The sequence below is a fragment of the Trachypithecus francoisi genome, unplaced genomic scaffold (assembly GCF_009764315.1).
Source record: "Trachypithecus francoisi isolate TF-2019V2 unplaced genomic scaffold, Tfra_2.0 Lachesis_group2, whole genome shotgun sequence".
Classification (NCBI taxonomy): domain Eukaryota; kingdom Metazoa; phylum Chordata; class Mammalia; order Primates; family Cercopithecidae; genus Trachypithecus; species Trachypithecus francoisi.
The window spans coordinates 53,473,936-53,546,024 of record NW_022681465.1 but is presented as its reverse complement, the minus strand read 5'-3'; the positions used below and the strand labels follow the sequence as shown (position 1 = coordinate 53,546,024).

Sequence of the window (72,089 nt, the reverse complement as noted above, 5' to 3'; positions counted from 1 at the left end):
TCTCCGCCTACTCCATTCTAAAATCTGACACATGATATGGTGAATTCAAATGTTTTTTTGAACCAGGTGAGAATTGAACTTTGAGATTATTATTATTATTACTATTATTTTAATGGACAGGTGTTTCTAGTGAAGCATTTTCAAGCTGTTTTCTTTTGAATTTTACTCCTTTAAAATCCAGATGCTATTTAAAATTAGTAGAAGGCATTTGAACTATATGACTAAAAAAACATAAACTGTTAGTATTTATGAGTTATGTATTTCTTTCAGAGATGAAGGCTCCCTGTGTTGGTCAGGATGGTCTCGAACTCCTGACCTCAGGTCATCCACCTGCCTCAGCCTCCCAAAGTGCTGGGACTACAGGCATGAGCCACCATTCCTGGCCACTTGGTGACTTTTAAATGAAAAGTATTTGGACCACAATAAATTTATGCTATTGTAGAGCATGAATTGGTGAGGATATCTGAAATAAAGAAATATCCTTCCATTCAAATTGGCTTGAACATAAGAGAAGGACCATTACAGATATTTTAGGCCTGTTTCAGTAGTGGCTGCCAAAGTGGTCTAGAAGATCCTTGTATTAGTCCATTTTTATGCTACTGATAAAAACATGCTCGAGACTGGACAATTTACAAAAGAAAGAAGTTTAATGGACTTATAGTTCCACATGGCTGGGGAGGCCTCACACTCCTGGTGGAAGATGAAAGGCACATCTCACATGGCGGCAGACAAAAGAAGAGGGTTTGTACAGGGAAATTCCCATCTTTAAAACCATCAGATCTCATGAGACCTATTCACTATCATGAGAACAGCATGGGAAAGACCTGCCCCCATGATTCAGTTCCCTCCCACAAGGCCCCTCCCACAACACGTGGGAATTCAAGATGAGATTTATGTGGGGATACAACCAAACCATGTTAATCCTTAACTATATGGGACTAAGGTAGAGATAATTGCAGAAAATAGAGACTTCTTAGTTTCCTGAGTCTGAGAGAAACCAGGAGAAGAGGGTTTTGAAGGTCTTTCTTGCCCATCCTATAAGCCATCTTTTTTCCACCAGGGTAAGATTCTGGAATCAGATAAATTTAATTCCAACCCCACCACCTTCTAGCTGGTAGTCTTAGGGAAGTTACTTGAACTTTCTGTGCTTTAGTGTCCTCATCTTAAAAATGAAGATGATAGAACTTATTTTATAAGGTTGTTGTATTCGTTTATTTACCTTATGCACAATGCTTAAACAGAGCTCTCCCACATGGATGGCATTCAGTAAATATTAGCTTAATTATTCATAACACCATTTCTCCTTCCTTATTCTGATCATTGTCTCACTGGTACTAATTCCTCTGCTTAGCCTATAAAACCAGTGTCCTTGTCTCTTCTTGTTGTACATAATCACCTTAGATGATCTAATTTACCTTAAGCCTTCACACACGATCATTAGGTGAAAGCCTCTTAAATCTCAGTGTCCAACCAGACCTCTCTCTTGAGTGCTGAGCTCTCTCTCCAATTCTTTAATGCACAATTCACCCTTGGTTACACCAACAATACCTCATATTTAGTAAGTCCAAAGAGGAATGCATCAGCCCCTTTCCTGGAACTTCAGCCACCAGAAAGGACAGCATGCCCCTCAAAGCAATGTGGTAGGGAAATCAAGGTGTGGGTGTTTAGTGAATGGTGAGTGTTCTCCACCTCAGTTCCCGCAAGGGGTGGCTGTGGACAGGCAAAGAGGCTTCATTCTGAGTAGGTAGAATTAGCTTAGATTTTTACAAAACTTGCTTATAATTGGGAATTCCATTCTGTAGTAAATAGAGAATTATTGAAAACGTATGATAGAACAGTTCCTAAAAAATATTGTCATATGTTTCTAGCTCTCATGTCCATGAGCTATAGACTTTACTGACATCGGGGATAATCTCCAGTCTCTTCCTTTGTATTCTATGTATCTCTGTCAAGAACAAAAAGTCTGTTGCTCTCGGTTACTCTATGAGTGGCTGGACGAGGTCCAATATGTGGATATGAATCTTTTCCACAATAGAAACCCCAAAACCAGCTCACCTGACTTCATGCCTCTTTCTGAAATATTTGGTGCAATCAGATAATCCATTTCCAGTTACAGGACATCAGGCTAGTCTGATAGCTGTTGTTTCATGGCTAGTTATGCTGTGCCATTTTAACTTACACGTGGGAGGGTATTTTTCACAGATTTCCTGAGTTATGGTAGTGGTTTACTATTAGTCATCTCAATAGATAATAGGTTGCTATTTCTTCTATCAATATATTCATGTAGAAAAAGTCCTGAGGCCAGGATCCAAAATGTATGCTCACTGGTGATAATTTAAGTAATCCTGCAGAGTTGGCAGGGATGCCTGACAACTTATAGGAAATGGCCTCAAGGCATCTTTGCTTTGTCATCTAGTAAGAAAATGTAACACAAGTCATAGAAGGTGTCCTGCCCCAAACCATCACCCTAGGGCAGTGTGCATTAGCACCACGCAAAAGATGATAACCATGCCTGAGTGGGAGTAAAGACAGGCACATTCACAGTGAGGAAAAGTAATTTCTTACTGTTACATGCCTAACACACAGAATTTACTGAGGAGGAACACTGATATTCATACCACTTCATCCAACAACTATTATTTTAGCAACTACTATATACCAGACACTCTTCTATACACCAGGAATATACCAATGAACATACAGACCAAAGTCCCCATGCTTATGGAACTCATACCCTAATGAAACTGAGAAAGATTTGAGACATGGGAGGAAGTTGGGTTGGAGATTTTTGCTTAGCTGTTGTATTGAGACCAAGTTCCTTGATTGTGCATCTATGCTCTAGTATTTTTTTAAAAAGAGAAAAAAGTAAAGAAAGACACCACACACACACACATACACAAATACACATAAATATATACCTATCTATGTATATATCATGCATAATCATATATATAATTAACAACACCACTCCCCTCACCCCATATTTATTTCTATGAGGGAGAAGGTATTCGTTCTCTCAGACGGTTTCACAGTTGAAAAGCAAAGCAGATGGCTCTTCTAGGGGAGGCAGCTTGCTTGCTAAAATGTCATGGATATACAGAAATAAACCAAAAATGAAATGAAAGGCAAGAAAATATTCTCATTTGAATAATGAACTATCTGATGTTTCCTTAGAGCCACAAAGCTCAGATAACAAAAGGAAACACTGTCAGACCCTTTGTTCTGCATTTACAACAAAACTCAAACCACATGTCTGTCATGTAATAAGCCACTCTGGATAATTTTTTGAAGAATAATGATCATTGTTTGATGGAACCACTTGTAAAACCCAGAAGGCACCCCAGAGAAGCTGGCACTCATAGTAAACGATCCAAGGGATAATTTGTGGCAACAAATGATACACTGAATATTGCATTTAAACTTTAAAACAATTGTTCACACACAAAAGAAAACTAATGGCTGAACTCTCACTCCGCCCCAGCTTCCTGTCACTGTTCATTTTACAGTTTCCCCATGGTTGAAGGAAGCCCTTGGGACTCATGGCAGTAGATAGCTCAAAACGAGGCCTGTAGAGCTTTTGTAATTATTATTATGCTAAACACATAATTTGGTTGCTTTGTTCTGTGAGTATATGTGCTTATTTCAGCCTCCTAATAGTTGCCAGATTCGGCTGTGTGATTTGTATCCTGCAATAAAATGCACCGACCACAAGTTTGCCTTTCTGCACCCACGTTGCCATCAGCACTGTGCAAACCAACAATGCCTATTATTGTCTCCGGAGTTTTGTGTAGACCCGAAGTGACAAAGGGGGGTAACTTCAGACAAATCAACAGAATGTAATTACAGGTAAAGAGTTTGGGTTTACTCCCTCTAAAGGTCTTTGAGTCCTGGGATAAATTTTGACGCAACACCAATTGGACTGGTTTTAAGATCAGTTGTTTACTTAAATCTATTACATCCAGATTTCACATGAGCCAAGAGACCCACCTGCAAAGCCTGACCAAAGTTTGCTGTCTTTCCAACTACCTCCTGGGACAGGAAAAATCCCCAGAAAAAGATTAAGTGAAAGATATTAGAGATGTGACCTCCAGCGCTGTCAGTGTGGACTAGAACCAAGTTGTTAAGGCTCCTGGGATCTCCATGATATGAAAGAGGAGCCAACCATTGTGTAAATCCCTCTGGTTGTCGTCCCACCCTGGGATCCCTCCTCCTCCTCAAGCTTATTCTGAGAACAAAGCAATTTGCCTGCTGCTTAGAAACAAATCACCCAGGTCTGAACAAACAAAGCAGACACTTCTTTTACGGAGGAGAAGTTGAGAGACCCTAAAAGCACTGCGAGTTAGAAAGGGAAGAGGTTTAAAAAACTGATGAAATTGTTTTCCCTTAAGAGTAATTTAACTGAATACTGAGAGGCCAGTTGTTAGGATTTGAAAACAATTCAGAAGCTATAGAAATCCTTTTGACTGTAACCTCCCTTACCCAGACCTTGGTCTCATGAGAAAGAAAACTCTCTTTGCTTAGAGTCATAGCAGATAATGCCCCCACTAAAGTTCCCAGTAAGGGCAGATGAATGAGTCAACAGGAAGCAGCCAGTAGTGCTTTGTGCTTTGACAAATCCTGGCTTTCAAATTCAGGCCTCTCTCCTATATAGTGGAGAAATCAGATAATACATTGAAGAGGTTATCACCATTAAAATTATCAAGGAGGTGTAGACAGACATTGGGTGCCTCTGGTGCAATATCCTAAGAAGGACATGACCTCATCTAGGTAGTCTTCCAACAGAACACACATAAACTAAATCTAATCATGAGGAAACATCAGAAAAAAATCAGGAGCGTTTTATTTAAAAGGGGAGAGAGGCTGAAGGTTTCACAAATGGTGATGTGATAAAAGTCTTAGTCACTGAAAAGCTGAGGAACTCTTGCAGTTTAAAGAAAATTAAAGAGATATGAAAACTAAATATAATATGTGATCTTAGAGTGGATTCCACATAGAGGGGGAAATGCTACAAAGAGCATGATCAGATCACTGAAAAATTGAAATATTAATTATAGGGTAAAGTATTTAATGTTAAATTTCCTGAAGTAGATAACTGTACTGTGGTTATATAAGAGAACATTCCTGTTCTTAGGAGATACACACTGAAGTACAATTGTCCCTCCGTGTATGTGGGGGATTGGTTGCAGGACCGCTCATGTACACCAAAAGCAGAACATATGCACATCTCAAGTAAACCCCATGAAACTTGAGTGTACAAAACATCAGCCCTCTGTATACATGGGTTTCACACCCTACAAATACTGTATTTTCAAACTGAATTTAGTTGAAAAAAAGTCCATGTATAAAGAGACCTGTGTAGTTCAAACACATGTTGTTCAAGTGTCAGCTGTATTTAGAATGGGCATAATGTATGTAACATAGTCTCAAATGGGCCTGAATTATGTGAGAATATATGCATACACACAGACACACACACTGCTTTCTGAACTGTTTAAGAATATGTAAGTGTGTGTGCAGAGAGGCAGATGTGATGTGATGACAAAGTGGGCAAAATGTGAACAATAAGAGAGTCTGGGTAAAGCATATAGGCGTGTTCTTTATACCACTCATGCAAGTTTTGTTGTAAGTTTGAAATTACTTTTAAATAAAACAGTTTCCTTTAAATCTCTTAGAATGTATCCCAGAGGTGTCCTTTAACAGAAGGCAAATTGGTTCCTCCATTTATATGATCTAGTTTATGTCAGAATCTTCTCAGATCAAGAGTGATTAAATGATAGAGGGAAATGTGCCTTGCGTCCAGGTACTAACTAAAATCTGTGTGCAAGGTGAAATGAACCTATTTTCTGATTATAATCTTTGGTTAAGAAAGTATTTGAGGCTGGGTGCGGTGGCTCACGCCTGTAATCCCAGCACTTTGGGAGGCCAAGGTGGGCAGATCACAAGGTCATCTTGGCTAACACGGTGAAACCCCATCTCTACTAAAAATACAAAAAATTAACCGGGCATGGTGGTGGGTGCCTGTAGTCCCAGCTACTTGGGAGGCTGAGGCAGGAGAATGGTGTGAACCTGGCAGGCGGAGCTTGTAGTAAGCCAAGATCACACCATTGCACTACAGCCTGGGCAACAGAGCGAGACACCATCTCAGAAAAAAAGTATGTGAAAGATATTTGACAAATTTTATTTATTTATTTATTTATTATTTATTTATTTATTTATTTTTGAGACTTGAGTCTTGCTCTGTCACGCAGGCTGGAATGCAGCCGCACAATCTTGGCTCACTGCAACCTCCACCTCCTGGGTTCAAGCAATTTTCCTGCCTCAGCCTCCTGAGTAGCTGGGACTATAGGTGCATGACACCATGACCGGCTAATTGTTTTTTTTTTTTTTTGTATTTTTAGTAGAGATGAGATTTCACCACGTTGGCTAGGATGTTCTTGATCTCCTGACCTTGTGATCCACCTGCCTTGGCCTCCCAAAGTGCTGGGATTACAGGCATGAGTCACCATGCCTGGCCCTTTAAATTTTTTTTAAATGAACTCAGTAATACTATAATAGAGCATTTAGTAAACATAAATTAATTTCTAAACTTAATAATTAAGCTTCCTTCAAGCCTGTGTCCTTGTTCTGGACACCTCATTTCTCTGGGTCCTGGTTTCCTTACAGCAAAATGGAGATAATAAAGCTATCTTAACTTCTTCAGTGGTTTATATGAGATAATATATGCATCATCAGTACCTACAGAAGAATAGGGGAAATATATCTATATGGATGCATGTATATATCAATATAACTTTTTTACTGTAAGGGACTGAAAACAGAACTCAAAATAGTTTAAAGGGTAAACCATTCATATCTCATTCAACAGGGTGTTCCAAAACAGCACATACTAGGCCCATCACAGCCCTAGTACGGTCAGAGAGCGGGTGAGAAAAGTGAGTGATGGGTATGAGGACTAAAGAGAAGATATTTGCTGTAAAGTGGTTTTGGCTTGGTTGACTGATTAGGTGACTCAATGACATCAAGGTTCTAGATCCTTCCATCAATCAGCTGCCCACAGCTAAACCCTTCCCCAGAAATGGGGGAAAATATTTCCTCTCAATCTGAACGCCCAGTTTAGGTCTCATGCCCAGCCATAATCAAAGGAGTCCTTAGGTGAATGCAATGCTCTGATTGGCTTAAGCCTAGGTGCCAGAATCCATCATAGGCAAGGAAATGGGTGCATTACCATGATAGGATTAGACTGTAGATTCAACCTCAAAGCCCACAATAAACATAAAGCACCCATCACAATTCCTGGCACAAAACGGTTACTTAATAAATCTTTTTACCCCTCCTTATTTAACAAGGCTCTGCAAAGTACTGTTCTTCATTCTGTGGACATTAAAATGCAATACATGATCTCTCCTTTTAGAGAGTGTACAATCCAGATGAAGAAGAAGAGGAATGTTAACAGAAAATATAAAATATAACCTGAGAATACAAGATGGCATGTTAAGTGCCCAACTAGTTGTATAGATATGGGGCATTTAGGATGGTGGTTTCCCAGACATGATCTATTGTGGACTGGTGAACAGAGTTAAGTAATTCTACAGGTTTGGGAATTCAAATACTCACCCAGGATTGACCATGGGCTCTAAGCTGTAGAGGCAAAGAATAGCATATACTGTAGTAAAATAAATATGCATCCCAAGCACACACACATGTGCATCTTGGTCATGAAGTGGCCTCTGTGGTGTCTTCTGCAAACTCCATGGCCTATCATCTCTGTCCCTGCCACCCATGATGATGTGCCAGTGTTAACATCAGCCCACCAGCAGGAACATAGCAATCATCCCCTCCAGTGGCTCACTCCTGCTCATGCATGACTACTCCAAATGCTCCTGGGCTCCACTTCCACCAACAGCTTCTGTGGAAGTGCTGAGTGTTTGGGGATGTCATCCCCCTACCATCACCAGGGTCTCCCCAAGGCTGGTCCTAATCACTGGTGAGCAAGCTTCTTTTTGAGAAATTTACACTCCTATTCATGGCCACAGTATTGGAGTCCTCAGAGCACTCGGGATCTCCCCAGGTTTCCAGCAGAATGTCCACCCATGACCTGGCTAAGGAAGCCTTGAGAAAGAGGCCTGACCCACTTCTGGAGGTCCTAGGCCCATCACAGCCCTAGACTAGGCAGGCTGTAATGAACTGAAAGTAGTTGGGTTATTTTTATGTCAAAGAGCAAAATATCAAAAAGGAAGCTGAGAGCACTCCACTCTTCGCTATCCAAGTCACATCAAGCTTACCTGATATCCTGTAACAATTCGCCTTGCACCAGGAAGAAAACAAACTCCCAGCAGCTAGCAAAAAATAATAAAATGGAATAAAAGATTTAAAAAAATAAAACTATGCTAGTATTTGTAAGAATGTTTAGATACAAGCTAAAGTACTACTAAATTCATTGTAGCTTTTGGTATTATACATTTCACTCAAAACTGAAAAAACAACAGCCATTGTCATAACACAATATCAAAATGCTTTTGTCCTTATAAGATATCAAACTGGAAAAAGTTGAGCCCCACTGCTTTAAAAGTTCTTAAACTGGAAGCGGTCATTGTCCCTTTAACTCTCCCCTATGCCAGCATATGGTCATATGGGAATCATTTGGGCTGCTTTGTTCTCATGAGGCTGCTCTGTGGCCTGTCCACCTTATGCTGGAGCTTGTCTTAAATAAAATACTGAGAAAAGGAAGAGATGGTGGCTTGAAGGAGGTATTTTCCCTTAAAAGATTCTGCTGCCACATCCTTCCTGCTCAGCTTCCACCCAGACCACTGGTCTGGCTCACAGAGTATCCCATCTTCTCTTTAGAACACAAAAATACCCTGTCATATGTCTTGGGTTTGAGACTCACCTTGGCAAGGAACTATTTTCTGCCAACCAATCAAGAGCTATAAGTATAAAGTATCTGGGGGAAAATATTATTTTCCCTCGTTTCACATTCTCAGAAGAGCAAGGTAATGTTTTTCCTGTAGAGACAATATTCTCCCTATTTTATTCTTTCTAGAGGATTTGGAATTAGATAGATTTTTGTCTCAAATCTTGACTGTCACTTAACTAGTTGCGTGAGCTCAAGCCTTACTTTCCCAGTCTGTAAAAATGGGATACACACACACACACACACACACACACACACACACTTATGATGGATATGAATTATTTATTTTTATATCATCAAATATATAATAAATACTCAGTAAAGTGTTGAGCACATGAAAGTAGAATAAACACACATATTCCTGCATCCCAGCCAAGCTATACCATGCTCTTTTTAGATTTGTAAAAATGAGACTTTGGCAAATATGGCTGGAGTGGTTTTGAGTGATCCAGAGAAGATGTTCTTTTAGACCGAAAACCTCCAGCTATTCTGTTCTTGATATACATATCATAGAGGTTCATACACAGATCCAAGGGTACGTGTACAAGGATATGCGTTGCAGCATTATATGCGGTGGCAAAGAGATGAAACAGCCTGGTTGTCTATCAAGTAATAATGTGGTACATAAACACCAGGGCTGTAGCTGTTAGAAACGACAGATTCAATATATACATGGCAGCACATGAATGTATCCCACAACCATGGTGCTTAGGGACAATAAGTAAAACACAAACCCATTTACTTATAGTCATGCAAAGCAGCAATACTCATTTTGTAAGAAAAGCACACTAACACAAGATTCGCAATAAAAGCATTAGAGAATTTGACTACAGGACAGAGAAAAATGATTAACTGGAATGGAGATAAAAGGAAATAGCTAAAGAAGGAAGAGAGGCGAGAAGAAAGGAAGAAGGGGATTAGGGAGGGAAAGAGATCCTTTGCTCTCAACAGTGATTATTATGTACCATGAACTGCAGACTGAAGGGTATAATTAATTGTTCCTTCTGCATTTAGGTCAGAAAAGAAGAAAGAAAGGAAAAGAAAGTGAGCCTGTGGAAGTAGTTCTCAAATGTTTTCCCTTCCCTCACAGAGGTCCAATAGAGTTCCATCAGGACCCTGATCCTCCAGCGCCTGGAGGAGAGGAGAAGAACGGGAGGAAGGTGCAGGTTCTAGGGTTCTAGAGCAGAGATTCTCAACGTTGTGGTCTGAGAACCATCCTGTATCAGGTACACTGGAGGCTCTGGTTTACGTGCAGGTTAATGAGTGCCATCCCAAACCCACAAATCAGAACCTCTGGAGGAGAGGCCTGGGAATGCATGTTGACAAACTCCTTAGAAGATTCTCTGTCACTGAAGTGTGAGGACCACTGCTATAGAAGTATACCTCATTCATCTACTTAAATAAGACTGAGCCTTTTCTTAAGCTGAATTCAGATACATTTCTGTGTGCCCATTTTTTGCTTTAATTATTATTTTTCATTGACACAATAATTGCACATATTAATGGAGTTCAGTGTAATATTTCAATACATGTATACAACATGTACTGATCAAATCAGGCAAATTACCATATTCATCATGTTAAACACCTATCATTCCTTTGTGTTGGGAACATTCAAAATCTGCTCTTCTAGGTATTTAAAAATATACAGTAAATTATTATTAATTATATTTGCTATAGAACACTAGCGCTACAGCACTATAGAACACTAGAACTTATTCCTTCTATATAGCTATAATTGCTTTCTGCTAACCAACCTCTGGCTATGTGCCCCATGCCCCTTCCCAAGTAACCACAATTCTACTCTCTACTTCTCTGAAATCAACTTTTTTAGCTCCCACATATGAGTGAGAACATGCGGTACTTGTCTTTCCGTGCCTGGCTTATTTCACTTAACATAATGTCCCCCAAGCACATCCATGTTGCCAGACACATTTTTATAAACCGATTTGTGTTGCCTAGCTTAAGGCTGTGAACCTCTCAAGTGAGTAGTCATAGAAGCCATCTCCTTTCATTTTTTAACTTATTTGTGTCAGGCAAGATGGAAAAAAGAGGAAAAATCCAACTTCTTAATCAGATGCAATACACCATTCCTTTATACACAAAAGCAAATTCAAGAAAATTAGTTTGCATTGGCACTTCTTGGGTACTTTAAATCACTTGACGATGGGAATAGAACATTAGTGAGCTGGTATGTGCTATAATTACACCTACTGTTGCATGTTATTTCTTCTTCCATGGAACATATGGCAACTTTCCAGAAACCTTTGTTCTGTTATTATACTGTAATATTCTTCAATATAGAGGGAAAGAGTATTTTTAAATTTTTTCCCTTTCCTTTGAAATTATTTCCCATGCCTTTCATGGACCTTGGTAATGTTCCAAAACTTTTCTAATCAATATAACATTGTATGCTGTCAAAATGGATTTTCTTTGCTAGAATTTATATGGCACTATACATTTAATATCTGTTCTACATAAATCCTTTTTTGGTATTATTTTCTTGTTTCGTGAGAGTCTTTTTTTTCAGACCTATTGAGTTATCTCCAATTTTAAAGGCTTTATTAAAGTAGCTCTAGAGTTCCATTTCCGGAAACACTGAACAGCAAAACCTTTTTGACAATTTGCTATCATGTTACTTAGAGACTGAGACTCATTCCATTTGCAAAGTGTCTGAAAAGGGGGTATTAGACATTTGAGGAGGATGAACTGCTTTGATCAAACTGGTTAGTACATTCAGTCATATAACCAGTGAATCCTGGTAGCAAGCTTGATGATTGGGGAATTGTTTTTTGTTCCTTTAGTATATTGAGTGACTGTCTTAATGAATTTATGAAAACACTGGAGTTTTGTTTGGTTGCTTGCTTTTTGTTATGACCTCATTGTAGTCCATAACCGTAAAAATAACCCCTTATTGAACACAAAAATAAAGCTTAACATTGAACAGTAATAGCAACTCAATAATAAAGCAAATTAAAATGGAAAAAATCTAGTCTGATATGTACCAAACAAAATATTATTATTATATAATGTCTTCTTAGCTGGGCAATTACAATTATGATTCAAGTTCTATACTGTGATATTTCAGCATTTTAATAGTTTTGTGTTTTATTGGTTGTTTTTCCAAGAATATACATTGAAAAATATATGCAAAATTACATATATTATTTGCATTTATTAATGCCCACCAACCAGTGGGAAGATGTGGGAATGGATATGTACTGAAGTTTAAACCACTTACCTTTGTGCTATTCCTGTATTTTAATATGGAAAGGAAAAAAAAGGAAATCAACATTAAAGACTGGGTGATGTACTAAGAATAATAGAGACCAGCCAGGTCAGTGCTCATGACTGAGTAAAACTATTGGTTATTTTGCAAGATAATTCTTTCTGCTAATTTGTTTCTAGGGCTAAATGGCACTATATAAATACATTGAAGTTAGAATGCTGACAGAGTGAAAATGTTTTGTTTTCTGAGAATGCCACAGACTATTTCTGAAACATTTAAACTTTGGCATTAACTACATTTTCCAAGCACCTTTCCCCTATTTCAAAATATGAATACATATAGCCCCTATGTTTCGGATTAATTTGCAACTGATTTATCAAAATTGGCAAGACCTATTTGCTAACCACAAGGTCTAGGAAGCCAGTTTTTTATGTGTGTGTGTTTTTTAAAGGTATTCTTAAATTTTCCATTCGGACCACTCAGTTAATTCAGAGGAGATTCAAACTTTGATTATGAGAGTTTCTTAAAAAACAGAGAAGCCATTGAGTGTTTCCTTTCACTGTATTTTTTCTATCTGATCTATTTTGCCAGTCTGAGAGACCCTTTTTTCCTTTGGTTTCCCTGTTCTCAAGATAAGTGGAACGTGTTCATTAATAAAGTAATAACAAATTCAAAAAATATTTATTCCGGATAATGCTTCCATTCCCCATGGATCATATATTCTAACAGAAAAAACATCATTATTAATAGAAGTCAACTGGCCAGGAATGGTGGCAGACACCTGTAATCCCAGAACTTTGGGAGGCCGAGGCGGGTGGATCACTTGAGGTCAAGAGTTCAAGACCAGCCTGATCAACATGGCAAAACCACATCTCTACTAAAAATACAAAGTGGCTCATGACTGTAATCCCAGCTACTTGGGAGGCTGAGGCAAGAGAATCGCTTGAACTCAGGAGGTGGAGGTTGCAGTGAGCCAAGATCGTGCCATTGCACTCCAGTGACTGCAACAAGAGCAGAACTCCATCTCAAAAAAAAAAAAAAAAAGTCAACTGTATAATACATTCAGTGCATTTGCTTTTAGTTTCTTTCATACTTAACTGACACTGTGTTTCAGGACACGTGTCTTTTGCTTACACTTTCCCCTGAAGACCCAATACAGAGACTGAGCCTGCACATTAGCAATTAAACACTTGAATATCTACACATCAATCTATCTGTTAATTAATCAGTTAAATATTGCAGATGTATTTCCCATATTATCCAGTCTCCCAAATGTATCTAATCATAAACTTACCTGGGCATTTATTTAACATACAGAATCCCAGGTCCCTGCTCTGGAGGCTGGGGACTGTGGATGTTTAAATAATATCCCAAAGTGATTCTTAGCAATCTGGGACCCATACACACTGTGCTGGCTAATTATGCTTTCTGTAACACAGAGTTCTCATATGGCCCTGATTTCAGGTCATTTTCATCTTTTTAACAATGATAACATTTTCAATGTGTAATTATATGTGACTTTATATTTAGACATCGTAAGACCTTTCATATTAATGTATTTACCAACAGAAAAATTTTCTTTGTCAGACTACTTGTCATAATTTTTCCTTCAGAAAAAGGATCCTTATAATATTAAGTGTGGTCTGTTTCCTTAAGAAGATTGAATGTGCTGTTTAGAAAGGAGACAGCAAATGATGGTGACAGTTACAATCTATTTTTGTGAATTTTGGGGCAAGTCATTTAGTCTATTTGAAGTTTATCCGGATTTTAAGGCAAATATCAACATCAGAAATAAGTTTTATATTATTTGAAGAAAAAGCAACTCTTTATGTCATTGCTTTGATTTTTTTGTCAAAATATTTTATTTTTATTTTAGGTTACACCACAAAAAGGGTAAATGTATATATTTACATTTATGAAATGGGGTGTGGATTAAAACAGATTGAAAAGTATTAGTTTAAAAGGTGCATTCATTTTCTATCTCTGTAGCTAATTACCACAAATGTTAATTAATGTTGACAAATGTTAATTAATCACTTAAATATTTCAAAGAACACACACAGTTTCTGTGAGTCAGAAATCTAGGCACAATTTAGTTGGGTCTTCTGGTCAAATACTTATCAAAACCTCAATGAAATCTCATAAGGCTGCATACAACATGTTGGTTTGATTTGAAGACTTGGCTAGGGAAGAATCTACTTCCAAGCTCATTCCGGTTGTTGGGAGAATTACTTTCTTTGTGGTTGTGTGACTGAGAAGCCCTTGCTTCTTATTGGCTGTCAGCTGAAGACTGCCTACAGTTCCCAGCCCTCTCAATAGGCAGCTCATACCATGGCTGTTTGCTTCTTCAAGACCAGCAGGAGATTCTGTCTCTCCAGTCCACTAAGACAGTCTTACATAACAAGACAATCACAGGGGTGATATCCCATCACCTCTGCTATGTTGTATTGGTTAAAGGCAGATCTCAGGTTCTGTCACTCAAGGGGAAGGCACCATATACTAGGGCTGTGAATCATTAGAGATGATCCTAGGGTGTAATTGGACTTCATCAAAATGAAAACTTCTGTGCCTCAAAGGACACTACCAAGAAAGCAAAAAGACGGCCTACAAAATGGAAGACAACATTTACAAACCTTGTGCCTGATAAGTCCTTTATATAGCTTACTTTCCAGAATATATAAAGGACTCGTCCAGCTCAAAAACAAAAAGACAAATAACCCAGTTGAAAATGGGCAGAGAATGTGAATAAACAGTTCTCCAAAGAAGGTATACAAATGGCCAATGAACACATGAAAAGATATTCAACATCATTAGTCATTAGAGAAATGCTAATCAAAACCTCAATGAGATACCACTTTATACCCACTAGGATGCCTACAATCAAAAAGACCGACGAAAACAAGTGTTAGTGAGGATGTGGAGTTGGAACTCTTATACAGTACTGGTGACAAGGACACCCTCCTTGGTCAAACTTTAGCCAGCCTCCTCTTAGCCTTCTTCTCTATTAGGCATTATTGTTAACCTGCTGTCCTTGGTCTGCTGAGCCCACTTTAGCAAAAATTGTGCCAAGCCAGTTTAACAAGAATCACTCACCCTTTGTGTCCAACCAGGTTCCTCTTGGTACTTTTCCGTCTGCGAACTCCCTCACTCTGCCCATTGCTATAAATCTCCAGCTGCCCCTGTTGTATTCAAAGTTCAGTTCAATTTCTCTTATTGCAATAGTCTTGAATAAAGTATTTCTTGTCTGTTTAGTTCTATTCAATGGAATAGATTTATCATTGCGTTACAAATGCATTTTTACCATCTAATGTAATTTTTTATGACACTAGTGAGAATTTTAAATCATGCAGCTTTAAACTGCTTCTTTAGAAAGCAGTTTAGCAGTTTCTCAAGTGGTTAAACATAGAGTTACTCAGCACTTCCACTCTTAGGTATATACTCAAGAGACTTGAAAATATGTTCACACAAAAACTTACATGTGAATATTCATAGAACAATTATTCATAATAGCCAAAAAGTGAAAACAACTCAAATCAACTAATGGATAATCAAAATCTCCATAAATAACCATAAATGGAATATTATTCATCCATAAAACTAAATAGTACTGATATATGCTAAAACATGGATGACTATGAAAACATTATGGTTAGTGAAAGAAGCCAGACATAAAAGGCCATATCTTGTATAATTCCATTTGTATGAAATGCCCAGAAGAGGATAATCCATAGAGACAGATAAGAAATTGGCATTTGGCAGAGCTGGGGGAAGACAGAAATTGAGAGGGACTGCTCCTGGGTATTATAATAGATTTCTTTTTCTGGTGATGAAAATGTTCTGGAATTAGATAGTGGTGATAGTTACGCGACCTTGTGAATACACTGAAGGTCTCAGAATTTTACACTTTAAGAGTGAGAATTTTATGGTACATGAACTTTATTTTAATCTGTTAGAAGCATAGGAGCCACGGGAAAACTTTCTCTTTACCCTCTGAAGTTTCACTGAAAATCAACTGAAAGATGGCATATTCATAAGAGAAAAGACATACCAAATTTGTTAATGTGCACCCAAGAGTCATAAAAAATAGGAAAACTCAAAGAGAGGGCCAGATGGTTGATACTTTTATACCATCTTGAAGTTACAGAAAGAACAGGAGCTTGAAGCATGGCAAGACAAGTTATAGGAGGAAGAGAGAAAAAAGGCATGGGGCAAAGGCAGTCTTGTGATGCAAATGAAGCCTCACATGCAGCAGCCCTCAGAAAGCATAGACAGTAGCCTGTGGCTGAGTTAACTTTTTCAAGATCTGGACACACCAATGCAGATTTTCTCTACAGATGCAAATCTCCTCCCTGCAAAAAGCATTTTTTAAGCTATTCTGTGTTTCTTGACACTGTGAATACTTATCTTGAAATATGTCAAAGAATTATATTTTGGGGTAAAATATTTTGGGGTGGTTCATTTAAAAGTATACAAAAAAAAGCAGTGAAAAGGCATCATTTTCTAAGTGAACTTACTCCATTTTATGTTTGTGTGGTGTGTGATGGTTAAAAATTAATTGTAATTATAATGCTAACATATAGAATAAGAAGTGTTAATATTTCTAAAAAAGTACAACATCAAAGTTAGTTATCTTTGCTCAAGCACTAAACATAACATTGCAGTAAGCGTTTAAGGATTCATCATTCCCAAATAGTCACTAGTAAATCGAACAGTAACTAATGTGTAATGAATAAAGCAGTTCTATAGCACATTGTCAAATATATACGTATTTTCTCAGGTATATAGCTTATCTCACTGGTGCTTCTCTGAAGGTTTGTGTTATCCAGTGGGGAAGGAGGAGGGGGTGGAAGGAGCAGAGAGGGGAAAAGAGGAAAAAAGAAAACAAGAGGAGAAGAAATGATCATTAAAGCTCACCCCTGATTTCTATCTTAGGGCTTTCAAGCTATTGCTGTTTTTCTCCAGCACCTAACTGAGATTAAGCATTTAGGTTGCAAAGCATTCTGTAAATTATTTTGCAGTATTAATTGGTACTGGTTGAGCTGCCTATCCAAGAGTTGTGAAGGAGACCACAAAACCCAGAGAGAAATAAACTGGTTTGCACAAGAAAGAAACAGGAAATTCATGGGTGAGGGGCACACAGTTAAAAACAGCTTAAAGAGAAGGGGGAGAACCTATGGAAAAAGCAGAATCCTGGTAAAATAGTGAAACATCTGGCTCTGCCTGGGGTATTGGAATGCAGAGGGACTTTTTAAGAATGTAAATACCTAATGTAAGTTTAAATCACTTGCTGAGTGGTACTACAATTAACATTACTTTGGCAGACTTCAAAAACAAGTGATGTTATTTTGCAATACTAATATTATAATCATGAAGTTTAAATCACTTATATCCTTATAAGAAGACTAAAAAACAAAACCATGAAAAATAATAGCTACAACAATTTGTTAAGAGACAGGCAATACAAAAATGCAAATTGTGACATCAAAAATTCAAAATGTTGGGGAGAAGGCAGTTAATGTGTGCAGTTTTTTGTTTGTCTCTTTTTTTGCAATCAAAATTAAATTCTCCCATTAAAAGACAGAGTGGCTGAATGTATTTAAAAACAACACCCAATTATATGCTGCCTACAAGAAACTCACACCTACAAAGACATACATAGATTGAAAATGAAGGGATAGAGAAAGAAAGAAATCAAAGGCAAGTTATTTGCTTCCAAGATTCAATGATGGAACAGACATTGGTAGACATTCCCATTCCAAAAGGAAAAAAATAGCCAAAAGCAGGGGTAACAGGGGCCATGCAAGTATGGAACCCAGAAGAGCAAATATTTTAAACTCTAAAATACTCAGTTTAAAACTCTAAAATAATCCCTCTTGGCTGCACATTCTGTATCCAGGGCACGCTGGTGAGAAGAGTGGGCACCCAAGGCCTTGGGCAGCCCTGTTTCCATTGCTTTGCTAGACACAGCCTACACAGTCATTCTCACAGGTTGAAGTTAAATGCCTTTGGCTTTTCTAGGCTGGAGGTACACATTGCTGGTGGCTCTATAACTCTGGGGTTTGGAAGGTAGTGGCCCTGCTCCCACAACTCCACTAGACAATTCCCCAGTGGGGATTCTGTGAGGGCTCCAATCCTGTATTTCTGCTCAGCATTGTCCTAGTTGTCTTGACATGGGGACTTTCCACCGAAGTAGTCTCTCTTATGGTAGTCTTCTGCCTGAGCACCCAGGCTTTCTGCTATATCCTCTGAAATCTAGGTAGCAGGTGCCAATTCTCCACCACCACTCCTGCACTCTGCACACCTGCAGACCTAACACCACATGGAAGCTGCCAAGGCTTATGGCTTGTGCCCTTTGGAGCAGTGGCTCCAGTGGTATCTGGGGCCGTTTGAGCTGTGGCTGGAGGCAGAGTGGCCAGGATGTGGAGAGCAGAATGCCCAGGTGGCAAAGGACAGCAGGACCCTGGGCCTGGCCCTTGAAACCATTCTGTCTTCCTAGGCCTCTGGGCCTTTGATGGGAGGCTTAGCCTTGAAAATTTCAGAAATGCTTTTGGGATCTTTTTCCCGTTGTCTTGACTATTAGCACCTGCCTGCCTTATATCTCTGCTAATCTCTCTAGCAAGTGCTTGCTTCCCAATACCCTGTGATTTCTCTCTTGGAAATGCTCTTTTCTTCTCTAACACATGGCCAGGATGTGAATTTTCCAAATTTTTCCACTCTGTTTGCTTTTTCTCTACCAGTTTACCATAAGCAGTTAGAAGTAACCACACAGCAGCCTGAGCCCTTTGCTGCTCAGAAATGTCTTCTGTCAGATACCATAGTTCATCAGTCTTAAGTTCAGCCTTCCACAAAGCCCAAGGGCATGCACACAATGTAGTCAAGTTCTTTGCTAGGTGTAACAAAGATGATAGCTGCAGTTTGCGGTAAGTTCCTCATTTCCATTTGAGACCTCATAAGCATGGCCTTTCCTGACAGGATTTCTATCAGCATTTTGATCACAACCGCTTAACTAATCTCTAAGAAGTTCTGAACTTTCACTCAAATTCCTATCTTTTTCTGAGCCCTCCAAACTCTTCCCATCTCTACCCATTCCCCAGTTCAAAAGCCTCTTCTGCATTTTCAGGTATCTTTAATGTAACACTCCATTTCTGGATACCAATTTTTTGTCTTAGTCTGTGTTGCTTAAAGGAATACCTGAGACTGAGTAATTGATAAAGAAAAGAGGTTTATTTAGCTCACAGTTCTGTAGGCTGTACAAGAAGCAAGGTGAGAACATCTGCTTCTGATGAGGGCCTCAAGAAGCTTCCAATCATGGTGGAAAGTGAAGGGGAGCCAACATGTGCCGATCACATGGTGAGAGAGGAGGCAAGTGACAGGAGGAGGTGCCAGGCTGTTTTCAACAAACATTTCTCAGGGAAACTCTCATGGGAACTAATATAGTGAGAACGCAGTACCACAGGGATGATGCCAAGCCATTCATGAGGGATCTACCCCGATAACCAAAACATTCCCATTAGGTTCCACCTCTAACGTTGGGATCAAATTTTAACATGAAGTCTGAAGGGTCAAATATCCAAACTATAGTCAGGTAGATCAATAGGTGACAAAACTGGAAAATGGCCTAATAGCAAAGTTTGAATTTCTTGTTGTAAACAACAGATGAGGGTAGCAGGTGGGGAGTGCATCTTGTAGTCTGCTCAGGCTGCCATAACAAAATAGCAAACACCAGTATTTTTGACTTAAACAACAGACATTTATTTCTCACAGTTTTGGAGGCTGGAAAATCTGAGATCAAGGTGCTGACATATTTGATTCTTGGTGAGGATCCAATTGCTGGCTTGCACATGGTAATCTTCTCACAGTATCCTCACCTGACAAAGAGAAAACACTCTGGTGTCTCTTTCTTTTGTAAGGGCATTAATGCCATCACTAGGGGCTCTACCCTCCTGGTATTATCTAAACCTAACTATCTCTCAAAGGCCTCAATTTCTAATGCCATCACTTTGGAGGTTAGGGTATCAAAATATGGATGTGGGGGGCACACAAATGTTCAGTATATAAGATGGCTAGTGAGTTGGCCATGTCTTGTTAGAGTCATAGTTGACTATCCAGAATAGTTACCCTGTAGGCAATTGTGTGCACCAGCAAAGACTTACCTAAATTCAGAATTTGGGTTTTTTAAGTCATCAACCTAAAGATGATAGTTTAAACCAAAGATGTACGTAAGGTGACACATGTAGACAGTATAAAGTGAACAAGGAAGTGGGCCAAAACCCCTGGATGCTCCAAGGGACACAGAGAAAAAGGAATCTGCTTAGGAAACTAGAAGGGTAAGTGGTGGGGTCCTGTAACATCTTTCTGGTGACCACAGAAGGGACTATAGTGCCGAAACTTGACCCAACAACTACCTTTGGGTAAGTGCTGGGGTCCTGTAACATCACCATCAGCAAGTCACTTAACTCTTCAGAACCACAATGTTGTCACCTACAAATGGAAATATTTCTAGTCACATCTTCTCCTTCACAAGGTTGTTGTGAATATTGGGTAAAATCATATTGTACAAAATGATAATATTTCAAAAGTCTCCTGCTAAGCTGCAATACCTCAACTGAGAAGGGCTTATTATCATCCATAATCACATTCATGGATGACTAATTCACATTAGCTTTCTCTCAGAGATGGAACATATGCTCGAGTGATCTCAGGAAATGTCCATGGCAGGAAACACAAAGCTGGACATCAGAATGATGCTGAGAAGAGGGATGACAACAAAGGACAGGGGATGTTGAAGAGGAAACTTGTCCAGGACCAGAATTACTGGGAACATGAATTTACAGCATTCCAAAGTCCCTGCAGTTTAATGAAAGGAAAGGCAGTCCTTTGAACTCCAGTTTTAAAGATGTTACATTTAGAAGGCACATGCAACAGAATACGCCCTTTCAAAGAAACAGTAGCTTAAGTGCTGGCACAATTACCAGCAGGTTTTCTGTGTTAAATATATATTCTGAAAATAGAAAGGACATTTCATACAACTTTTTCTCTAACCAAACAATCAAGAAGCAAGTGGTACAGCTCTCAGACCTTCAGATGACAATTACTGAACTTGAGGAGGAAAAATGTTTCTTCCCCTGGGACCTCTAAAATTACTGGTAACATGACTATGGAAAATGTGTCAAATAAACCAAAGCACCAACTTCAGAGACTGAAAGTCATTGGCTTCCCTGTGAAAATATCAAATATTTCACAGTTACTTGGCCAAATGTATGCTCACGTTAGGTAAAGAGAACATATTGTAACATTTTTCATTTATCTTGTTCTGCATGTATTAACACATTACAAATGAAATGAAAGTGATAGGTAGGAGAGAGTGCAGAATAGATGTCTTTATGGTCTAATTAGTTTTGATGAAGGCAGTTGCTATAAGGGACTTTCCCATTCAGAGGTGTAAGTCTTCCAGCCTTGGGCATAAGGAGCAGAAGAAATCCTTGGTGTAGAAATAAATGAAATAAAGAAAACAAGAAGAATAAGGAGATGCTCTGCCAAGTGGAGGATTCTAAGAGCCAAATTTTCTTCAATTTGTTTACTCATTCAAAAAAGGAATTCACACATCAATTATTGGTTGAAACCCTTTAATGTGCCGGACACACGGAGGGGGACAGGTAGCACGGAGAGCAGGAGGGAGGTGGATGCCGCCCTTGCTCTTAGGAAGCTTCCAATCTAGGAGAGAAGACTTCTATTAAACAAGTAATTAAACAAAACACCACATCACTATTTGGATAGAGAATGGGTATTGCAGGGAGATGAACAGAAACTCAATTGGGGCTAAAGATACTACATTAATGTCTTCAACGCCTTCTTTTCCTCAGATTGCTATATGCCTCCATGCTTTTCATTCTTTCTTCCTCTCCCTCTCTTCCAGTCTTCCACTGATTTTAATAACAATGAAAAAAAAAAGGAGGGGGGCAAGCTTTGGGTTGTGTGCCAGAAGCTGAAGAAACTCTGTAGCTCAGCACAGAATCAAATGCTAGCTTCTGTGGCAGCCAAAGTGAATCCGTCACACTAATGACATTCACGGTCTACATTGTGCTTCATTGTAATTAACCTTAAGTGGTTTGGGTAAATCACTTTAATTTGTTACATGTTGGCAGAATCAAACTACTTTTTTTTGCTTCTTCTTCTCTTTCCCTTTTAATCTTGCTTATCATTAACATCATAGCTAATGCTAGGAAACCATTGGTGGAAGCCCCTGTTTGCTACTATCTGAAATTCCTTCCACAGTGGAAAGAAAGGGCAGTGGTGTCTTGCATCTCAACATGATAGCCGGAATGAATGAGACCGAAGAGCCTCTTTCCAAGCACTTTTTGTGTTTTTAATTTTGCATTCTTTTACTTGAAGAGGGCCTCCAAATCTTGGATACACCCTCAAATGATATTAAGACTAAAAAAGTATATAACCCATAAGAATAAAAAATGTTGACTAAAATATATTGATATCATATCAGTGGGACATTGGACTAAAAGACATATTTGTGTGTGAGACAGAATAATAAAGGGAAGACAAGGCATAGAAATAAACATAGCTGGGCTGGGTGCAGTGGCTCATGTCTATAATCCCAACCCTTTTGGGGGCTGACAGAGGAGTATCCCTTGAGCTCAGGAGTTTGAGATTAGCCTGGGCAACATGTTGAGACCCTGTATCTACAAAAAAAAAAAAAAAAAAAAATTAGCTAAATGTGGTGGTGCATGACTGTAGTGCCAGCTACTCAGGAAGCTGAGGAAGGAGGATCACTTGAGCCAGGAGGTTGAGGCTGCAGTCAGCTGTGATCACACCACTGCACTCCACCCTGTATGACAGAGCAAGACCCTGTCTCAAAACAAATAGATAAGTAACTAGTTTATTCTACCTTTGGTTGGGATGGAGCATTCTTCAAACATTCAATGAATATTTATTGTGCACTCCTGTGTGCCAGGCACTGTTCCAAAAAAATGAGATACATCCAGAAACAAAACAATCAATAATGCCCGCCTTGTGGAGCTTACATTCTAACAAGGGAAGATAGACAATAAACACTAAGCATATTAAATAAGCATATATTGCATTAGAAGGTGATAAGCATAATGGGGGGATTGAGAGTTTGGGGTAAGGATACAGAAGATTTGAACAACACAATCAACCAACAAGATAGATGCCACACTCTATATATGAACACTCCACCCAACAATAGCAGCAGTCACATTTTTTTCTTCACCCATAGAATTTCAAGATAAACCACATCCTGGACAATAAAATGAACTTTGATAATTAAAAAGAGAAGGAAGACATTTGGTTTTTACTGAGAATGAATTGAGACTCATTGTAGGGTGTTGAACAAAAGGGACCTTGTAAGGCTGTTCTGGCTATTGCATTTCCTCTTGTAGGGGAAGGGAGGCACAAAACTAGAGGCTGAGACATCAGTTAGAAGGCTGTTGCCACCACCTGGGTGAGGGATGGTGGTGGTTTGGGGTCAAGGTCTCAGCTTTGAAGGCAACAAGAGTAGCGCGATTTGCTAACATTCAGGGAAGTATAATACAAACTTGTTTTAATATTGCTATCATTTGAAAGATTATGGGGAATAGTAACAGACTGCATCTCAGAATAGAAGCACTATTATGTCTTTAAAAACTTTTTTTAAATTTAATTTTATTTATTTTATTATTATACTTTAAGTTCTAGGGTACATGTGCACAATGTGCAGGTTTGATACATAGGTATACGTGTGCCATGTTGGTTTGCTGCACCCATTAACTCATCATTTACATTGGGTATTTCTCCTAATACTATCCCTCCCCCCAGCCCTCCCCCATCCTTATGACAGGCCCTGGAATGTGACGTTCCTGCCCTGTGTCCACGTGTTCTCATTGTTCAACTCCCACTTACGAGTGAGAACATGCAGTGTTTGGTTTCCTGTCCTTGTGATAGTTTGCTGAGAATGATGATTTCCAGCTTCATCCATGTTACTGCAAAGGACATGAATGCATCCTTTTTCATGGCTGCATAGTATTCCATGGTGTATATGTGCCACATTTTCTTAATCCAGTCTATCACTGATGGGTTGGTTCCAAGTCTTTGCTATTGTGAATACTGCAACAATAAGCATACATGTGCATGTGTCTTTATAGTAGTATGGTTTATAATCCTTTGGGTATATATCCAGTAATGGGATGGCTGGGTCAAATGGTATTTCTAGTTCTAGATCCTTGAGGAATCACCACACTGTCTTCCACAATGGTTGAACTAATTTACACTCCCACCAACAGTGTAAAAGCATTCCTATTTCTCCACATCCTCTCCAGCATCTGTTGTTTCCTGACTTTTTAATGTTTGCCATTCTAACTGGTGTGAGATGGTATCTCATTGTGGTTTTAATTTGCATTTCTCTGATGACTAGTGATGATGAGCACTTTTTCATGCGTCTCTTGGCTGCACATATGTCTTCTTCTGAGAAGTGACTGTTCATGTCCTTTGCCCACTTTTTGATGGGGTTGTTTGATGCTTTCTTGTAAATTTGTTTAACTTCTTTGTAGATTCTGGATATTAGCCCTTTGTCAGATGGGTAGATTGCAAAAATTTTCTCCCATTCTGTAGGTTGCTGGTTCACTCTGATGGTAGTTTCTTTTGCTGTGCAGAAGCTCTTTAGTTTAATTAGATCCCATTTGTCTATTTTGGCTTTTGTTGTCATTGCTTTTGGTGTTTTAGTCATGAAGTCCTTACCCATTCCTATGTCCTGAATGGTATTGCCTAGGTTTTCTTCTAGGGTTTTTATGGTTTTAGGTCTAACATTTAAGTCTCTGATCCATCTTGAATTAATTTTGGTATAAGGTGTAAGGAAGGGATCCAGTTTCAGCTTTCTACTTATGGCTACTCAGTTTTCCCAGCACAATTTATTAAATAGGGAATCCTTTTCCCATTGCTTGTTTTTGTCAGGTTTGTCAAAGATCAGATGGTTGTAGATGTGTGGTATTATTTCTGAGGCCTCTGTTCTGTTCCATTGGTCTTTACATCTGTTTTGGTACCAGTTCCATGCTTTTTTTGGTTACTGTAGACTTGTAGTATAGTTTGAAGTCAGGCAGTGTGATGCCTCCAGCTTCTTGGCAATTTGGATTCTTTTTTGGTTCCATATGAACTTTAAAGTGGTTTTTTCCAATTCCATGAAGAAAGTCATTGGTAGGTTGATGGGGATGGCATTGAATCTATAAATTACCTTGGGCAGTATGGCCATTTTCACGATATTGATCCTTCCTATCCATGAGCATGGAATGTTCTTCCATGTGTTTGTGTCCTCCTTTATTTTGTAGAACAGTGGTTTGTAGTTCTCCCTGAAGAGGTCCTTCACATCCCTTCTAAGTTGAATTCCTAGGTATTTTATTCTCTTTGAAGCAATTGTGAATGGGAGTTCACTCATGATTTGGCTCTCTGTTTGTCTGTTATTGGTGTAGAGGAATGCTTGTGATTTTTACACATTGATTTTGTGTCCTGAGACTTTGCTGAAGTTGCTTATCAGCTTTAGGAGATTTGGGGCTAAGATGATGGGGCTTTCTTTTGTTTACTTTTTGTTGTTGTTGTTGTTGTTGTTGTTTGTTTGTTTGTTTGTTTTTTGGAGATGGAGTCTCACTCTGTTGCCCAGGCTGGAGTGCAGTGGCATAATATTGGTTCACTGCAAGCTCTGCCTCCTGGGTTTATGCCATTCTCCTGCCTCAGCCTCCTGAGTAGCTGGGACTACAGGTGCCTGCCACCATGCCCAGCTAATTTTTTTTTTTATTATTGTTTTTAGTAGAGATGGGATTTCACTGTGTTAGCCAGGGTGGTCTTGATCTCCTGACCTCGTGATCCACCTGCCTCAGCCTCCTAAAGTGCTGGGATTACAGGCGTGAGCCACCACACCTGGCCAAATGATGGGGTTTTCTAAACATACAATCATGTCATCTGCAAACAGGGACAATTTGACTTCTTCTTTTCCTAACTGAATATCCTTTATTTCTTTCTCTTGCATGATTGCCCTGGCTAGAAGTTCCAACACTATATTGAATAGGAGTGGTGAGAGAGGGCATCCCTGTCTTCTGCCAGTTTTCAAAGGGAATGCTTCCAGTTTTTGCCAATTCAGTATGATATTGGCTGTGGGTTTGTCATAAATAGCTCTTATTATTTTGAGATATGTCCCATCTATACCTAGTTTATTGAGAGTTTTAGCATGAAGGGCTGTTGAATTTTGTCAAACGCCTTTTCTGCATCTATTGAGATAATCATGTGTTTTTTTGTCATTGGTTCTGTTTATATGATGGACTACATTTATTGATTTGTGTATGTTGAATCAACCTTGCATCCCAGGGATGAAGCTACCTTGATCATGTTGATAAGCTTTTTGATGTGCTGCTGGATTCAGTTTGCCAGTATTTTATTGAGGATTTTCGCATCGATGTTCATCAGGGATATTGGTTTAAAATTCTCTTTTTTTGTTGTGTCTCTGCCAGGCTTTGGTATCAGGATGATGCTGGCCTCATAAAATGAGTTAGGGAGGATTCCCTCTTTTTCTATTGATTGGAATAGTTTCAGAAGGAATGGTACCAGCTCCTCCTTGTACCTCTGGTAGAATTCAGCTGTGAATCCATCTGGTCCTGGACTTTTTTTGGTGGGTAGGCTATTAATTGTTGCCTCAATTTCAGAGCCTGCTATTGGTCTATTCAGGGATTCAACTTCTTCCTGGTTTAGTCTTGGGAGGGTGTATGTGTCCTGGAATTTATCCATTGTCGAGACCAGCTGGGTCAGGAAGACCCTAACCCAGTGGTGCTAGAGGAATTAAAGACACACACACAGAAATATAGAGGTGTGAAGTGGGAAATCAGGGGTCTCACAGCCTTCAGAGCTGAGAGTCTCAAACAGAGATTTACCCACGTGTTTATTAACAGCATAGCAGTCATTAACATTGTTTCTATAGATATTAAATTAACTTAAAGTATCCCTTAGGGGAAACCAAGGGATAGGCAGAATTAAAGGAATAGGTTGGGCTAGTAAACTACAGCAGGAACACGCCCTTAAAGACACAGATCACTTATCCTTTTGTTTGTGGCTTAAGAATGCCTTTAAGCAGTTTTCCACCCTGTACACGCTGCTTTAAATGTGTCCCAGAGATTCTGGTATGTTGTGCCTTTGTTCTCATTGGTTTCAAAGAACATCTTTATTTCTGCCTTCATTTTGTTATTTACCCAGTAGTCATTCAGGAGCAGGTTGTTCAGTCTCCAGGTAGTTGTGTGGTTTTGAGTGAGTTTCTTAATCTTGAGTTCTAATTTGATTGCTCTGTGATCTGAGAGACAGTTTGTTGTGATATCTGTTCTTTTACATTTGCTGAGGAGTGCTTTATTTCCAAATATGTGGTCAATTGTGGAATAAGTGCGATGTGGTGCTGAGAAGAATGTATATTCTTTTAATTTGGGGTGGAGAGTTCTGTAGATGTCTATTAGGTCTGCTTGGTGCAGAGCTGAGTTGAAGTCTGGATGTCCTTGTTAACTTTCTGTCTCGTTGATCTAATATTGACAGTGGAGTGTTCAAGTCTCCCATTATTATTGTGTGGGAGTCTAAGTCCCTTTGTAGGTCTCTAAGGACTTGCTTTATGAATCTGGGTGCTCCTATATTGGGTGCATGTATATTTAGGATAGTTAGATCTTGATGAATTGATCCTTTTATCATTATGTAATGGCCTTCTTTGTCTCTTTTGATCTTTGATGGTTTAACGTCTGTTTTATCAGAGACTAGAATTGCAACTCCTGCTTTTTTTGTTTTCCATTTGCTTGGTAGATCTTGCTCCATCCCTTTATTTTGAGCCTATGTGTGTCTCTGTACGTGAGATGGGTCTCCTGAATACAGCACACTGATGGGTCTTGACTCTTTATCCGGTTTGCCAGTCTGTGTCTTTTAATTAAACCATTTAATCCATTTACATTTAAGGTTAATATTGTTATGTGTGAATTTGATCCTGTCATAACATTACCTGGTTATTTTGCCCGTTAGTTGATGTAGTTTCTTCCTAGCATCGATAGTCTTTACAATTTGGCATGTTTTTGCAGTGGCTGGTACTCACCATTCCTTTCCATGTTTAGTGCTTCCTTCAGGATCTCTTGTAAGGCAGGCCTGGTGGTGACAAAATCTCTCAGCATTTGCTTGTCTGTAAAGGATTTTATTTCTCTTTCACTTATGAAGCTTAATTTGGCTGGATATGAAATTCTGGGTTGAAAATTATTTTCTTTAAGAATGTTGAATATTGGCCCCCACTCTATTCTGGTTTGTGGAGTTTCTGCTGAGAGATCTGCTATTAGTCTGATGGGCTTCCCTTTGTGGGTAACCCGACCTTTCTCTCTGGCTGCCCTTAATATTTTTTCTTCATTTCAAACTTGCTGAATCTAACAATTATGTGTCTTGGGGTTGCTCTTCTCGAGGAGTATCTTTGTGTTGTTCTTTCTATTTCCTGAATTTAAATGTTGGCCTGCCTTGCTAGGTTGGGGAAGTTCTCCTATATAATATTCTGAGGAGTGTTTTCCAACTTGGTTCCATTCTCCCCATCACTTTTGGTACACCAATCAAATGTAGATTTGGTCTTTTCACATAGTCCCATATTTCTTGGAGGCTTTGTTCACATCTTTTTACTCTTTTTTCTCTAAACTTCTGTTCTCGCTTTATTTCATTAATTTCATCTTCAATCACTCACTGATACCCTTTCCTCCACTTGATTGAATCAGCTACTGAAGCTTGTGCATGAGTCACGTAGTTCTTGTGCATGGTTTTCAGCTCCATCAGGTCATTTAAGGTCTTCTCTACACTGTTTATTCTAGTTAGTCATTCATCTAATCTTCCTAAGCTTTCTTGTGATGGGTTCAAACATCCTCCTTTAGCTCAGAGAATTTTGTTATTACCAACGTTCTGAAGCCTTCTTCTGTCAACTCGTCAAAGTCATTCTCCATCCAGCTTTGTTCCGTTGCAGCGAGGAGCTGCGATACTTTGGAGGAGAAGAGGCATTCTGGTTTTTAGAATTTTCAGCTTTTCTGCTCTGGCTTCTCCCCATCTTTGTGGTTTTATCTACCTTTGGTCGTTGATGTTGGTGACCTACAAATGGGGTTTTGGTGTGGACGTCCTTTTTGTTGATGTTGATGCTATTTCTTTCTGTTTGTCAGTTTTCCTTCTAACAGACAGGTCCCTCAGCTGCAGGTCTGTTGGGGTTTGTTGGAGGTCCACTCCAGACCCTATTTGACTGGGTATCACCAGCAGAGGCTGCAGAACAGCAAATATTGCAGAACAACAAATACTGCTGCCTGATCCTTCCTCTGGAAGCTTCGTCCCAGAGGGCACCTGCCTGAATGAGGTGTCAGTCAGCCCCTACTGGGAGGTATCTCCCAGTTAGGCTACATGGGGGCCAGGGACCCACTTGAGGAGGCAGTCTGTCTGTTCTCAGACTTTAATGCCATGCTGGGACAACCACTGCTCTCTTCAGAGCTGTCAGACAGGGATGTTTAAGTCTGTAGAAGTTTCTGCTACCTTTTGTTCAGCTATGCCCTGGCCCCAGAGATGGAGTCAACAGGCAGCAGGTCTTGCTGAGCTGTGGTGGGCTCTGCCCAGTTCGAGCTTCCCTGGCTGCTTTGTTTACCTACTCAAGTCTCAGCAATGGCTGATGACCCTTCCCCTGCCAGGCTACTGCCTCACAGGTCGATCTCAGACTGCTGTGCTTGCAGTGAGCAAGGCCCCATGGGTGAGGCACCTGCCAAGCCAGGTGCCGAATATAATCTCCTGGTGTGCCATTTGCTAATACCATTGGAAAAGCACAGTATTTAGGAGGAAATGTCTGGATTTTCCAGGTACAGCTTATCATGGCTTCCCTTGGCTAGAAAAGGGAAATCCCCTGTCCCCTTGCACTTCCTGGGTGAGGCGATGCCCTGGCCGCTTTGGCTCACCCTCCTTGGGCTGCACCCACTGTCCAGCTAGTCCCAGTGAGATGAACTAGGTACCTCAGTTGGAAATGCAGAAATCACCCATCTTCTGCGTTGATCATGCTGGGAGCTGCAGACTGGTGCTATTCCTATTCAGCTGAGAAGCAGTATTATGTCTTACATGACACAACTTGATTTACCTTTCCCAGATGAAAATTAATAAGGGTTGTACCTCAAGATGGTAGTAAAAGGTCATTGCTTTATATTTAATTTTTCTAAATTCAATTATTCTGTCTTGGTAAAAACAGATGAAAGGAGGAGTTGGTCAAACAGAAGGAAACAAATCATTTAAATTGGGTCACAATTCTGGCCTGCCATTTCACTAAATGACCATGAGATGAAAAGCAAGTCTGCTCTTCTCAGATCAGGCTAGTTCTTGGTGCCTGTCAACATGATGTTGTTTTAAAATGTGGCCTTTTGGTGTGACATGGTCCCTACAGGCAAACCTGCTATACTACTTAATGTTCAATCAGAGAAATCAACAATTTGTTTTAACATTGAAGGAAAAATTGACAGTGCTAGACATATTGAGAGGTGGGCTGTGGGTCTCCAAAAAGGTTACTTCCAAAGGACTTTCCAGAACTAGTTACATTTAAATTCATTTTCCTTACTGATTGTCAAATCTAATCACTAAGTAGCAATATAAATCCCTTGTATTGAGATATAATACCATTTATATTGTATGCCCAGTGCTAGTATGTTAATTTGTTCAATACTCATAATAAGCCTATACTTATATTTATACATCTATACTATCCTATGAACTTTTCATTCTAATTGTGAAGGAACTGAGGAACACAGAGATTTGACAACCTGTCAGCATCATACATTTGGTAAGAGTAGAGCTTGGGTTTCAAACCCAGGCAGTCTGGCTCTGATGTCTGAGCTTCTTTAAGACTAGGATATAATTTTATGAATAAATATAGACTTACTTTTTAAAATTTTTATTTTTTTTTTTATATGAGTGCCCAGGCTTAGGGATTGAGGGGAGCAGGTGCTCAGGGAAGGGGCTAAATATTGACTTTAGCAACCCAAAAATGGTTACTTCCAAGCAAAGGAAAAATTCCTTCCCATCTTCTACCAGTCAGTATGAAGACACTGAATTCACTATGTAGCCAGAAAGGTAATAAAATATTTGAAGACTGAAAAAAAAAGTATAGAATGGACAGATCACTGCTGCTGAGAAAAATGAAAAGCTCTTAAAGGCCACAGGCAAACCTTCATTGGCCTCCTCAGGGGCCCAGAGGTAACCCTACTCCTTTCTGGGAATTAATGGTTTGCGTATTCTTCATTGTCCATGTCCTTCCCCACCTAGACTGTGAACATCTCAATGGGTAGAACTCTGCTGTCTTAATCATACTAGAATCTAAAGTGCTTAGTACAGTGCCTGGTACATAATAAATGCTTTCAAATGTGTTGAATGAAATACTAAATGAATGAAAAAGATAATAAAATTGTAATTCATATGGTGACTGGATTTTTGTTCTTCTTTATCTCTCTCCAATAGAGCATACATTATTCAGTAACCTTGAGGCTGATGCTTTTCACTCTTACAAGCCCCAGGTAATTATGCTGTCCTGAAAACACCCATTAAGGCCGTTATGCAAAATCCTCAGATGTTTATCTCTAGGGGTCGTAAGCGACCTAAGGCAATTTTTGGAAGCAGTGATAGTGCCATTAAAACTAGTAGAAAGTGGTCACTCTCTTTTCTGTATGTAATAAAAACTTACTGTCTTTATTGTCACCTTCATAGTAAGAGAAAATATTTTACTTTATTTATTTATTTTCTGAAGAGTGTGGATAATGAATCGGTAAGAGAGAGGCTAAATCCTTTCTGACTTCTAATGATGAGCAAAAAAGACAGTTCGAGTTCAAGGGTGTTTTCTCTGAGACAGAGTTTTTCACCTCAGGGCAATCTATGCTTCTTTGTGAAACCAAACCTGCTAATTGGTATCCTGCTCTGACAATGCCTACATTGGGTCCCTGGAACCCAGTAAGTATCTAGGGCCCCCGGCTATCTAGCAATCATGGGAACAAGAGGGGAATAAATTATCATTAAAGACTCATTGTTCTCCACAGCTGGGAGTTTGGGCATTTAAAAGCCTCAAAATGTGCTAGGTCATTTAATAATTTACTTCCTGAAGTAGATTATAATTCTAATTGAAATGTATGTTTTACTTATCACTAGGTGGGAAACGTAGAACCACACTTTTGAAGGGATCTCTTTGTAAGCTGCTTGCTTTGGTTTTATTGAATAGCTTTGCCTTCAGCTTTGCAACTTTGTATTCTAGTTCATATAGTCTTTATAAAGATAACTATTCTTGTAAATTTGGCATAGGCTTAGCTTTTTTCCCTAGGCTTTGCTCACAGAATTCAGACGCCTGACTCTGGAACAGAAAGTGAACATGCGTGCTTTGCAGATGATTCTGACTTAAACATATGGCTATTATGATGTACATTTTAAAAATGATATTTAATGCAGCAATTCCTGCTTTCCATATGGTTTGATTTTGTTTTCCCCCTCCCTTCCAATCCCATGCAGGTTAGTTCTTCGCCTACTACGTCACAGCCTTGTGGGGATGTGTTCATCAGGGTCAGAGCATGACAACATGTCAGCTTGCACATTGTATATAGCTGGCACTCTTTTAGTTGGAAGCAACACAAGCTAGTTTAAACAATTGGGACAATTATCATCTCACTAAATGGAAAGTTCAGAGTCAGGGCAAACTCCATGTTTAATCAGCAGCCTAGTATGGTCACCAAACCCCTAGGATTTTTCTTTCCATCCTGCTCATTTCAATGTCACGTTCATCCAAAGCCTGGTTCCTCTCATAAATCCCAAGAAGGCTCATGGGTTAATCAAACCTTTATTCTTTCTTGTTTTTGCCAGCAGGAGAGAGAAAGATGATCTTCCAACAGGAAAGATCTTTGCTGTCAGCCTAGTTGGGCCATCAGAGGCCTCACACCAAGCATAGTTGTCAGGGGAATGTGAATTGGGTTTGACCGTCAATGTCCAATATGGTGGCCACTAGCCATACTAAGCCCTTGAAATATGGCTAGTCCAAAATGACATGCACTGTGAGTGAAAAAGATACACTGGATTTTAAAGATGTAATATGAAAAACACCTCATATAGCTCATTAATAATTTCTATATTGATTATATTGACAATATATTTCAGATAGATTAAATAAAATACAGGATTAAAATTGATTTGCCTGTTTCTTTTCACTTTTTTAAAAATGTGACTGCTAGAACACTTTAAATTACATATATGGCTTCCCGTATTTCTATTGGACGGTGCTAGCTAACTAATCGAGATTCCCTCTGAAGTAGGAGTGAGCTACACACTCGAATGAAATTTAAGGTTTTCTTAGAAAAAGGAAAGGAAGAATCAGTAAGTAAGCAGCCACATGGTCTACTTTGTCTGGAGGAGCATTTTTTAAAATTGCTCTCTTGTTGTTTTTATTCTAACTTCTAATTGGTGGCTGGAGGATATAAGAAAGTCAGTAGTAACATGTGGTTTTCGTTGGGGACCAGGCCAGCTTTTTCCAAGCATTCCAAACTATGTACTATGTGGGAATTTTGAGACAGCAGAGGTGTCATATACTGTTCTTGATTGCCAAGTAAGTTCACTGGGAACAACGCTGGGTTGAGCTCACAGGCCTGAATCCTTTTCCACTGCTTAAACAATTTTATTTTGTTTCATGTTCAGCATTTATTCTGTTATGAAAGCAATATGTAACAGTGGCACCAAATATGTAAAAATGATTAATACACTGTGGGGCACAGGAAATCTTTCCTGGTGTCAGTTGCTTGTTGCTTGCCACTCTACAACATTTCTCTTTTTTTTTCATTTTTGTTTCTTGCCTTACACTCATAGGCAGAAGGACTCCTTTTCACACTTACCTTATTGTAGGTAACCTCTGTCTGTTTCACAGCTAATTGTGCAACGAAGAACAAGGATTTCATAGAGTTTGTAGAATAATCGGGAAGCCTGTAGACATTAGTGAAGAAAAATCGCGTGAATTCTTAACAAATTGTACGTTACTGTCAAGATGGCCAATTGCAAAGCCAAGACTCTTCCATGAGAAAAGTCTCTCATCATCAAAGGTGTGTATGCAGGGCAGGATGATATTCTACTTTAGGTTCAACTCACCCCAGGGCTGGTATTCTCCTTACACACAGCAGCACAGCCTACACCAGGAGCTGCACTATTGAAATCCTTCTGCAGAGTTACTAAATAGCCACTGCCCAAAACCCCCACATTCCTTTCTCACCACCCTGGCTTTTCTGGCCTCTCCCCCTGAAATCTGGCAGTGAAGATGCAGAAGGGACCTCCAGGGTCATCTCGGTGCGGAAGGGACTTCCAGGACTCTGCCACACTTTTAAACAATGCTTCCACTGCCCAACATTTAAACCTGCCTTACACTAGTGATCAGTTTCCATCTTAACAAAGAGACAAAGGAAAACAAAATATCTGGAATGAAAACTAAGAAGGCGAAGGGCCGGGCGCGGTGGCTCACACCTGTAATCCCAGCACTTTGGGAGGCTGGGGAGGCCGAGGTGGGTGGATCACGAGGTCAGGAGTTTGAGACCAGCCTGCCCAACATAGTGAAACCCCGTCTCTACTAAAAATACAAAACTTAGCCAAGTGTGGTAGTGGTCACCTGTAGTCCCAGCTACTCGGGAGGCTGATGCAGGAGAATTGCTTGAGCCTAGGAGGTGGAGGTTGTAGTGAGCTGAGATAGTGCCATTGCACTCCAGTCTGGGCAACAAGAGTGAAACTCCATCTCAAAAAAAAAAAAAAAAAAGAAAAGGAAAAAAAATCTAAGAAGGCAACTTAATGCTTTCTTTGATGATTTCTAATAAAAAACAAAATCATTGTAATTTTTTATTAATATACACCATTTAAAGACTTCTCTTGAAGAGTCACAGTGAAGCAGAAAGAAGACTAGCACTTTGTGATATGATAACTAGATTCCAGTTTTATCCTGACACTGGCCACCTGTGTGAACTTGGTAAGTTTCATCATTTCTGCAAGCCTCACTTTCTCATGAGTAAAAAGCAATAATGCCAGTTCCCACTTCAGAGTTATGAGGGTAAAAATCAAAATATGAAAGCAACCAGCCCTGTTCTTGGCACATCACCAATGTTTGATAAGCTCTGGTCGAATTAGAATTTGAGAAGCTGGAGAACAACTGCATGGAAAGATTTTTTGTAACTTTGTATTGAAGTAAGACACACAGGCAGAAAATGCAAATTACTGTATTTAGTGTAATGAATTCCTGTAGAGAGAACACATGTAACCAGCACCCCCATCAGGAAAGTAAACATTATCCATACCCCAGGAGTCCCCTCCTGCCTCCTTCCAGTCACCCATCCCCAAGGAACTTTTCATGCCAAACTGATGGTTTTAATGTGGGAACTGAATATTGCACATGCTCTGATGGGCTTAAGTGCTTAAAAACAAACAAAAAGGGTTCAGGTGAGTTGTTCTCCAGATTGAATGGAGAACCTGTGAGAGATTATGTAGAGGCGCGTTAAAGACAAGCACACAATCTCTCACTCACTCATACACTCACACAATCATACGCTGCAAATGTGTAAGGACTTTCTGTTCTATGAACAATGCCAGGTTAGGGATTATGGCATTTGCAAACATGCTCCGACTTCTCCAGGATTTTTTTTTTTTTTTTGAGAAGAAGTCTCAGTCTGTCACCCAGGCTGGAGTGCACTAGAGTGATCTCAGTTCACCGCAACCTCCACCTCCCAGATTCAAGCAATTCTCTTGCCTTAGCCTCCCAAGTACCTGAGATTACAGGTGCATGCCACTGCACTAAGCTAATTTTAGTAGAGATGAGGTTTTACCATGTTGTACAGGCTGGTCTTGAACTCCTGATCTCAGGTGATCTGCCCACCTTGGCCTTCCAAAGTGCTGTGATTACAGGCATGAGCTACTAGCACCTGGCCAGGATTTTTACGAAAGGAGCAGCATAAGCAAAACGGGAAACCACTGTCTCGGGATCAGCAAGCCTGGTTTCTCTTATTCTGCTAGTGAACTGAAGCCTAGGGTTGGGGTAGACCAGAGAAGGCATGAATGCCAGGCAAAGGATGTCTGCAGGCAGTATGGAGCGACTGGATGCTTTTGAGTGCAGGGTGACAAGGCGAAAATATTTTTATTGTGGCGGATGTATCTGGGAAAAGAGGGACTAGCCACAGAAAGTCAATGAGGAGGCTCTGCGAAACAGTCTAAGCCAATGAAGCCTCAGAATCTAGACCTAGAGAGGCTTAAGCCACAGATTGCTGGGATCCTTCCCCAGGGTTGCTGCTTTAGAGGGTCTAGTTAATCTGAGAATTTATATTTTAAGTTTCCAGGTAATACACTTTGAGAATCACAGTTCTGAGCCAAAAGTTCTCAACACTCACAATACATTAGACTCATCTAGAGAGTGTTTTCCAAACACTCATGCCCACATCCCACCTCCAAAAAAAGACTAGGGTTTAATTAGTCTGGGGTAAAGCCTTGGCATTAACATTTTCTAAGAATGATTCTATCGCATCACCAACTTTGGGAACCACTTATCTAGACAGGGATTCTGGAATGTGGCTCCTTATCAGAATTACCCAGGGAGCATAATAAATAGATTCCTGGGCGCCACCCCAGATAAAGGACATGTAGAGTGGAACCCTGGCATTCCTATGCTTGATCTTCACAGACTGGTCACGCTGATACAGATGGTTCCCACACTGGCTTTTGGGAACTGCTGGTCTGGAAAGGCAAATGAGGACACAAACCCTAAAAACAAAGTATGATGAGTGGCAATAAATGAGAGTTCCTAGGATTTTCTGACTGTTTAGATGGGCAGACCATGGAATGGAATTGAAGCCCAGAGGGTGGGAAATCTATATGTGGGTCACAAGAAAACCTTGTGTGGCCCTCAAGGCCGTAGAAGACTGCTGGTCCCACAAATAGCCACAACTTGAATCAGTTACCTTCCTGCCAATAGCCTGACACATCCAGACACCCCATCTTATCAAACCCTGACAATTAGTGGGTGCTAATTCATGCTGACTAGGCCCTAGGAGGTTCAAGTCTCTAACATAGCATGGCAACTGTTAATTTTCACTGAGAAACAATAACAACCAAGGTAGCCAAACACTTGTATTCTTCCCATGGGTAAATTACACAGAAAGCCAAATTGTCATCAGAAAGTTACTGGGTAGAGATGGAATCAGAGCGGAGAGGAGTTAATTGCATGATTCAAATGTTTAGGGGCATCAGGTTGTGATAGCTGGGTGCCTCCTTCTCTACAAGTAAATATTTGGAGGAGTCTGAAAAGACACAGCCTCTAATGGACAGTTCCTAATGGCCACAGCCAGTATTTGCCCCAGTGACTCGACTGGGTTTATGCTCCACCATCCACAGGCTAATTAATTCATTAAGTCTTTAGATCTATGAATATCCTCAATCAAATGAGCCTCATCTTGCTCACTTTTGAGTCCCTGTGTTTCTTAGGGCGATTTTGCATATCTCTCACCTGCACAATGATGTAGTTTACAGTGTAGTTCTCAGAGGACAATTCCATTTTCCTTAATACTACACTTCTGGAGTGGTAGTATTAGGAAAATTACCGTTGCCACATACAGTTCAATTTCACTATTTTAGCAACGATTAGTCTTATTTTATGTGGCAGAATTACAGGCTAGTATTTTAATTATTTTTATGTTTCTTCAAAGCATAATATACTGTCATGGTTAAAAGAGACCTAGTTAACCCTGAGCATATGAAACCTTTATGCTCAGATCATGAGGTCACAATACTGGGTCACTTCTCACCTACTAAGAGCTTCCTCGAAAAGCAGGCAGGCAACTGTAGTTAGAAAACAAAGAATTCAGTTCTGCAAGTGTGCCTGGCAACCTAAACCTGCAAAGTGATGGCAAACGTCCCAACCATATTTTAGCTTTACAATTATGTTGATGATGAAACAGGCTCTTTGTGAGAGCCAAAAGTAGAACAAAGCATTTTTATCATGCTTGATAAAGATAACAAGATAAGTAAATCAAAACCATAGCATTTAGTCGACTTCTTGAGGAGAGAGAAGGAGTGGGAGTGATGAGATGTGGACTCCCCAAGTGCACATTTGTTGCTTAGTGACACGAAGAGCAGCTCTTTACCAGAAGGGGGAAGAAGATGCAGGTGGGGAATCCTTGAATCTGCTTTCTATAGAAGCAGACAGGATGTGTCTTCTCCGACCTCTTGATACTCTTCTATTTATGTCAGGCCTTCTGGGTGACTGTGCTCAGATTCTTATTTAAATCCAATTAAATCTGGGACTTGAGTAAACACAGATGTATATCATGCAGAAGATAGTAGTAAAGGATTCTGCATATAGGCCAGAGCAGCTGTATCTTTTCTGCTATTTAAGGTTTGGGTTTTTTCATAGTATCTTGGAAAGAAAAAGTGACAGTAAATATTGGCGGTTTTAATTTTATACAAAACCAGAGTCTCTCCTTTTTCTAGCCTTTCCCCTTGGCCTAGGCCAGACTGACTTTATTAAAACAATCTGATCAGGCCCCTCTCCTTCCTGTGGCTCCCCACTGTCCACAGAAAAAAGTTCATTCCCAAGGGGACCTCAGACTTCCTTCATGATGGGTTCCCCCTTGGCTACATAGCCTAACATCCTGCCACTTTTCTGTTGGCATAGAATATTCCATTCAATGCAGACTTTTAGGGTGTCCCCAGTTCAGAGCTCTTTCACTTCTGCACACTTTATCTACCTCCTTTACCTTGCCTGAAAGTGAGAATTACAGAGTCTGGAGCAAAACTGCCACCCGTTATGGCTCTGCATCTTCATTAGTGGTGTGACCTTAGGCAAATTACTTAATCTCTCAGTGCCTCAGTTTCCTCCTGTCCAGTAAAAAGGATGGTAGTGGCTAACCTAGGCTCACAAGGTTGTTGGCCTTAAATGCATTAATGCATAAAAAATGCAGAGCAGTGCCTGGCACATAGGAAATCGTTAATATTTTTAACTTCTACATATGCTACAAGACTAAGCCTAAACATTATTTTCTGTGGGAAGTCTTACACTGTCAGATGTAAGATAATTCTCAACCAAGGGTGATTTTGCACCACCACCCTCCCGAGGATTTTTGGCAATGTCTGGAGACATTTTTGGTCATCTCAAACAGTAGAATGCTACCAGTAGAGGCCAGGAATGCTGGTTAAAAATTTTTAAAATCTACATTGCACAGAACAGCTGTTCCACAGCAAGGAGTCATCAGGCCCAAAGTGTCAACAGTGCCAAAGTTGAGAAATTCTGACAAAAGGCATATTATGACATTTCTTAATATTCAGTCTATTCATATTTGTTCTTATGTCTTTATTGAAGACAACAAAACGTAGCAATAATACCTAAGTTTTATAAACTATATCTCAGTGACTCATGTTGAATTGTAGCCTTTTTTTTTTTTTTTTTTTTTTTTGAGACGGAGTCTCGCTCTGTCGCCCAGGCTGGAGTGCAGTGGCCGGATCACAGCTCACTGCAAGCTCCGCCTCCCGGGTATATGCCATTCTCCTGCCTCAGCCTCCCGAGTAGCTGGGACTACAGGCACCCGCCACCTCGCCCGGCTAGTTTTTTGTATTTTTTTTTTTAATAGAGACGGGGTTTCACCACGTTAGCCAGGATGGTCTCAATCTCCTGACCTCATGATCCACCCGTCTCGGCCTCCCAAAGTGCTGGGATTGAATTGTAGCTTTTCAACTCGCCATTCTGGCTATCTTAGTCAGCCAGCTGTTAGTATTGAGCCAGGTGTCATTCTGTGCACTTTACCTTTATTAATTCATTTAACCCTAACAACAACTCTATAAGGTAAGTGCTTTATTGCCCTTATTTTACAGACGAGGAAGCTAAGGCAAAGTGACAAAGTAGGGTTTGAACTCAGTCTTGCTCCAGAAATTATGCAGAGTCGGTTAAGACTGAGTCCTTCCACGCTGGGTCCCCCACTAGAAGTCATCTTCCTGTCTTAAATGATTTATAATGGTTATTTTCTTTTTATTGTCATCTTTGGCAGAGAAATTGACTCTGGCTTATTCAGTCTTCTTAAGAGAGGACCTACTGATTTTGAGATGTTAGGCTGATTAGAGAGGAAGATAACAGCAACACAAAAAGGGGAATAAGAAAATAAACCTCTGAAGAATTTGATGCTTGAGTCTAGTGATGTATGTAAAAGCACTTTGCAAGTTGTAAGGCAGTGGTTTTCAAACTGTGATGTATTCAAACTATGATGTATTCCAGAACAACCAGGAGAGCTTGTTAAAAATGCTGACTTCCCAGTGTCACCCTCAGAGATTCTGATTGCACGAATCTGGGGCCTTGCCCAGGAATCTGCCTTTTTAACAAGCTCCCAGGTGACCTTGATGCAGGTGGTCCACTTGCTCACCTTGGAACCACTGCTGTACATATGGGGCTTAGAAGCGAGAGCTAGCAAATCCCAGAAGAATACTTGAGTTTTTGCCTGTAGAATAATTCAAACCACCTGAGTGGTAGCTTATTAGTGCTTTTCTGGTTCCCTGGTAACTCACTAGCTTTAGGCCAAGGAGCTTGATTGAGAGGGTATTGATGGGGAGGAAGGAGAGGAAAAGAAAGGAATAGGGCCAATTAAAACCACCTTCCCACTGAGGTGATTGTTTCTTTGTGGACAATGAAGGAGCTGTGGAGCACCTTCTTCCTTCAGTGTCTCCCTAATTGGCTGTTGTGACTATCATTCTGCCCTGAGGGAGGTTAATAGAAACAAGAGGGAGAAGAAAAGGATGCCAAGTAACTTAGAGCAGGAACAAAAAAGGAGCTGGCGCTCATTTCCACCAGGACAGAGAGAAGCCCTGATTGGTCTCTTTCCCTAAGGTCCTCTTTCATGCATCTCTACGACCTTTCCCCTCCTTTTTTCTTTTCTCCCTCAGAGGGACCAATAAGCATGGGTTGTCTGGACAAGCAGAGCTTTATTAATGATCCAGGGAAAATTCTGATGACCCAGAATTCTGCCATAAAGTGATATCTTGTTATTATTGCAAAGTGATCGTGTTCTTAACCTTCTTGCTGAACTACGTTTTTTTTTTTTTGGCAGGGGGGTGGGATGAACAACAGCCAGAGGCTCTTTTATTCTGAGCAACTTTCCAAGAGATCAGTTGAGTTATTTGGATTTTCATACTGGACCGTTACATGACATGCATTAACAACGTGTGCTATAAACAACTTACCTTTCACTGAGCTAACTAATTTAAAGTAATTTTAGCAATATCATATGGCATCGTGATTAAGATTTCCTAGCTTCAGTCCTAGCTCTGCAAATCACTAACTGTGTGTCCTCGAAGGTGACTTTACATCTCTAAGCTGCAGGTTCCAATCTGTAAAGCTGAGATAATAATAGGACCTCCCTCCCAACATACAAACACACACATACAACAGCGAATTGTTATGACCACCAAATGAGACAATACACGTAAAATATAGCGCCTCACCCACAGTAAGCCCACGATAATGTTGGCCTCCATGTTCTTTACTTTTCTGAATTCTTGTTTGATATTTCTAACCTAATAACTGCTGAATTGCTGGACAAAAGAAAAAAAAAAAACAAGAAACAAAGTAACATTTAAAAAAAGTGTTTCCTCTCTATTAGCACTGAACTTCAAATGCTCATAGCACATTGTAAGCAGAGCAACAGATGGATTCTATCCAACGGGAAGGACACACAACTTAGGAAGCAAACAGACATAGGAGAGCAAGATAAATCACTTAGTTGCTTACCACACACATTGTGAGACACTGAATGTGTATTAGAAGTTTCTTACCAATAGTTGGGTCTCCATTTCTTGAGTGGTTTTATATTTCCAGACTGCAAACAAATGATTGTATGTGTGAAAAAAATATGGAATAGGCAGGAGGACAAATTCAAGTGAACCAGAATACCAGGGGCTCTGGTGTTCTCTTGGAGCTCTCTGCACCGGGTAAATCCTCTGAGTGTAGGCTTGCTGACAGCGGTCTCATTCACACGCAGGTTCCTCCCGGGTATAGCTCCGAGAGCAACAGCCCCCAGTCAGTGCAGGGTTACTAAGCAACTATACTCCCACGGAGGTATGCAATAAGAGAAAATCTTGATTTTAAAAACGAAAGAAAACCAAAAAGCCCTGGTAAGCAGAGCTAATAATACAACCTGCTCTTCTCCTGTGAGTATACTAACCCTCAAGCTAGTTTACCTTTACCAGCATATCACAACCACCTGGAAATCAAATTAGAAAGCATGCTGCAATTGTATAAAGTAACTTCAAGCAATGTTTTAAATTACTGCTAATAAATTTCATGTTAAAATGGCACCTCATATAGTGAACCCTTTTGTGTGTATCATCTCTCAAGTGGGCACCTTAATGGAGGGTGATTGTCATTTGAATAATGGTTTTAGCAACTAAGTCAACGTTTAGTTTTAGACTTAATTTTTTTATTGTTTTTGTATTATCTAAGTTATACATTATTATGACAAAAATTATTATTTTTGAAGTAGCTAGTACAAAGATGATGACCAGTAATCATTGACTGGATCTTTAGAGTTTAAGGATTACAAATAGATCTGTACATGTTTACGTTTTCCCTACATATCCCCTTAGGATGACACAGGGAAACACTTCCTTGTTTTGATTCTTACTTTGATTAACATTTGCTAAGCACTCAATTTGTGCAGAGCACTATGTGAGACACTGGAGTTGAAGAGGGAGAAGGAAGAAGATGTACAAAGAGATAATACAAGGTCCAACCATTCAAAGAAGTGTTGTATAGTTTTAATGAAGGAGATAAATTTGTACACAGATACTACAGAAGGCAATGAAAGGAGGAATTAGGATACTCTGAATGATGTAATAATTATAGAAATCACTAGCTTCAAATTGCCAAATTAGAACATTACAGTTCTAATCTACTGGGATAGGGCAGGAGAGCAGTACAGAGGGAATGTTAAAGAATTAGAACTCTCAAATAGAAATGAAGCTCGATCTGACAGCTTTCTATACCTTCCAGCCTTTTCAATATCATGGTGTGTGTGCATGGATAGATAGATAGATGACAGATAGATAGATAGGCAGGCATAATTTTATTTTTACAATGCATCAAGGCATAAAGGATTTGTGTTAGAGGAAAACAAGTCACCAGCGACCTAGGCCTCGGCGTGGTCCAGCTGCTTCCAAGGTTAACAGGACTGGTGCCCCTGAGGCCCACCATACCCATTGAGGAACTCTGTGTATTTGAGACATGCTCCTTACATGGATTTGCCCACTAGAGAGTCAGAATCTCAAATACAATATGAAGGGATGTTGGCCCAGCACAGTTGATGTGGATGTGGATGTGTGATGTGCCATGGTTAGCAAGGCAATCTGAGTCAGGATGGAACTCCAGCCTGAACACCCACTAGCTTCCATCACCTTGGCAAGTTAGTTCACTTCTCTAAGCTTCATGGAAATGTCACTAATAAAATGGAATGCCCTGCTGAGCCATGTTGGAGTCTGAAACGAAACGAAGACTGCGTGTTCCTATATACCTTATCAAAATAGCCCCTTTATTGTGAATCAAATGGGAATAGTTAATTGAAGTTTTCAGGGACAAATCATGACTTCTGTTTAAAGCTCTGCATTGCCCAATCTGTTTGCATGACATTATCAACCCTAATAAACTGGCTGGTGGGGCATGCTGTTGATTGGAAATGACTGCTCCTGTTGCACAATAACACAGAGTTGTAGAACAAAACAGCCTGTTTTTATTTAAAATTATGGTGTTTATGCTTAGTGAATACTTGGCATTAATTTTTTTTAAATATTACATTAAAATATTATTTACACTGAGTGCTGAGTTTTTTGGTTCCCCATTAAATGTTGCTTGCCCCTGTGGTGAATGCCTCACTCTCCTCCCCCTAATTGGGATTCCAAAAAATGTACTTTGAAGGACCACTATAACTACAAATAAAGACTATAAAATACCTTCATAAAATCTGTACTTAAAAGTAATAGTCGTTGCTATCTGATTTTATAATACCTAACAGATTCCTTAGCTATTACTGAATGTGTTTTCTGAGAGTCCCTGAAAAAGCAGTGTGAATGAGAACAATACGCAGTTTATTCAACATGCTGAAAAGATACACAGTGAGTTCTGAAATCTGCCTCCGATGTTGTCACCAAGGAAATGTTGATGACCCTTAACCAGAATATACAAGGGAAAGGTGCTGGCCCAGCTGGGATTTCTCTTCTTCCAAGTTCTGGGAACCCTCTTGTGTATCCAAGACAATCTGCTCTCTGATGTCCCCTCTGTCGCTTTAGACTCCCAACAATTACACTCAGATAGCTTTTAGTCTTTGCTTGTACCAAAAATGCTTGAAGTGCTGAATTTACCAATAGATTTCTATACAAAACTCTGATTCCCTCCTTTAGGTTCAGCAAAATGCTAAAGGACAGCTTGACTAATTGTACCATCATTCCTTCTGTCTTCCTCATAGGTAACTCTTCTTTCTGGGCCAATATTGATTCTCTGTGGACAGACACGAGGATTTTAAATTCCCCCTTTGGCAGGAAGAATAACTTCCTGCCAGGAGTGTGACCCAATGTGTTTCCCTGTTAGCAGGTTCGCAGTGGTGGCTTCTTTCCTCAGCAGCAGCAGCAGCTGGAAAGCATTCCTACTGAACCACTTCACGCCCAATACTGGGAGAGCTACAGAAAATAAACTAACATGAAACATCATCTGCCTTTGCCTCTGAGAATGATACCCCAGGGCAATTTGATGGCAAACACAATAAAGTCACCAATGTGCAGTTGCATTAAACAAATACGGAAAAATTAGCACATTGACTATTTCTAATTATCTCCATTTATTCTGTAATGTGGTGTCTAGAGGAAACGGTTCTGTGGTAAATCTGCAAGATGTTGCTTTCAGCCTAGGAAGACAAGTAAATAGGTACTACTTTAGCTTTTCATTCTCTTGGTCATTCACAGAGTGAAAAAAAAAAAAGAAAAACCCCAACTACTTTAAAAATTGAAAAAATATTACCCATCAAAAGAGAAAGTGCTTACAAAAGGAAAGACTTGACAAAAAGTAATATGTAGACACAGCACCAGGCTTCTCACTTCTGATGAATTTGCAGCCTAAATACTAAAATATGCTGTTTCCCATTTCACCTTGTTTCCACAGAGACCAGGGCTGACAAAGAGCCCGTCACCAACAGTTACCGCCCTTTGTCTGCCCTGGTTGCTGAAGGCTGCATGAGCAGAGAATGAGCAAATGTGGGATAAATGTAAGCTGCTGATTCCATTCACACTTGGAACCTTATCTGTCTCACATCTGAGTCACTAAGGGGCTCTCAGATTTGCCTCAATCTGACTTATTTTATGCTCTGGCTTTTCTTCTATTTACCTTTTCTTCTTTGCGTGTAATAAAAATAACACAATAACACATGGAAAGATAGAAAGCAAAAAGTTAAGAATCACTGATAATTTTTGAAACAATTTTTAAATCATCAAAAAATAAATACAAACTAATATTTGGATATAATTTCTTCCAGATTTTTCCCTGGCTCCTTCTCCTTATGTGTGTATTCTCTATGTTCTTTCCCACTTATCTGAAATACCAGTGAGGAAGTGAATTCCTAAGTATCCTTAGATCTGTTTCTAGACTCAGTTTCAGTGACTTTTTTTTCCATATTAACTTGCAGAGTTCTGAGAGCTCATTAGATCCTTCGTAATGTGACTTCAGTGGAATTAGGGAAGAAGATCAGTCTGCTATGAGCACAAGGACTAGGTCTCCCAGCCTTCCTTTTACCAGACCAGCTTTTATTTTTTAAAAAACTTTGGACTTCTGTGTGAGATTTTGTTTGAATAAAGGGTTTTGTGGCAAAACCAAAATAAAATAAAAACATCACATATTCTGTTCCATTTTTGTGTAGGGTACATGAAATTTTGATGTTATGCTTTTGTAGCAGCCATTCGAATGTGTCAATATTGATATTACTGTTTTCTAGTGACAATGCTTCCATACAGACTAAAGAGCAATGATACATATAAATCACACGTGAGTATTATGTAAAATAGATTCCCTCACCTACTTCCTGAACCAACTCTGGCCATGGTCATCCTCTTCTGATGTTCCCTATGATGCCTTCATCCATTCCAGGGAGAGAACAGAGTTCTCACAAGGCCTAGGCTCATCCCTGGCTGCTCTCAAATCACTAGTAATGGGAAATCCAGCTGTCCTCCCTAAGACCAGAGAAATCCACAGTGGCTGAACCCAACTTGCTGCCTAGAGACTGACTGCCCACATGCTGCACTATTCTTGTCATAGTAACTTCCAAATGCAAAATACGGAACTTCCGTGGCCCAATTGCTCCATGTCTGTCTTTGTCACCACCCTACTGCTGGATCCTCCTCCCTCACATTCCCCATACTCACTAACGAAGCTCTTTATGCCTCTCCACACTCATTTTCTGCTCCAACAGTAATCATTTTCCAGGATTACTGAAAGAGAAGGACTATTCTTTCTGGATTGGTAAAATATCCACTCTCTAAACCAGCATGTGGCCTTCCCTCATGACCCAAGCAAGAAAATAATGAAAAAAATTTTACACTGGCCTAACCTATTACCTATGTATATGTAATATGCTTTATCTATCCTATCCATGAATACTTCATCAGAGAAGCCAAGGAAGCAAAGAAATCTGCTCATCTTCTAAGAGTTTGACTCATGTATATATTAAATGGTCTGGCCCTCAATACTGTGATTTCTCTCTTGATGTGGCTATGTTCTTGTTCATTTACATTCAATTAGTAAATGATTTGACTGTTTACTAATGGCATTTACTGAAGATCTAAAAGATATACACTTCTGTTTTTGTGGAATTTCTCATTATTCTCAATCTAGTTGAATGAACGCAAAGTAGGTACAGTGGGGCAGTAGATATGGGAATGGGGGGATATTCAGACCGCATACAAATGATGGCCATTTATTCAATACTTTCAATACTTATGTTAATTATATTAGATTTATAATCATAGTTGATAAGGATAAAATATATTATTGGAGGCTAAGTTATTATAGGCTTTTGAAATAGTTTACTGAGTTAATATGACTGTAAAATAGATATATTTTTAATTTTAAAATGCCAACAGTGTGGTATTAAACAAAGTAAAAGTCTTTCCTCATTGGTATAAGGGTTAAAGATAGAATAAGGGTCAAGAATGTTTTCAATAGAACATTTCTTGGTAATAAAATATGCATTTTATACTATAGCAGGGTCCTTTTGGTGTGATTATGTAAAAATATCTCAGATTGGAGGTCTACACCAAAATCACAGAGTTTTAACTGCTGTAGTTATATGAAACAATGTAATATCTAGCAGGGCAAAGCTATACTATAAAATAATTCCTCTTATTTTTTCCTTGGGATTTTATTGGTGGATCTTACTTGCTTATTCTTCCAGATATACTTTAGAATCATTTGGTCAATAAATGAATTGAACTTTGACTTTACAGAAATAGTATTTTGGGCAGCTAAGAGAAATCACAACAACTGTAGGCACGAGCTTTAAACGCAACTCTATTACATGCTGTCGACATTCTGCTTCAGTGAAGATCACCAGAAGCTCTGCTGACCTTTAATGCCTAACATTTGTCCTCATGGTAAATTAGAACTGGTGAACACAGTTGGTGGTTCTTTCTATTTTCACACTCTATTTTTTCCAGAATGTCTGGGAGGTGTGAGTAGGTCATCCTGATCCATCAGCACCTCACTCTTTATAGGGATCATATGGTATAAGCTGTTGTCAAGGAAAAGCATAGATGTGGAAAGGAGGAACAAACTTTAAATTACAAGTTGGAAGGTGGGCTATGAAAGACTAATTTTGGTCTTCCTGCTGGTTATTCTTTATCCTTTTAGAAAATATATTCAAACATATGTGTACATGTAGTTTCTGGATGGCATCACAAACTTACCACCTGTTCACTTGCCTCTTTGCCTTTGTCTTATGTTGTTGTAGGTGGCCATGAACAGGAACACACTCAAGTTACCTTAAGGTTATGGAATTTTATTTTAAAGAGTCCTGGTGAAATGAGAAATCATTCAGCTCTTTCAGGTTCCAAGAAAATGAGAACCTTGTAGTTGTAGTTAAATATAAAGATGCCCATTGAAATAAGAATGACAGAAAATAACGAGTTTTACACTGATATCTATGTATTACATATTTGAAGTGTGGGTTATCTGTCCTGCCTATAGATACTTTCTCACATAAGCAAAAAAACAAAAATCTTGGGCATTTTCTGAAAATATACAAATGACAATTTGCATATTACATGGTCCACCTCCTGAATACTTTGATTTCCCTCTTGACTTTACCATGGTCTTATTCATTTACATTCGACTAATAACATTATTTGACAGTTTAATAGAGCTGCTCACTCGGGCTTCAAGGAACTAGAACAGGATTTAAAGTGGCATCAGAACACAATGCCTCCACTCTAATATACTGTCCTAGTAGTGATTCAAGTTATCTGCTTGCACTTCTTCTGAGACTATTGACCCCTTCAGAAAGTTCCCTCTACTCTTATCTACTTCCCTTTTGGGCTTCTTCTTACTTATGGCAAGTGAGTGCATCAACACCTTCTTTCTCTCTGTCTCTCTCATCCTGTGCAACTCCACCCTGCCAAATCTTTCTGGATGTCTGGCCTTCAAACTCACCCAGAGAGAGAATCTGAGTAGTTCAGCCAGTCACCATGCTTACTGAAAAGTTTTGGTCATGGCTTTTAAATGGGCTATCTTTGTTTGTATCAAGTATCAGTCCCTAGTCCAATTAACTGTGGCTGGGACAGGGTTACATGGCGGAAAACATGAGTATCTGTGTCCAGGGAATCCTACCCCCTGCAGCTGCTTTTCTCAGAAAGACACCATGCATGTGTCACGCCTTCAGAGTGGAATGGCCTGTTTAGTATGGGAAAATTTTAGATTTTCGTTCCTTATTGAAGACATCAACTCTTGTTCTGCCGTAAACATTGGTCTTGACATTGGTCACTGAAATGACAGAACACCACAGAATGCAGCTCAAAGCAGCATGTGTTGGCAGCAGAGATTTCTTGACCTTAGCCCCTCAAACAGAATCAGTGAGTGACTTCAGCCAGAAAGGTATAGCTGCTGGTATGGTACCTGTTTCCTGTGTTTCCTAAGTCATACCAGCGTGGAGGTGGAACATGAAAATCACAGCCAAATAATATTTTTCAAGGTCCACCCTCTCGTGCACTGAAATAGCTGCTCTCTCTCCCTTAAAATTTTTACCAGTGGAGCTGTAGTTCCCAGGTTTCTCCTATGTGTGCTGAGAAGTAAGCCTCTCAATTGCCATGGCATTCCTGCATTCTATACCTCCTTTGTCTTGAATCCTTGCAATGAACACCCTGGCTGCAGCTGATGCCAACAGTAGTAGCTGTGTCTCCTGCCAGAAACACCACTGCAGCTGCTTCTGCTGCTGCCACTGCCTTTCAGGCTGAGACTACTCCTACCTGCAGAAAAAGAGGTCACTAGATAAATATTAAGGGTAACTATGTCCAATGTCAAGAACACTGACATCCAGTCACAGCTGCAGCAAACTCTGCTTCCATGAAAGTTACTGCTTTCATTGCCAGTTCTGCTGTCACCACCATCGGTGCCTCTCCTGGTGCCTAAGAGCTTGATGCCCCAGAGACATCTAAGGAAAAACAGCTTTTTAAACTTGTTCTTTCATTAAAATTTTACTTTCTACAAGTTCAGTCATGAGTCTACAGAAATTAAGCCAGAGTATAATCTAGGCGAAATTTCGGTTCAGAATTGCCCCTCTTCTTCAGTATCAGTGCCCTGGCTTCTCTCCCTCCCTGTATTTCTTTGGGATGAGTTCTTTCCCACAAACTTCTTGGTTCCTCCTGAGTATGAGAACAGATAGGTCTCAGCCACCCCACAGAGTAGCAAAGTGATTAGCTACTTCAGAGTAGTTAACTCTACCTAATTATGTAATTAATTACCCCATAGTCACCCAGGCTAAAAAAAAAAAAAAATCTACAAGTATGTGTTTTAGGAGATTTAAGGATATCCTAATATACAGAATTGATATGAAGAAGAATTAAAATTTTATCAACTATACTCTTCAGTCTAAAGAAAGAATACAGAAGGTAGGTGATCTGTCTCAATTATAGAAATAGGAAGATCAATACGCAAAATTTTTATATTTTTTATTCAATATCATCAGAAAAAGAAGACACAGAATCTGGTAGACAAGAAGATCCCAGTCACTAAAAATGTGTAGTCTGCTTTAGCACAAATACCTCATTATACATCACCATGGCCTCAGAACTTTTCATCAAGATTATTAAAGTATTATTGTGATATTTATATCTTTATTAAGATGCACTTGTGTATTATTAAATGAGTTTAATCTGAGCACTAATAAATTTGAGGCAGTACGAATCACCCAAATGGACCTGTTGTGTAGATACCTGGATATATAGGAAGAGGACTAACCTAGAGATATAAATTGGTGCATTTCACCATGTAGATGAAGGCAGGAGAGTAGATGAAATCATCTAGGGAAAGAATGTAAAAAAGAGAACAGGGTTTCTAATCAAGCCTGAGGGAACCCAATATCTAAATAATGAATAGAAGGGAAGGATCTGGCAAACACAATCAAGAAAGAGTGGCCCAGTGAAGCAGGAGAAAGATTAGAAAAATGGAATGTCATGGAAATTAATTTAAGGGACTGTTTCCAGCTGGAGAGAGTGGTTGGTGCTGTCCATGCTCTTGAATGACCCAAAAATACGATTTTCTAAAAGTTAAAAACATGACTTTCATAAAACTATAAAATTGGCCCAAGTCAAATAATTTATTCACCTCATTCATTAAGGAAGAAAACAGTATGTCTGGTTCAGAGGAGAATGTGAAGGTCAGATATTTGAATAGTCAAAGGCATAATAAAATTAATTTACTACTAAACAAAAAATTGGTTAATATCCTACAGGCCAATAAACTGTAATGGTTGGGGTTACCTTTTCTACCTGATGAAAATAAATTGCATCTCTTCTAAACCAAATTACTTTATTGCAGTAGGCAGGAATAATTTCCATTTCTGTCAGCCCACAATCACTTGCATTAATACCAGTTTTTCTCTATAAGTTTATCACTATTAAGTTGCAAAATAGCCTGGTCAATAAAAACTCAATCAGAGTTGCATACCCCTATAGAATTGTATAATACCCAGATGAGCTAGATAGTGACTACATGACTGGTTTATTTCACTTCATATAATGACCTCCAGATTCATCCATGCTGCTGCAAATGACAGATTGTAATTCGTTTTTATGACTGAATAGTATTGCATTGTGTATATATACTATGTTTTATCTATTTATTCATTGATGGATACTAAATTTAATTCCATATCTTGGCTGTTGGGAATAGTGCTGCAATAGATATGGAGATGCAGGTGTCCCTTTGATAAAACTGATTTCCCTTCCTTTAAATAAATACCCTTAAGTGAAATTGTTAGATCATGTGGTAGTTTTTAGTTTTTTGAGAAATCTCCATACTATTTTTATAATGGCTTTATTAATTTTACATTTCCACCAACATTATCGTTTTCTTCCATTCTACAGGCTGCCTCTTCACACTGTTCATTGTTCCTGTTGCTGTACAGAAACTTTTTGGTTTAACACAATCTCATTTGTCTCTTTTTGTTTTTGTTGCCTGTGCTTTAGAAGTCTTAGTCATAAAATCTTGGCCTAGACCTATGTCCTGAAACATTTTCCCCTGTGCTGTCTTCTAGGAATTTTATATTTTGGGGTCTTATGTTTAAGCCTGTAGTTCATTTTGAGTCAATTTTTTTCTCCTACTTTTATATTTTTGAGTCTTATGTTTAAGCCTTAATTCATTTTGAGTGGATTTTTTTATATGGCAAGAGATAGGGTATTAAATTTTATTCTTCTGTATATGGATGTCTAGTTCTCCTACCACCATTTATTATAGAAGGTATCTTTTCCCCAGTGTATGTTCTAGGTACCTTTGTCAAAAATCAGTTGGCTGTAAACACATGGGTTTACTTCTGGGGTTTTAATTCTGTTCCATTGGTCTATGTGTTTGTTTTTATACCAATATCATGCTGTTTTGGTTACTATTGCTTTGTAGTATATTTTAAAGTCAAATAGTGTGATGCCTCCAGTTTTGTTCTTTTTGCTCAGGATTGCTTTAATTATATAATCACAGGATCTTCTGTGATTTCATATAATTTTCAAGATTTTTTTTTCTATTTCTGTAAAGATTATCATTGGTATTTTGATAGGGATTAAATTGCTTTAGATAATATGGTCATCTTAGTAATATTAATTCCTCTGATCTATGAGCATGAGCAGTCTTTCCATTTGTTTGTGTTCTCTTCAAAATTTTTCATCGGTGTTTTATGCTTTTCATTGTAGAGGTCTTTCACCTCCTTGGTTAAATGTGTTCCTAGATATTTTTACTCTTTTTTGTAACTATTGTAAGTAGGATTACTTTCTCAATTTCTTTTTCCACTAGTTATTGGTTTAAAGAAGTGTTACTGATTATTGTATGCGATTTTTGTATCCTGCAACTTTACTGAATTTATTCTATCAGTTCTAAGCATTTTTGTTGGAGTTTTTGGGTTCTTTTAGTACACAAGATTATATCATCTACAAAGAAGGACAGTTCAACCCCCTCTTTTCCAATTCAGATGTCTTTTATTTCTTTCTCTTGCTTGATTGTTCTGGCTAGGACTTCCAGTACTGTTTTGAGTAAGTTGGTGAAAGTGGGCATTCTTGCCTTACTCCAGTTCTTAGAGGAAGGACTTTTAGCTTTTCCCCACTCGGTACAACATTAGCTGTGAGTTTGTCATATATATCCTTTATAATGTTGAGGCATGTTCCTTCTATACCTATTTTGTTGAGAATTTTTATCATGAAGGGATGTTGAGTTTTATCAGATGTTTTTTTCTGCATCTATTGAGACGATAATACAGTTTTTGTCCTTCATTCTGTTAATGTAATATATCACATTTATTGATTTGTATATATTGAACTATCTCTGCATCCCTGGGATAAATCTCACGTAATTGTGGTATATTACCTTTTTGATGTGTTGCTGGATTCAGTTTGCTACTATTATGTTGAGAGTATTTTTTGCATCTATGTTCATCAGGGATATGACCAGTAATTTTCTTTTTTGTTGTTATGTCCTTGTCCATTTTGGTATCGGGGTCATACAGGCCTTGTAGAATGAATAGGAAGCATTCTTTCTCCTTCAATTTTTTTTTTTTTTGAATCATTTGAGAAGAATTGGTGTTAGCTCATTATAAATTTGGTAAAATTCAGGAGTAAAGCCGTTCAGTCCTGGGTTTTTGTTTTTTGAGAGGCTGTTAGTGATGCAACCTCATTACTCATTACTGATCTGTTCAAGTTTTCTTTCTGGTTCAATTTTGGTAGAGTGTATGTGTCCAGAAATGTATCCCATTTTTTTCTAGGTTTTCCAATTTGTTAGTGTATAATTGTTTCGTAGCAGTCTCTGATAATCTTTTGTATCTGAGTTGTAATATCTCCCTTCTCTTTTTTTAAATTTTATTTATGTAGGTTGTTTCTCTTTTTTCTTGGTTAGTGTAGCTAGCAGTTTATCAATTTTGTTTATCTTTACAAAAAATCACCTTTGATTGATCTTTTATATATTTTTTTTGTCTGTATTTCATTTAGTTCTGCTCTGGTCTTTGTTATTTCTTTTCTTCTATTAGCTTTGGGTCGAATTTGTTTTTGCTTTTGTAGTTCCTTGAGGTATACCATTAGGTTGTTTATTTGAAATTTTTCTATTTTGTTGATGTAAGTATTTATTGCTATAAACTTCTTTCTTACCACTGCTTTTGCTATATCCCACAGGTTTTGGTATGTTGTGTTTCCATTTTCATTTGTTTCAAGAAATTTTTTATTTTATTTTTACCTTTTTCATTGACCTAATGGTCATTCAGGAGCATATTATTTAATTTCCATGTATTTGTAGTATTTCCAAAGTAACAAAAATCTTGTTATTGATTTCTAGTTTTATTCCATTGTGCTCTCAGACGATACTTGGTATAAATTTGATTTTTACAGATTTGTTGAGACTTGTTTTGTGGACTAACATATGTTCTATCCTGGAGAATGTTCTGTTTACTAATGAGAAGAAAGTGTATTCTGCAACTGTTGAATCAAATATTTGGTAAATTTCTGTTATCTTCATTTGGTCTATAATACATATTAAATGCATTGTTTCTTTGTTGATTTCTGTCTAGACTCTCTGTCTAATGCTGAAAGTGGAGTGTTGAAATCCCCAACTATTACTGTACTGAAGTCTATCTCTCTTTTTAGCCCTAATAATGTTTGCTTTATATATCTGGGTGTTCCCTTGCTAGGTGAATATATATTTACAGTTTTTATATTCTTTTCCTGAATTGATCTCTTTTATTATTACATAAGGGCCTTCTTTGTTTCTTTTTCTCTAACATAAATATAAAGAAAGTCTGTTTTCTCTAACATAAATATAGCTACTTCTGCATGCTTTTGGTTTCCATTTATATGGAATATTTTTCCATCCCTTCACTTTCAATCTGCATGTGTATTTACAGGTGAAGGGAATTTCTTGTAGACTGGAAATAGTTGGATATTAAGTTTTTTCAAAATCCATTCAATCAGGATGTATTTTAGTTAATGGATTTAAACAATTTATATTCAAGGTTGTTATTAATAGGTGAGGTTTTTTGTAGTGATAACACTTGGCTTTTTTCTCATTTGTATATATGTTCTACCCATGAGTTTTATGCTTTCATGTGTCTTCACAATGGTAGATATCTTCCTTTTTGTTTTCAGATGTAGAACTCCCTTGGGCATTTCTTGTAGGTCTGGTCTAGTGCCAATGAATTACCTGTTTTTGCTTTTTAAGGAAAGACTTTATATTTCTCCTTTAGTTTTGAAGGATAGAATTGTTAGGTAAAGTATTCTTTGCTGGAAGTTTTTTCTTTCAGTGCTTTGAATATATCTCTCCATTCTCTCCTGGTCTTCAAGTTTCTGCTGAGCAATCCATTGTTAGTCTGATGATAATTCCCTTTTATGTAACTTGATGCTTTTCTCTTGCTGCTTTGAGAATTCTCTTTGTCTTTGACTTTTGAGAGTTTGACCAAAAGGGGTCTTGGAGACCGCTTGTTGTTTGAATCTATGCGTAGATCTTGGAGCTTCCTATATCTGGATGCATATATCCTTTGCAGGACTTCATAAGTTTTTAGCTATTATTTCATTAAATAGATTGTCTATGCCTTTTCCCGTATCTTCTCCTTTAGAAACTACCAAAATTGAAATATTTGATCACTTTAACATGTCTCATATGTCATGTAGGCTTTCTTTTTTAAAATTCTTTATTTTTTGTCTGACTAGATTCTTTCAAAAGTTTTTTCTTCAAGTTTAGAAATTCTTTCTTCTACTTGATCTAGTCTATTGTGAAAGTTCTTGATTGTATTTTTAATTTTATTCATATTATTTCTAGCTCCAAAATATTGGTTTTGTTCTTTTTTTATTATTTCAGTCTCTTAATTAAATTTCTCATTCAGAACATGAATTATTCTTTGTTCTTTGTATTGGTTATCTGTGTTATCTTATATCTCACTGGTTTCAAAATACTAATATTAGTATTTTGAATCTTTTTCAGGCATTGCATAGACTTTCTTTTCTTTGGAATCTTACTGGATAATTATTGTGTTCTTTTGGATGTGTCATGTTTTCTTGCATTTCCATGTTTCTTGTGTTTTTAAGTTGATAGCTATGCATCTGTTGTAACAGTAGCTTCATCCAATTTTATGAATTTGCTTTTGTAGGTAAAGACAGTTTCCTGTAGGTATATTAGGTTGTTCTTGCATTGCTAAAGAGAAATACCTGAGACTGGGTATTTATAAAGAAAAGAGGTTTAGTTGGCTCACAGTTCTGTAGACTTTATAGGAAACCTGATGCTGACAACAGCACAAATTCTAGGGAGACCTCTAGAAGCTTACAATCATGGTGGAAGGCCAAGGGGAGCAGGCATGACCTGTGGTGAAAGCAAGGGAGGGGAGGTGCCACACACTTTTAAAGAACCAGATCTCACAAGAATTTACTCACTATTGTAAGGATAGCATCAAGGAGATGGTGCTAAATAATTCAGGAGAAATTTGTCCCTGTGATCAAATTGCCTCTTACCAGGGCCCTTCTCCAACACTGAGGATTACATTTCAACATGAGATTTGGGTGGGGATAAATGTACCAACTATATCATATATCTATAGTGTTAGTTGGGTAGGGTGCTTTGGCTTTGATTCTGGGTGGACACAGTAGTGTAGTCTCTGTATTTCTTTGGTTGTAATCAACATTATTGATATCTGTGAGTTCCTCGGTAGCTTAGGCTGCAGCTCTTAGTGAAGACTGTGGTGAGGCTTTACTGGGAAGATGGGCACCAGGCTGATCAGTCCTCTGGCACCAGTGATGGCAGTGATGGGCCAGGTGTGTGGTCCTCAGGCTCCTTGGTGGTGTATGCTGGCACTGGCAGTTGTGAGCCCAGAAGGGGTTGGTCCTGCATCCACCAGGTAGCATGCTAAAGTGACAGCAGTGCCAGGGGCAGGCCACATGTGGGGGTCCTGAGGACCCCAGGCAGCATGTGTGGCGTTAGCAGTGGCAGTAGCATTGACAGTCCAAGCCTTGGGCTCCTAAGTGTCTCATGTGGGCACCAGTAGCAGTGGGCTGGGCAGTTCAGTCCTTAGGCCCCAGGAGGTATGTGCAGGCACTGGTGGTAGACTGGACAGGCTTGTCCTTATACCCTTGCACTACAAGTATATGAGTCAGTAGTGGCAGTCAGAGTGAGCCTATACCAAGCCTCCTAGACTATGTACATGGGCAGTACAGTGGGCAGGTTGGTAGTGGGTGGGGAGAGTTGCTCCCCCATCCTCCAGATGGTGCACATGGGTGCTAGCTTTGGTGGTTATGGGAAGCATAGGCCTGTCTTGAGGTCCCTGCATGCTGCTCATGGGTGCCAGTGGCAGTGAGAAGGGCAAGTCCATTCCAAAATCCCTGGACAACATGCACAGACACTGGTGGTGGTGGGTGGGGCAGGTTGACCCCTAGGCTCCTGGATGATCCATTTGGGTGCCAGCAACAGCATTTGTATTGGGCCTGCCATCAGCTATTTGAGCAATTAAAATTTTCCTTTTTTAGTTCCTTTCTGACTTCAGAATCTCTGAAAAGTTCTGTTTTCTGCACAACTCCCATAGCAGCTGTGACAGAGAAACAAAGGAGTATGAGTTTCTATTTCTCCAAGTGATCCTCAAGCCACACATCCCTTAAGAAAAATGATTACATGACCCTGACACCCTACGTGCTGCTAATTAGATCAAGAGTAAGTTTCTGAACTAGGAAGAGACAATCCATAGGTTGGCCAATAACTAATAAGGTAACTTGGTATAAGCACTCTCTCCAGCAGAGTTAATACCAACTACCAGAACCAAAAGATCTTCTTGGAAAGACTGAAAATGAGAAAATAATCAGCAGAGGAAATGAGTGCTTGGAAAGGAAACAAAAAAACTGAAATGCACAAAGAAAGAAGAAAAGAAGCAGCTGTGATGAAGTGGAAGTCTAAAAAAAGAAAAGAGATTGGGGAGTGAGAGGAGTATTGGCAAGAGAGAGCAATGGTAAAGAAAGAGATCAACTGCATTACAAGTACAGTGAAATTGCTATGATAGGTAACACCAGTCATGAGCTTCTGAGAGGACAACTACCAGGATTTCCCTTCTCTGAGTCTCCAGAGTGGCAGTTGCAAATACTGGTGTTAGAGATGCTGGAATATAGTAATTTCTGACAGGAAGATATCTTTTTTATTTTGAGGATTAAATGATATTTTGTTAAGGTGTTTTACCCTAATCAAGGTAATTTATTAGCCTGATGTAACTAGGTTTTCCAATAACAATCAAAGTCTTTTGTGTTTAACTTTTGTTTTAGGTTCAGGGGTACATGTGCGGGATTGTTATGTAGGTAAACTGTGTGTCATGGGGGTCTGGTGTACAGATTATAAACATAGGACCCAAATAATAAGCACAGGACTTGATAGGTAGTTTCTTGATCCTCTCCCCACTTTTTAATGGGGTTGTTAGTTTTTTTCTTGTTAATTTGTTTTAACTTTTAATTTAACTTTTTAAAATTTGTTTCAACTTTTGTTTTTTCTTATCAATTTGTTTAAGTTCCTTATAGATTATTGATTAAGTTCCTTTGACAGATGCATAGTTTGCAAATATCTTCTATTCTTTTTGTTGCAATTGCTTTTGGCATCTTCATCATGAAATCTTTGCCAGTTCCTATATCTAGAATGGTATTTCATAGATATCTCCAAGGGCTTTTATAGTCTTAGGTTTTACATTTAGGACTTTAATCTATTTTGAGTTGATTTTTATATATACTATAAAGAAAGTGTCCAGTTTCAATCTTCTGCATATGGCTATCTGGTTATCCCAGCACCATTAACTGAACAGGGAATCGTTTCCCCACTACCTGTTTGTGTTGACTTTGTTGAAGATCAGATTGTTGGAGGTGTCTGGCATTATTTCTGGGTTCTCTATTCTGTTCCATTGGTCTGTGTCTGATTTTGTACCACTATCATGCTATTTTGGTTATGTAGCCCTGTAATATAGTTGGAAATTGAGTAAGTGATGCCACCAACTCTATTCTTTTTACTTTGGACTTGCCTTAACTATTCAGGCTCTTTATAGTTCCAAATGAATTTTAAAATAGTTTTTTTCTGGGAGGGGGGAGGAGGGAGGGATTGCATTGGGGAGGTATACATGATATAAACGTCATGCACATGTACCCTAGAACTTAAAGTATAATAAAAAAAAAAATAGTTTTTTTCTAATTCTGTGAAGAATTTCATTGGCAGTTTGATAGGAAAAGCATTGAATCTATAGATTGCTTTGGCCAGTATGGTCATTTTAACATATTGATTCTTTGTTTAACATATTGATCCTACCCATGAACATAGAATGTTTGCCATGTGTTTGCGTCCACTCTGATTTCTTTAAGTAGTGTTTTGTAATTCTCATTGTAGAGATCTTTCACTTCCCTAGTTAGCCATATGCCTAGGTATTTTATCCTTTTGTGGCTATTGTGAATGGGATTGCTTTCCTGATTTGGTGCTCAGCTTGGATGTTGTTGTATAGGAATGTTGCTTGGATATTGGTGTGTAGGAGTGCTACTGATTTTGGACATTGATTTTATGTTCTGAAACTTTGCTAAAGTTGTTTATCAGATCAAGGAGCTTATGTTCAGAGACTATGGGGTTTTCTAGAATCATATTATTTGCAAACAGGAATAGTTTGACTTCCTATTTTCCTATTTGGACCCCTTTTTGTTTGTTTGTTTCTCTTGCCTGATTGCTCTAGCCAGGACTTCCAATATTACAGTTGAATAGGAGTAGTGAGAGAAACAATCCTGTCTTTTTCTCATTTTCAAGGGGAATGCTTTCAGCTTTTGCCCATTATAATGTTGCCTGTGGGTCTGTCATAGATGGCACTTATTATTTTGAAGTATGTTCCTTCAATGCCTAGTTTATTGAGGATTTTTAACATAAAGCAGTGTTGAATTTTACCAAAAGCTTTCGTTGCATCTGTTGAGATAATCATGTAGTTTTTGTTTTGGTTCTGCTTATATGATGAATCACATTATTGATTTGTGTATGGTGAACCAACCTTACATCTTATGGAAGAAACGTACTTGATTGTGGTGGATTAACTTTTTGACATGCTGCTGGATTTGGTTTGCTAGTATTTTGTTGAAGATTTTTGCATCTATGTTCATCAATGATATTGGCCTGAAGTTTTCTTTTTTAAATTGTGTCTCTGCTAGGTTTTGGTATCAGGGTGATGCTGACCTCATAGAATCAGTCGAGAAGGAGTTCCCCCTCCTCAATTTTTTGGAATAGCTTCAGTAGGAATGTTACCTGCTCTTCTTTACACATCTGGAAAAATTTGTCGGTGAATCTGACTGGTCCTGGCTTTTTGGGTTGGTAGGAACTTTTACATTATTACTGATTCAATTTCAGAATTGTTATTGGTATGTTCAGGGATTCAATTTCTTCCTAGTTCAGTCTTGGGAGTTTGTGTGTGTCCAGGAATTTATCTTTCTTCTAAATTTTTTAGTTAGTGTTCATAGAGGTATTCTTAGTAGTCTCTGAGGGTATTTTGTATTTCTGTGGGGTCAGTGGTAATGTTTCCTCTGTCATTTCTGATTATGTTTATTTGGATCTTCTTTTCTTTCTTTATTAGTCTAACTAGCAGCTTGTCTATCTTACTAATTTTTTCAAAGAACCAACTCCTGGATTTGTTGATCTTCAGTATGTTTTTTCGTCTCAATTGTCTTCAGTAGTTCAGCTCTGATTTTGGTTATTTTTTGTCTTCTGCTAGCTTTGGGGTTGGTTTGCTCTTATTTCTCTAGTTCCTATAGTTGTAATGTTAGGTTCTTAATTTGAGATCTTTCTAACTTTTTGATTTGAACATTTAGTGCTATAAACTTCACTCTTAATGCTGCCTTAACTGTGTCCCAGAGATTCTGGTATGTTTTATCTGTGTTCTCATTGGTTTCAAATAATTTATTGTTTTCTGCCAGAAAGATATATTAAACCACTTTTAACTGATCATTTTTCCTCAACCAAGAACTGCAATTGCATAGTCTGACAATAAATGTATGCTTATAGGTTCAAATGTATGAAAAAAGAACTATTCAGAAAAATTTATCCTCATGCTTAGTGTTGGACAGTTTTAGCTTTCTGTATAATATTAAGGACACACTATATTTAATGATCATTTTCTACTTTAAAGTTTTAGAAAGTTACTCAAACTAAACACTTCTGTGGGAATTGTGAACACTCTTCATTCACAAATATCTTTATCTTCCTAAATTCATCCACTTACGTATGATACTTACTTTAAATGGGAAAGCAGAGAGACATTGCCTAGTTTCTTTAAAAATAATTTTTTGGAAACTCTGAAGTTTCTTTTGTGAATAAAAAACGTATTTATGCTTTATTCCTCCCTAGGACTATTAAACACTGTGTGGTAGTCCTTTATCAGCAGTGTTTATACTGCATGATTTTGTTTACTTAGATGGTTGTAGAGTGTAAAATTACAGGTTTGGTGGTTTGTAACCAGAATTTTCTTCTCCACTTTCACCCTCCTTTTACTTGAATTTTAAAGGTTGGTTTATGCTTTGGCGGGGGTGGGGATATGTTTTTGTTTTTCTCTGTAAAGCAGATGAAGATTATGTAAACTTTCCAAGGAATGTCCCATTGATTGATAATTGGGAAGAATTCCTCTTCACTGTGGAGCTGCACAATTTTCAAGTCAAGTCATATAAAATCTTGGGTCCAGCTGCAGAGAGGATTTGTAATATCTACGGCTTTTACATACCATAATAGTTCATTAACTTGTCGTTAATCCTTCTCAGAAGGGATCCTATTCTCTTTTTAATTTAGGAAGCAATTTAGGAAGGCTGATTGACTCAAAGCAGGAGAGGATATCAATTTAGTTCATTTATTCTCTGTGTGAGATACATATAAATCTACTTTGAAAGAAGAATCTATAACGGGGTTGTTCACCTTTAGTTCTCTAAATAGGTGTGTTGTTACGTACGCTATGTCAAACTCTTGACTGTTCTCAGCTCATCTTAATTTTGTGCTGTCCACACTCTTAAATTTCATGGACTCTTGGAAGCTAAAGTCAATCTTTCTAAGTCTGTATGGCATTATAATTGTAGAATCCACCCAGCCCATGCACGTCTATGTGGTATCAATTATATTAGTTCTTATTTGTATTTTTGTTTTGGAAGGCCAGGAAGTTCTGACTTTTTATTTTGTTTCCAAGTAACAGAAAACCAACTTCGATTAATTCAGACAGCCAAAATAGGCAAAGGGATGCATTGGTTAATGAAAACTAAGGATTGAAGAAACAGGAAGGATGCAAATGCATCTGGCCTTAGATCAACAGGACATCTTGGCCTGATTTTTGCAAGATCTCTTCTCTCTCTCTCTCTCTCTCTCTCTCTCTCTCTCTCTCTCTCTCTCTCTCTCTCCTCTCTCTCTCTCTCTCTTCCTCACCTTGACTCACTTTTGCTCTTCTCAGGGGATTAGTTCATTCTCTTTCACTGAATACTTACCTTCTTCACGAGGTAGGCTGGATGTGTGGGATGTAAGCTGACAGCTTCTTAATTTCCCATTGTGTAGTTCTTATGCACTAGAGAGGTACTGAGTCTCTTCTTTACCTGAGAGTTGAAATTGCTCAGGAAAGAGCTTTGAATGACTCAGTCTGAAGAAGGTGTCCATCCCTGAACTAATTTAAAAAAAACTAATCAACAGTGCTGTCTTATAAGAACTTTGTGGCTTTCACAGGAACCACAGGCTGGACTGAAGAGGGGAGAGGAGATTAGGAAAAAAGTTCCAGAGGAAGAGGAGGAGCAAGGGCAGTTGGTATTGACAGAAAGAGGAAACAGTACAACAGTACATGCCCACTAGAGAAACAATACGTGTCCGTGTCGTATAGCTATCTGAATACAAGAATATTCTTTATCTTTGTTTAATTAAATGAACTGACATATGCTAATTTCTCACTACCCTACATCCACTTCAAAATTGTTTTTTTCTCCTTTTATTATGTGGGGAAAAAAATAGGCTTATTTGTATGTACTTGATAATTCAGACTTTTTTATGTTATAAAATGTTGTCTCATAAACTTCAACTTTTTCCTTCATTTATTTGTTTGTTCATTGACTGTTCCTGGCTCCACAAAAAAGTTTGAAGTGATTTAAAGAAAACACATTCAGACCCCTTCCATTATGTTGATGTGCTAAAAGTAAAACAAATCCTTCACATAGCCTGGGCTGAAAATAAACTATGATCTCAAATGCAGACTCAAAGCATCATCCTGAAACCCACCCTGCAGAAGTCTCATAAAACTGCCATTTGAGTCACTTTTTATTTCTTCAGACTTTACTCTAAAGGTTATGTAAGCATTGTGCAGCCCATGGCTCATCTCAATAATGGGTAAAGGAAAACTTCAAAAATCTCCCAGGAATTTCCTTTGGTTATAAATTAATAGAAAGGGTGGAATTTGTGACAGTCAATGGATAAATTTGACAAAGGATTACTCATTAAAAACACAAACAAAAGGAAACCAAAGCCACCCTGGTTTTGAGAACTGACCTCGCTAGCAAGATTTTTTTTTTCCCTTTTCTTCCCCTTTTGCCCTTTTTTGGAGGGCTCTAAAGCATAAGGTACTGTTGAAAAATTGAACCGAGCAATTATTTTAGCACACCTTTCTTGCTTTGCTTTCTCCAGCATTCATCTTTTCAGGAATAGTTGCAGAGTCTGTCCTGATAGGCAGAGAACATTGCCACTGGAGGGCACTTTGGCATACTTTGTTTATGTAGTCGACCTACACTCATGAGAACCTACTGGGTGGTGGGTACAGTTCTAGATACTGAGGTTACATTCTGGAACAATCAGAGCAAGTCACAATCTCCATAACATTCATAATATTCTCTGGCTTCTCTTCTTCCTTTTTTTTTTTACTTGATCTCGTTTGGTTATCACATACAAATTTCCAAATGTATAACTTCCAAATATGTAGCTCCATGTGTCTAATAGAGTCCCATAAATCTGATGGCATGGAAATATGTCTGCATTTCTAGTTGCCACTTCAAATTCAGTATTTTCTAAAAAGGAATCATCACCACTGCCTTCAGTGTCCTCCTTCCCTAATGTTCTCTACATTTGGTAATTATGGCTTCTCTATCCCCAGCCCGTCACTCAGACTTAAAATCCCAGACACCATTCTAATGGCTTCAGACAGGTCTTTTTATCTCCAGTGTTTCATCTCTCTGCTCCAGATTAAATATTGGTGCCAGAGGAAAATTCATGACAAAAACAATAGCTAAATTAGAGCATATATGGGAGATAATTTTGTAAACTTTGAAAGAGTGTCCCATGCTGGCTTTTGTTTGCTTGTTCGTTTAACTGACTATGTTACTATCCAGCTGAGGGATTTTCAAAGTCTTGATCTGGATGTTTGAGGCCCTATAAGATCTACTCTTTGTCTACATTTTAATTTTAATTATTTGCTTTCAAATTTTCTATGAATTGGATGACTTTAATTGTTCACTGTATCCTTCACAGCCACAGTGAAGACACTTCTTGCTCAGATCATGCTTTTCCTTTGTCCTGGAATTCATATTTCCCAATACACTTCTTCAATACACCTCTTGCCAGCAACCACTTAACTCTGCCAGAAAGAGAGGCCATGTAGTAGGAGTTATGGAATTCCACAGGGCACAGGATAACTGTGGCTTCATGGGTCAGTTAATGTAAACCTTTATCTGAAAATGTCAGTCGTAAGGAGGCTAGAAAGAAGTGTTCTAATTTGGGGAAGGAGGGTGAGGTTTTATGAGACGTTAGTGGTAAGGGGCCAGCCCATGAACACTAGTTTCAGACATAGGACTAAAGAGATTGTTCTTGCAGTGCGGATATTTGGACAGTCTGGAGTTTATTGAGAGTGGTGGGGAGGATGTGTTAGGGGCTAAGGCCATTTGCAAGAAGCAGTGGGGAGAAGCAATGCAGGGAAAGAGGACAGGAGGGCTGCAAGGGAAAATTGTCAGGCCTCAAGTCCTTCATGGTCTCTCACAATGCACTCCTATCTCCACTGTGGATTTGCCTTAGGGCAGAGAGCTAACAAGATCGCTTCCAAATCTCAGAGACTAACCTCAAAATTTCCAGTAAAGAGAAAAATAAATGAAAGTCTGTGTTGTAAAATTTTTTTGTGGTTGATTTAACTTGCACAGACAAAGAATAACTGAAATCTTGAAATTTCCCGAAGATTTACTGTTTGTGCTTGTCAGTACACCTGAGCAAAATCAAACTCTTAAGAATTATCTAATCTAACTTTACAGGTGGCTTCAGGTAGAAATAAACATCTAAATGCTTAGGGGCAAGTCAGGTGTAAAATATGCTTTGTGCAAACGCCTAATGAAGTTTGACATGACATGCTTTATTATAACAATGGATGATCTGATGGTAAGGGCCCTTGGGCTTTTGAGGCTCATTGGTGTCAATTTTGGGAACAAGGGTAAAAGATTTTATCTTCAAGCTTCACTATTATGCTTTATTTTGAGGATCTCTTTAGAAATGTTTTAGTTGTCGTGCAACAAAATACAGAAGACCTGTCATAGCATTTTTATAGGTAAGATCCAGGATTATCATCAAGCTATAAATTTATCTTATGATATTTAGTCTGTATAAACTCAATTTTTGGAATGAATATAATAAAGCTAGATGTTTATTTCTTGGTTGCTCATATAAACTTTCCATTTGTATTTGTAACAGATTTCTCAAATTTGGAATGTTTTATATTGAACTCCTGCTCTGTCCACCAACCTGAAGACATTTCCATCTCAGAAAATGGCACCAACCTCTTCCAGTTGCTCAGGCCATAACCTTGGAATCATCCTTGACTCCACTCTTTCTCTCATGTCCCAGCATTCAAATGATAGGCACATCCTGTTGATTCTCTCTTCAAAACATATCCAGAGTCCAATCACTTCTCATTCCCTTCACCACCACCTTCCTGGTTCAAGCAATCATCACCGGTGGCCTTGTTGATAGTAATGGTCTTATTTTGGCCTCCCTGTTTGCTCTTACACTATAGTGTCTACTCTCAATAGAGAAGTCAGAGTGATCCTTTAAAAGTCTCATTTCTTCTCCTTATAACTTTCCAAGAACCTCCCATCTCTCCCAGAGTAAATAAAAGTCCTTCAAAGTCTTCCAAGGTCCTAGAAAATCTACCTGCTTCCCTCAGCATCTCATTCATCTCTCTGTCCTCACCTCCTGGTACTCCTTCCCTTGCTGGCCTTCAGTCACATTGCCTTCCTTGCTCCTCTTCCATTCTGGAGGTGTTGGTGGCAACCTCTGTGGTTCTTTCCTCCATCCTGAGTTTTCTGCTCCTGACCCCATAGGACTCAGCATAAGAACTAGCAGTCTTCAATCTAGCAGTGTACTGTCACCAAGAGAGAACCGTTCCTATCACACTCCTTTGAAGTACCCTGTTCAAGTCACATGTTTCCTCTAAGCATGAAGATTGACTAAATAATGTGTGATGAAGACAAAGGAAAGGAAAGATGGGGATGCCTAATAAAACTACAAAGTAATGAGAATGGAGCCATAGCTGCTGATGAGATTACTTCTAAAAGTGCCTCATATTTATGTTTTAATCTCACCTTTCATTAAAGGTATGAATTTCATGTTAGCCTTTCTGTACCATTTAGAAGAGAGGCAACCATTTGAGATTTCCAGCAGATAGCATATTTTAGCCAAGCTCTTGAAACACAAATATATGAAGAATATGGTTACTAGGCATCCAACAAAAGCTGCCAGGGCAGGGTTTCCTTCCAGTTTCTGAGAAACTCTGGTTAGCTTTGGCAGCTAGAAGTGTTTTCATCATTGACACCTCTAGCCTATGCAAACAATTGAATAGAATCATGAATTTTAAGGTCTTAGAATCTGACCAAAGAATAAAATAAATCAAATAGCTAAAATAAAAAAGTACAATGTTCTGTGAGGCCCAAATTGAGAAGCACTGATGAAATTCACCAAAACAAGCATTGCTATTTTAAGTGTGTATTCTATTTTTTTTTCTTCTTCTTTTGAGACAGGCTGTCACTCTGTCACCCACTTTAGGGCAGCGGCACTCACGCAATCCTCCAACCTCAGTCTCCCAAGGAGCTGCAACCACGGGCATGTGCCACCATGTCTGGCTTTTTAAAATTTTTATTTTATTTTTTATTTTTTGTAGAGACGGAGTCTCACTATGCTGCCCAGGCTGGTGTCAAACTCCTGGTCCCCAACAATCCTCCCAACTCAGCCTCCCAAAACCCTGGGATTACAGACTTGAACCACCATGCCTAATCCCACATTTTCTTTTTCTTTCTTTTTTTAACTTTTACTTTCAGTTCAGGGGTACATGTGCAAGTTTCTTAGATAGGTTAAACTCGTGTCATGAGGGTTTGTTAATTAAAGAAGAGTATGCACAGGATCCATCTCTAGTTGCTTTTCAACAGTGATTCAGGATAAAGATCAAGTTTCCAGGACTGACTACATACGTGCTTATCCTTTGGGAACATAGGAAAGGAACTCTTACGATACCAAACATTCACAGAGAGCAGCCAGGAAAGAAAGAGCCCAGAAGAAGAATGAACTGGGCAGCAAAAGGTACCCCAAAGTGCTTAAAGTTACCAGTTGAACATCTCCCCAAACTAAGCTTGATAATTTTAAGAGGTAACAGAAGTAAAAACTGATTGACATTAAACCTCACTTGTTTTTCAGAGGCACTGTGATTTTTGCTTGACTGTATCAATAAAAGTGTTGTCTCTGTCTCTCATAGTCAATTACTAAATCATTTTAAAATGATCAAATTTTGTTAGTGCCAGAAATTGGCATTCCTTCTCCACAGTTTTCATATTTTCCATACTCTATAAGTTTCCTGAAATTCATAGCAAGAATTCCTGGCAACTTAGTGTTAATTTTATTTCTTGTTAAACATATGTATTTTTTAATTTGAAATACATTTTTAGTCACATAGTAAATTCCCATGTGTAAAAAATATTTTTTATTTATTTATTTATTTATTTATTTATTTATTTATTTTTGAGATGGAATCTCGCTCTGTCACCCGGGCTGGAGTGCAGTGGCCGGATCTCAGCTCACTGCAAGCTCTGCCTCCCGGGTTTACGCTATTCTCCTGCATCAGCCTCCCGAGTAGCTGGGACTACAGGCGCTCGCCAACTCACCTGGCTAGTTTTTTGTATTTTTTAGTAGAGACAGGGTTTCACCGTGTTAGCCAGGATGGTCTCGATCTCCTGACCTCAGGATCCACCTGTCTCGGCCTCCCAAAATGCTGGGATTACAGGCTTGAGCCACCACGCCCAGCCCACAAAAAATATTTATTTTTTAATAAAAGTAATGCATGTATGTGATTAAAATAGAAAACACTATAAAAGGGTTTAAAATGCAAAGCAACAGTCTCCCACTCTCACCTCCCACTCTTGACTCCTCCTTTACCTTCCTTGATGCTCAAAGAGAACCACCTTTACTTCTTCCAGGTTCCTTGTATAGCTTTAGATTATAATCCTACATGCTAGTTTTTTTTTTTTTTTTTTTTTTTTTGAGACGGAGTCTCGCTCTGTCGCCCAGGCTGGAGTGCAGTGGCCGGATCTCAGCTCACTGCAAGCTCCGCCTCCCGGGTTTACGCCATTCTCTCGCCTCAGCCTCCCGAGTAGCTGGGACTACAGGCGCCCGCCATCTCGCCCGGCTAATTTTTTGTATATTTTAGTAGAGACGGGGTTTCACCGTGTTAGCCAGGATGGTCTCGATCTCCTGACCTCGTGATCCGCCCGTCTCGGCCTCCCAAAGTGCTGGGATTACAGGCTTGAGCCACCGCGCCCGGCACATGCTAGTTTTTGATGTATTAGTTATAGTCATAATCTATTATTAGCTTCTCAGTCTGATGTATTATAATTTAGCTCCATTAGACATTTACATTGCCAATTTTTGTTTCTCTCTCAGTTGCTTTTTATTTTTGTTTTTATTAACTATAAGCCTTATCTCTTGACTCAATTCACTATTCCTCCCCACTTTTAGTCATTTGTATTTATATATTTATATTGCCAAATTTGATAATATTTCATTTTTGTTCTGTGTCAATGAATACTTGTGTGTGTTCTTGTTTCAGCTGACCCCTGTTGAGGACTTACTATTACTTTGTATAAAGTAGCTCATTCAAGCCTCACAAGACTATAACATAGATAACTATTGTTATTCTCATGTTACAGAAAAGAAATTGAGTACATAGAAATTAAGTAAATTTCTGGATGCACACAGCCAGTATGATTTTTAGAGCCTGTATTTCTAATAATTGTATAATATGAAATCTTCACATTGTCTATTAATTTGAAAGTCAGTAACCACTATTTATACTTTAATGGCAATAAGTCCACCTGTAGCACCAAGTAGTGTACTATCATTACATTTAGTTTCTTACTTGCTTTGTTTTGTTAAAAGTTCCTAAATGCTTTTCCTTCTTTCTTACGTTGACTGCCTTTCTGGTCTACTAAATTATTTTAATACAAAAATAATATTAAATCTCCTTTTTCCCCCCTTGATATCTTTCTTCCAAAGCCTTTCATTATCGTACTCCAAGTTGTTCTAATTTCTCTTTATTGTGCTTGTTGCCCAGGCCTCTTCTGGACGGGATCATCTTTCTAGAGCTTATGTTTTCCTTTACATTGGTTTAAGATCTCATCATGCTACAACATACCCTTCAATAATATTCTAAGAAATGGCAGCAGAAAGTATCTTCCAGGGCCCTTAAGGTTTACAAAATGTGTCCTTCTTTGGACAGATAGTTTGACTACTTATACTATTCTAAGTTAAAAGTAATTTCCACTCACAGCTTCGAAGATATTGCTCCATTACCTTTTAGCCTTCAAAATTGGTGAATGGATGACTGATGCCAAATTTACACTTATTATGTTGTTGATGTCCTGTTTCTTCCCCTGGAAACTACTAGGATAACTTTCTCCTTGGGATTCTGAAATTTTTAACACTATGACAGTGACAATAAGAGCAGGCTCAAACGGTCAATGTACTGAGGACCACTGGGCTTTTTTAGTCAAAGGACATTTATCTCCCACTCTGAGAAATCTCTTCTTTTTATTTCCTTCCCTCTGTTTTCTCTGTTCTCTTTCTAAAATTCCTAATATAAGATGTTGACCTTTTAAATAAATACAGATGTTAGTATGTGTCTCAACTTTTTTTTTTTTTTTTTTTTCTTGCCTATTTTAATCTATCAATTGGGATGAAAAATACAGACACTGAAATCAAATTAAGATACGATAGTATTTCCATTTTCTTTCTTCCAAAAGTATTTTTTCTTAATTTTCCACAACCATAAAATGTAAACCCTCCCTTGCAATCCTCTTTGCACTGAAAAAAATCTCATGCTTTGACATAATTTGAGATTCAAACTTGACATGGGTTCCACTTTCATTTTCTTTTTTTTTTTTTTTTCACATTTTTTTTTTTTTTTATTATACTTTAAGTTCTAGGGTACATGTGCATGACGTTTATATCATGTATAACTCCCCAATGCAATCCCTCCCTCCTCCCCCCTCCCCATGATAGGCCCCAGTGTGTGATGTTCCCCTTCCCGAGTCCAAGTGATCTCATTGTTCAGTTCCCACCTATGAGTGAGAACATGCGGTGTTTGGTTTTCTCTTCTTGTGATAGTTTGCTAAGAATGATGGTTTCCAGCTGCATCCATGTCCCTACAAAGGACGCAAACTCATCCTTTTTGATGGCTGCATAGTATTCCATGGTGTATATGTGCCACATTTTCTTATCCAGTCTGTCACAGATGGACATTTGGGTTGATTCCAAGTCTTTGCTATTGTGAATAGTGCCGCAATAAACAAACGTGTGCATGTGTCTTTGTAGTAGGGTAATTTATAATCCTTTGGGTATATACCCAGTAGTGGGATGGCTGGGTCATATGGTACATCTAGTTCTAGATCCTTGAGGAATCGCCATACTGTTTTCCATAATGGTTGAACTAGTTTACAATCCCACCAACAGTGTAAAAGTGTTCCTATTTCTCCACATCCTCTCCAACACCTGTTGTTTCCTGACTTCTTAATGATTGCCATTCTAACTGGTGTGAGATGGTATCTCATTGTGGTTTTGATTTGCATTTCTCTGATGGCCAGTGATGATGAGCATTTTTTCATGTGTGTGTCTCAACTTTTATATTTTTTTCTTTTGATGTTTATCTTTCTTCTAGGTTTACTCAACAATCTCTTCTAATGATTCAATTTTTCTTTCATTTCAGAAAACATTTTTTAAGTAACTAGAGATATTTTTGTTCTCTAATTGTTCTTCTCTTTTTTTGTAGCAGTCTGCTTTTGTTTTGGATGTAAAATCTCTCATTTCTCTAATATTAATTACAAGGATTTTTTTTCCCTAAATTCTGAACTAACTATGTTTTCTCCAGAATCACTTTTTTCTTCTTGTTAATTTTGATCTTTCTCTTTATTGCAGAATTTTCTCATTTAGTGAGCATTGTTTACTTGTTTGTTTGTTTCTATTGAAGCTGGAGGCCATAAAACAGTCCATCTATGGGCTCTATGACAGTGGGTGGGGTTTACCAATTGGCAAGATACATTAAGGGTGAGTGGTTTTGGAACCAGCTGTCACACTAGGGGTCTTCAAAATGACACTACACAGAGGGCATTTGCTCCAGTGCGCTTCCTGGTTGTCTGGTTCTCCTTAGAGTGTTCACTTAACACCATGAGTAGAGACCTTTCTTCTTTGTTTGTTTGCTGCAGAAGTACATCCCTAGCTTCCCGGAGTGCTGCATACAGGGGAGGAGAGGGCTATGTCAGGGTAGCTTGTTCTATATTTGGTCCTTTTATTAACCTCCTATTCTGTGTCTCCTGTTTCACTCCCATTTTCTGCTCTCCCTGTAATCCTAAGAGCCACACTTGTCTGGTGCTGTGCAGGACCAGTGGGCATGCTTCTTGCCTACAACCCTTTCCCCTTGCATCTCGGGCTTCAGCTTCTTCTCTTCCACCTTAACAAACATCAATCATCCTTACACTTCTGGAAAAATGCTGACATCTCTACTGTGATGATGGCTCCCTTACTGCTCTCCTCATCGTCACAAGCTTACACCTTTACTATTGATGTTCAGAGACTACAGTCTTCACTAGCAGAATGTGCTGGGTGCTGTG

General features: G+C 38.7%; 1 long non-coding RNA gene across 2 annotated transcripts; it reads right to left on the bottom strand.

Annotated features, from left to right (window-relative positions):
• Positions 1-15,246: 15,246 nt before the first annotated feature.
• On the bottom strand, positions 15,247-46,804 carry LOC117064443. Of its 2 annotated transcripts, none has more exons than XR_004429459.1 (3): positions 46,270-46,804; positions 34,055-34,142; positions 15,247-15,319 (listed from the first exon to the last, which is right to left on the bottom strand). It is a non-coding gene; the product is annotated as an uncharacterized LOC117064443 (long non-coding RNA). The 2 variants fall into 2 exon arrangements; XR_004429458.1 differs by lacking the exon at positions 15,247-15,319 and adding an exon at positions 19,916-20,008.
• Between the last annotated feature and the right edge of the window lie 25,285 nt (positions 46,805-72,089).